Source organism: Humulus lupulus, chromosome 8 (genome assembly GCF_963169125.1).
Source record: "Humulus lupulus chromosome 8, drHumLupu1.1, whole genome shotgun sequence".
Taxonomy (NCBI): Eukaryota; Viridiplantae; Streptophyta; class Magnoliopsida; order Rosales; family Cannabaceae; genus Humulus; species Humulus lupulus.
The window spans coordinates 44436968-44497915 of NC_084800.1; the positions used below are offsets into that span (position 1 = coordinate 44436968).

A 60948-nucleotide genomic window follows, 5' to 3' on the forward strand; every position below is an offset into this window, starting at 1 on the left:
TGTGGCTCATGAGTCAAGTTCGGCAGTAGTACTAAGCACTGGTCATATGGTATTGGCTTATGAGTCAAGAATAGTATTAGCGTGTTTAACGCAAGCTGAAAAGATTGGATCTAATCGACATAAGCATTATCGTTATAAGCATGAAAGGCTTGACCGACCTTAAGTTCGATGAAAACAAAAGCGCTTGTCTAGTCTAAAGGCTAGTTACTTAGTGTTATATTATTTTATAATAAAATGTAATATTATATTATAATATAGTGTTTTAGATTAAATAAATGTGACAAAGAGTGTCATATATTGTAGCATATAATAGAGAGTTACAATATTTAGATATATGAGATATATCCAGATAATGTAACATATTTGGTGTTACAAATTTGTAACTTCCAAATATTGCCCTTTATTGTGTAAATTTGGTGTTACACAATATTGAGATGAATTTCATAAAGCCATATGTGAAATGACTGTTAGAGATATGATTTTAACCCCAATAATGTGTTTTGGGAGTTACAAAATCATTTGGGAGGGTTTGGAACCGTTTGGAAAAGTAGCACATTTTTAAGTGCTGAAAATTGTCAGTGGCCACGGCCTGTGGGACAGAAAGTAGTGGCCGCGGCCACAGGCCAAAAATTGACCAATTTTTCAGTTTTTTCAATCTTTGTTGAACAACTCAAAAAACTCAAATAACTCACAAATCTCATTTTTAATTCCATATTAATCCAATTAAACATTGGTAACAGCCATGGGGGTTGATGGAATTTGAAATTCGAAGGGTGTCTCTAAACTCTATAAATAGGAGCCTATAGCTCACTTGAAAGACACAACTTTTCTATCCATTAGAGCACTTGGCTAGAAACACTTTGAGGCTTGATAATTCCAGAAAGCATTTCCAATATCTGTGTGAGATCCCTTAGTGCTTGAGTTAGGGTGAAATAAGCTTTTGGACAAAGGTTTCAAACCTTGTTCAAGTTGGTGATCCCTAACACTCTTCACTTTGATTGTGTGAGTGAGAGTTTATTGTTTTTGTTCTTGTTTTTATTTTCTTCTATTACTTTTCTTCTCTTTCTTCTTGTTCTATTTACTTGTACTTTTGTTTAAGAGTTGTAATCCTTTTATTTCCTTTATTCAAACACTTCTAGTTTATTTGTATCTTTTGTAATAGAGTTGTACTTTTTATTTCTATCATCTTACATCTCCTTCTCCTTTTATTTGTATATTCAGTTATAGAGTTGTAACACTCCTTTTAATCAATCATTATTTATTTGTAATATATTGCATAGATTTGTATTTTCTTACCATTTTCATTGAGGCAATCTATTTTTTCCTAACACTTAGAGCCAGAGCCAAAAGGCCCAGGTGACTGCATCGTCACATGGCTAAGGGTGCAAAGCCTAAGTTCGTGATTTACTCATTAGCCACTTATCTGATTTAAGTTCGTGACTCAGTCATTTATCTAGTTTAAGTTTGTGACTTACTCATTATTCACTTATCTGATTCAAGTTCGTGACCCCATAGTCACTTATCTGGTTTAAGTTTGTGACTTACTCATTAGTCACTTATCTGATTAGGGCTACACGCCCCAGCATGATTATTAGAATCTCGATACCATCTGATTAGGGCTACACGCCCCAGCATGATTATCAGAATCTTTATTGATCTTCACTTATCTGATTTGGGCTACAAGCCCAGTATGATTATCATAATCACCATTTGATATTGTATACATGCAGTAATGAGTTTTCTTACCGAGCCTTGGCTCATGGGTGCTATGTGGTGCTGGTAAAGGAAAAGAAAAGCTCACCCAACCTTGAGTGGAGAGCTTAGGTGGCGATGTGTACATATGCGGCCGCTTGACCACCATGACCAAGGTATTTCTCAGAGGAACTAGGGGTTAACCCTATTTTTGCCGCTTAGGTCGGCGGGTTGTAATTTTTATACTGTAATGATCATTTTGGATTGTAAATAACTTGTAAACGTTTTTATGGGCCCATGTACAGTTTTATGTTTTAAATAAAATATATCATTTCCTTTTGATCAAGATTTTTCACCTTAGCCTATTAATAACACCTAGATGCACGTTTATAACCAAATGGCTCGTTTAGCGAGTTAAGCACGGTTTAAAGTTCACAGTAACAGTCTTGGAGTAACCAGGGCATTACACAAGCTGCTTGACTACCTATAAATAGGATTTGTTGTGCACTATAGCGGGGATCCCATAATTTCTCTTGGAAGCAAAAACTCTGCTAAAACTTGTAGAAAAACTCCATTGTCAAAACTCTCTAAAGTCTAATACTAGTGACTTGTGGACTAAGGCTCATTAAAGTTCCAACCACGTAAAAATTGTGATTGTTCATCTCTAATCCTTTCTTTCCAACTCTTATTTCATAATATATTTCTAGTTTTCAAAAAACTCGGTAAACACATAGCCTTTCCTCCAGGCGAGCTATCTATCACCCTCATGGAGAATATTTCGAACCAGCCAACCACCTCCCAAGCCTTTTCAATCCCCACCTCAAAGGAGGATTTTTTCGACGCTGAGCATTACCGGAGCTCAGTCACCTCCACCGGCCATATCTCCGAGCTGCTAGCCTACCACTGGTTGATGCTATCCGGAAAATTGATGTGTCGGCCTGCCGCCTCCAATGAAAGGAGTTGCTATGCTCCTGGCGACAATAATCCCAATAGGAAAGTCAAGATCACGACCTGGAGTTGTGAGCACATGAGGGCATGGGAGGCACCGATCTGTAGATTTTGATATGAACCCACTTAGGGTTGCCATTCGTATAGTTAGGCTCTGGACATCTTTATGTTTTTGAGGTGAGGGCATATCGATTATCAGGATTTGCCTCTATGCCCCAAGCATTTACTATGAATCCGAGAAACTTTCCCGAGGATACTCCCAATCATTTCTGCGGGTTAAGTCTCATATTGTACTTCTGGAGCACAGTGAACATTTAGCGAGGTTGTCCACATGATTACAGTTGTGCTTGGATTTGACTAGCATATCGTCCACATAAACCTCCATGCTATTCCCTATTTGTTCAGCAAAACTTCCTATTCACCAATCTTTGGTATGTGGCTCCTGCATTCTTGAGCCCAAAAGGCATTACAGTGTAGCAATACAAACATTTATCGGTCATGAAACTCGTATTTTCTTGGTCAAGTGCATGCTATGCATGCATGGCTATCTGGTTATATCCATAGCACGCATCCATGAATGACATGATGTCATGACCTACAGTGGCATCTACGAGCTGATCGATTCGAGCCAAGGGAAAGTAATCCTTTGGATATGCCTTATTGAAGTCCAAATAATCAATGCAAGTTCGCCACTTGCCATTGGGCTTCGGAACTAACATAGATTGACTATCCAATCAGGGTAGAAAGCATCTCGGATAAACTGATTTGCCTTCAGTCTTTCGACCTCCTCTTTCAGGGCTTTCTTCTTATCATCGTCCAAGAGCCTTCTTTTTTGTTGCTTCGGAGGGAAGCTTTTGTCTATGTTGAGTGCATGGCATATAATGCTTGGGCTAATCCTAATCGTATCCGAGTCAACCATGCAAACACATCTTGATTTTCTCTCAAGAAGCGAATTAATTGTTATCTTGCATCCTTCGAGAGTTTCTTCCCTATTTTTACCACCCTAGTTGTAACGCCCTGGTTACCCCAGAACAGTTACGGTGAACGGTGGATCGGAAATTTGACTCGCTACCCGAGTCCTTTGGTCAAAAACGTGCTCTAAGTGTAATTAACAGGTTAAGGTATAAAACCAATAAAAAGGAAATGGATATTTTCATTACAAACTGCTCTGCAGAGCTAAACAAAACGTTTACAAGATGTTCTCAGTACAACATGGTCACTACTGTTTCAAATTTACAATCCCGCCGACATAAGCGGCAAAAATAGGGTAAACCCCCTAATTCCTCTGAGAACTCCTTGGCCATGGTGGTCAAGCGGCCACATATGTACACATCACCACATCAGCTCTCCACTCAAGGCTAGGTGAGCTTTTCTTTCCCTTTACCTGCACCACATAGCACCCATGAGCCAAAGCCCAGCAAGAAAACATAATACTATTCAATAACATTATCAAATGATTATCATTATAATCACACTGAGCATAAAGCTTTCGAACAAATGAGTGAGCATCACACAAGGTCCTGATAAACCATACTGAGTGACTGTCAAGCATGTCACTGTTTCAAGTGGGAGAGTGGCTGCTAGGTAAGCCACTAGCCTCCAAGCGCTTGTTTCATTCATCGACCCTCGGGGTCGGCCTGGCATTAATGCTCTTTGAGTCATTCAATGCTGATAGTCGATTAGATCTAATCTTGTTGGCTTGCGTTAACACGCTAAGGCTGTCCTGACTAATGAGTCAGCTCAACGTGACCAGTGCCCAGTACCACTGCCGAACCTGACTAATAAGTCACAGCCTCACAGTTGATACTAGCACCTTTGCCAAATCTGACTAACAAGTCAGTACCATGCACAAGTGAGCAACATATGCTAAACATTCGATATTCAATCCAAGTCCATATTTACATAACCAGCATGCCTCATGAATACCCATGCATGTCACACTTGGGGTGCATTTTTCTTACCTCTGGTTCGAGCTAGAATGAATAAAAGAACAACCCTGAGAACGATCAACCTTTTGGTCCTTTAGCGGTTACCTGGTCATAACCAATCATGGGATTCCATCAATAAAATGAATAATAAAATGTTCCCAACCCAAAACCTAACCTCCGGGACATCAAACACTACTCAACTAGGTAGTAGGTTCAACCCCGAGGCCTTAGGCTTGCATCCCCGAGCCAAAAAGCCATTCCTGGCAAAAAAGCCACTAAGGGTCACGGCCGTCCTTGGCTATGCCGCGGCCCGCCCCTCAAACAGAGGCGCCCAAACTCAGCATCCCCCAAGGGCCGCGGCTCCCCCTGGCCATGCCGCGGCGCAACCTCCAGTTCAGCCAAAACCCCTGTTTTTCTTCCCTTGCGTTTTCTCTTGGAACCAACCCTTCAAACCCAGTTTAAACACCACCCAAACCTCTAATACAATCCCTAAACTTGTTCTATATCACACCCTTAGCAAAACCCAAGACAAACCCCAATTAAAACTTCCATAAATTCCAACAACCCTCCATAAAAACATAAGCTGAAATCTAACACTAGAACAGGGTATAACCAGAAACTCAATGAATAAAACTCACCTTAAACCTCCTTTGAACCTTCCTCAACAGCTGAACTAAGTCCACTAACTCATCCCTTTGATCTCCTAGCTTAATTCCACATTTTGAGCTCAAGAACACCAAAGAAGAAAATGGAGAAGATGAACGTACGGGAAGGAAGAAGACAACTCTGTTTTTGCTCTGTTTCTTCTACAGCCCTCCTAAGTCATATATATCCAAACCCCAAATGACCAAAATACCCTTAAGTCATCTTAAGCTTATAAAACAACTTCAAGGGTAAAATTGGTACTTTCCACTTATCCCGTTAATCATAATTAACGCTTCCCGATTCCCGCTAATCTCAATAATCTCAAACTCCAATATTTCATATCCCGTTACCCTTTAATGCCCGGTAACACTCTAACCATTAAAAGCACCCCGAGACTCACCCCGAGCCCCGAGCTTAAGCCCGTTATGACCAAACTGATATTAAATTCACCATGATCGTCTCATGCCAAATGGCTCGAACAAACCCACATCATAATGTGGTCTCAAAATATATCACCAACATGCATCCAAATAAACAATTTACCCTCAACGGACCAAATTACCATCACACCCCTGTAATTAAGAATATGGACTCACATGCATGCATTTTATCAATTAATAACATAATTAAGCAAGTATGGCCCTCCTGGCCTACTATTCACGCCGTTAAACACATCGGAGAATTCGGGGCATTACACTAGTGGAATCCTTTTCATCGAGCTCTACGTCCTCAAGCTCCTCTATTGGTCCGAGATTGGCCCATCCTCTTCTACTCTAGGGTCGATTTCTTCTTCGATTTGAAAGACATACCCACTTATTTCCCAGATAACAACAAGTGCTTGTGCACTTGTTTGGTTCTTCCCTCTCATGGAAATGTTATAACATTCCTAAGCGGCGAGCTGGTCTCCCTTTAGCATCCCAATGCCACTAGATGTCGAGAACTTGAAGGCCAAATGCCTAATGGATGACACTGCCCCTAGCCCAATCAGAGCTGGTCTCCCCAGCAGTATGTTATAGGCAGAAGAGGTGTCCACCACTATAAACTCCATTATCTTGGTCATCGAGACTAGATAGTCTCCCAAGGCTACGAGGAGCTCGAAATTTCTCGCGCTGGCTATCCCTTCTCTTGAAAATTCGTACAACATCGTTGCACAGGCTTTCAAATCTCGAAGCGTGAGTCCCATCTTTTCTAAAGTGGCCTTATAAAGGATGATAACCGAGCTCCTATTATCTATCAGGACCCGGCGCACCCTTTTGTTGGCGAGCTAGAGTGTGATGACGAAAGGATCTTTATGGGGAAACTAGACGTGCGATGCATCCTTTTCTATAAAAGTAATGGGTTGAGTTTCGACCCTTTGTTGTTTTGGAGGTCGCGGTTCAGGTTCATAAGGAGATCTGTCCCCTGTCTTGAGCTCGTTTACATATCTTTTCTGGGCATTTTTACTCGACCCAACGAGGTGTGGTCCTCCGAAAATGGTTAGCACATCCTCCCATCTATTGGGGGAGGTCGATCATCCTTCCTCGCTCGTGAGGTTGTATTCTACTCGGCAGGCTGCGTAGGAGCTGCCTTCTATCCAGTCGTTGCTTGAGCCGAATTCCTGTTTATTACATATTGTCCAAAATATCCTCTTGAGATCAGACCTTAGATCTCGTCCTTCAGTTATTTGCATTCATCGGTGGTATGTCTGATGTTTCTATGGAATCTGCAGTACTTATTGGTGATACTTTTTTATTTTTTATTTTGCATTGGGTCAGGTAGTCTAAACGGGACCAAATTTTCATTTCCAATAAAGATATTTTCCCAAATTGTAGTAAGCTCGGTATAAACCGTGTAAATGAGAAATGCTTATCTCCTTTTTTCTTTTTCCCCCCATCTGCCTCTAAGTTTTCCCTTCATTTTTCTTTCTCTTTGAAGGGTTGTCTCCTGAGGATCGAGACGTTGACGGGGTAGCCGAGGTCGAGGCTAAGCTAACATTCGTCGTTGTTGTCATAATAGGCTGAGGGGTCAATTTTAATGCTGACCTTGCCTCCTCTACATTGACGAATCACTGAGCCCATTTTTTCAACTCGGTTATTGTCCTTATCGATTTCCTTTGCATATCGTCCCAAAGGGAACTTTTGGGCAATATCCCAGCTTGTACTACCATAAGATGACCACTATCATCGACATTACGGGCTCATGCCACCTCAATGTTAAACGTTGCCAAGTAGCTTTTTAATGACTCTCCCGGCTGTTTCCTAACATTAGTCAAGGTTGAGGCTTCGGGTCTGACGCCTACCATGGCCTTGAATTATTTTTTGAACTATTTTGCTAATTGTTCCCAAAACGAGATCAAATGCCTTCGGAACCTGTTGAACCAATTTCTTGTTGGTTGCGCTAGAGTGGTTGGAAATAGCATGCATCTGAGCTCGTAACCAATGTTGCTAGCATGCATGATTGTGTTAAATGTGCTCAGATGGCTGCACGGGTCTGAGTTCCCATCAAAAGGATCCATGGGGGTATCTTGAATCCATAAGGAAATGGAGTATTCGATATGGGATGAGCAAAAGGCTCGAGCTCCTCGTCGGAGTCGTTTGCCTTATCCTTATTCCATTCATCTTGAAGAAGTCAGAATGCTCTTTCAAGATGATTAATTCTTTCTTGGACCAAGTCCACTGAAGGTTGAGCTTGCACTTGGGGCAGCTAGTTATTGTTTGTGAAAACTCCAGTTCCTTGCACTAGTACAGGGTTATACTGATTCCCATATACTGGCTGCATGGGCTCTTTTCGAATATTCAAATATGCTCGTAAATCCGGGTTTGAAGGGTTAGCCTACCCCTGATTTTGATTCAAACAATCTCGAAGATCAGGGTTGTTGTTCTTGTAATTCCCAGTATTCTTGGGTTCGATAATATATACAATCATCAACCTACTGAGGTACAAACTTCCACTCATGAAACTAACATTTATCTATGGTTGTGTGGCTCGATGGTTGCGAGGTGGATCTTCCACTGGCCCTCTCGCTCCAGTCATTTGTGACCTCGACATGTGACTTCCTGCTGGCTGGGATGCCTTATGTCCTTAGGAAGCCACTCGCTTGCCCCCGTGTCTGGGTCTAGCTCTGTGGTTCCTATCTCAACTGCCACTCCGAGAAGGTCTTTCAGGTGCCCGCTCCCCTGTCTGGTTCCTATTGGGAGCCGGCTAGGGTGCCTCTCGAACTGGAGATGGGTGTCTTATTGGAGACGAAGGATGCCTTATAGATGACGGCAGGGGCTTCCATTGTTGGGTCTAGAAGCTCTAGAATTTGCTTGGACTGGCTCTGTGTTATTTCTGACAGGCTTGGTGTTAGTGTTTTGAGCTGCTGAGGGAGCTCGGTTATTCCCCATTCCCGCAATTACACTCACCATAGGATTTCCAGCAATAGTAGTTTGAGTATTCCTCCCAGGGCAACCATTGCTGGCAAATGCCCTGGGCCTTGGCTGGGCTGCTAGGCTCTTTGTTTGGCCATTCTGGCAGCTGCACTCCCACGGAGACGCCCCCTGTTCCTCCGAGGAGGTGCCTGGGCCTCAGCGGCATGCCTAGCCAATTCTTCATTACACCGTGTGGCTTCGGCCAGCTGTTGGCGCATTTGGTGATTCTCCAATTCCACAATGGGCACGTACCTCTTGGAATTATAATAAAGATCTTCATCAGGACTAGGGGTTTGAGCAGGTGGCTCCCTGGAGTCGGATGATGCGCTTCCTTCATCCAGGCCCTAATCTACCATAGGTTGCTTCCCAGGCCTTCGCAGGTAGTTCTCAGTCTAAGGAGTCCGTTCCTCAGGGATTTTAACAATTGTCATCCACTGGTTCTTGGATTGTTTGTGGCGGCCATTGATGCTATGCAAGAGGTTTGAGATTAAACAATACAGAGATTTTCTTAATGTTCTCAACGAAAGCACCAAACTGTTGACGTCATTTTTCGCCAACTTAATTATGAAGAGCACTAAACAATTTTTTTGAAAAAATATAAGAACTCAAAAACTTTTAACATGGTTCAACATTTAAAATCTGCTTAGTCCATGAGTCGATATTATTTCTCTCAATACTCTCTCTCAAAGCTTTTTCAGAAAGCAATTCAACAGAGTATTCTCCAATACAATTGAGTGTGAGTACAAATGAAATTCTCCACGCTATTTATAGGCCTGGTTCAAAGAATATATTCCCATTATTTCAAGAAGTTACAATCAAGCATTTAAATTTGAAATAATTACAAATAATGCATTAATTACATAATATCTCATGATAATAGGGATTTAATATCTCATAACAACAAATCTCTAACAAATAGGAATTTCTTAACAGTCTTTCCGTGTGCAAAACGCGTCGTTGAGCTCGATTGTTGGGTTGATGTGCTTTCGAGACTGATCCAGACTTCGAGTTCGTCATTTTGGTTATAACCTCCTCCTCATCTAGCGATTTTACCAAACTCATTCCTCAGAGAAGGGCGGTGCTTTCGAGCCTGCAACTTAAGCTCGAACAATATAACTCATGTTCGGGTGTAAATAATTGAACAAGCCTGGAATCATATCAAACTATACAAGTGTACAATCAACACTTGTCATTTTCGAGCTTACTCTTTTCGAGCCTACATTTCAAGGCTTATTCATTCATTCTCGAAATTTGGGTGTAACAATTTTTTTAAATAAAACTAAGCAAATGCGCATTGCACATTATTTGCACCTAGTATATATATATATACTGTTATACCCAGATTTCGAGCCATGTTAATTATGACCTCAAAAGTTGGATTCGCAAATAAGTGGACTCATAAGGTTGGAAGCAAGCTCCAGGATCATATGCCGAGCTTGCAGGATATGGACGATCTCGAGTATGGTGACCGCGAAGAGTTCATGATCTCGAAAGATAGCCCCGGGAACACATTCATCTTCGGAGACAACTTCGGATCAGGGTTCCCCGAGCTCGACGCGCATACGATCTCGAACAGGTTGAGTGACCTCAGAAGATGTCTCCAGCTCGAAAGGTGACAAGAAACCTGGGAGACTAAAGCCTAGGAGATATGCAATAATCACTTTGAATATTTACAAGTATTATAAATATGAGATATAATCCTCATTTATTAATATAAATCCCCTAGAATCGTGGGATATTATTTGATCAGTTATGCGTTTCCTGGTCTTCAGGGACGTTTCCTTTTATATCTGATTATAGGCATTTAAAGCCATTTATTTAATTTACACAAAAAGAGTAACTACCCAAAATATGTGGGATAGTATTCTGCATCCTTCTCTATAAATAGAGAAGCCATGCACCACTGTAAATGACCGAAATTCTGATCCTTGAGAGAAAACTCTGAAGAATTCATGCTTAAGAATTTTCAGAGATAATCTTGAGTTTAATAACAGAGACTCGTGGACTAGGCAGATTTAACTGTTGAACCACGTAAAAATAGCGTGTTTGATTTGTTTTATTGTATTTGGCCATTATTTATTATTATTTTTGTGCTCTTCTTTCACTGTTTGACGAAAAACGGCGTCAACAGTTTGGTGCTTTCATTGAGAGCCTTAAGCATTCATCCCCGAGAGATTCATGGCCGCAAACAATCAGAACACTCTTGAAGAAAATTACCCAAGGCGTCCTGGAAAACAACCAATGGAGAACCCGGATGTTGATGAGAGAAGTGGGTCCTCTGATTCCCGGGGACCACCTCCACAACCAAGGGATGAGGACATGTACTACAATCCAGAGCGCTACGTTCCTATTGTAGAACTGGAAAACCGGCAGTTGAAACAGCTGTTGGCAGAGGCCAACAAACGGAATGAGGAGTTGACTAGGATGGCCACAGAGGCGCGGGTGGCTCAGCCCCCGCCTCCGCGCGAAAACCAAGTCCCTCCTCCAAGGGACGTGCATGTTCCTCCCCGGAGGCCCCGTGGACGTCCACGAAAAAATGCTGCCACAAGGAGGCCGACTCAACCTCCGGCACTAGCGGAGCCATCTGCTCCTCCTAGGCCACAGAGGAGTACCCGAGCTCGGGTCCCGCCTAACCCACCTATGGAAGTGCCTCCAGGAACTGAGAATAACCGAACCCCTGCTGAGGCTCGGACTCAGGTACCTGGGAGTGCACCGAATGCAACTGACCCATCTCGGGCAAACTCTGGCCCCTCTAGGCCGCGACAAGGGCGACAGCCACCGTCGCCTATACGGTTCCCTCCATCTCCCATAAGATATCCTTCACCTCCCCGCAAAAACGCTCAACCTGTTCGAGATCAGGATCAAGGGCGTACGGGGGATAGACAAGGACACAGGGAGACTTTCCAGGAGCGGAGAGGCGCTCAATCTGAGAAAAGTCAGACGTCCCGGTCTCGCACTGCGGAGACGAGGCGACATGGGAAGAACCCATCGCGAAATGACCGATCAATGAGTTTCACCAGTGACGAGTCCGGAGAGACCAGGTCTGTCAGTAAACACGACCGAGGTCGTAAGAACACTGGAAGCCACAAGAATCGTCCTGACCTGCGAAATCATCTGAATCAGAGTAGGAGGAAGGAAGATCAGACAAATCCGGACCTGAGGAATCACCTGAATGGGTGTAGAGATCCCTCACGGAGACGCGAGCCTGGAATCCTGATCAATGACTGTCAATTCCAGACAGCACCTCCCACGGACCCAGTCCAAGAAAGGATCGATCAGCTCGAAAAAGCCTTTAGGCTTTTAAAGAATGAACGGGGGAATGGTCGATACGAGGATTCTGATGAAGAGCTCGAGCCATTTGCTCCACACATTTCTAACACTCAATTTCCTCAAGGGTTCCGAATTCCTCACGTCCCAGCGTTTGAAGGAAAAACCGACCCATGTAGTCACCTGAGTACATTCAACACTATTATGAGAGCTAGTAACGTGGGTTACAAGCTCAGGTGCATGTTGTTTCCAACATCATTGGCAGGGCCCTTTGGGACGACATGCAAGGGAAACCGGTGAGGTCAATAACCAAGTTTAATAGACGAGCGCAGAGATTTTTCAATGTAGAGGAGGCGAGGTCAACGCTCAAGGCGACCTCGCAGACCGAAACTACAATGATAAACATTAACTCCGCCTCAACCTCGGCTGACCCAGCAGCTCCACAGCCTACCTCGGAGAATCCCTCCAAGAGGAAAAAGAGCGAGGGAAATAACCCCGAGGCTGAAGGAGGAAAGAAAAAGAAAGGAGAAAGGTATTTCTCCGTATATAAAGTACACACCGAACTCAACGAGTCTCGGGAAAACATATACCTGGTTAATGAAAACCAGGTCCCCTTCAGGCGTCCGGACCCAATGAGAAATCAAAAGTCCAAAAGGGATTCCAGTAAGTATTGCCAGTTCCACAGAGACACCGGACACACAACTGATGAATGTCGACAGCTGAAGGATGAGATCGAAGGGTTGATCTCGAGAGGTTACTTTCGGCAGTACGTCAAAAACCAGAGTACTGGACAGACTACTGCGAGCCAGAGAGTAGCCGCGCCTTCGACGGCACAAAATAATAACTCCCGATCTCGGGAAGAAGACAGGCCCCCGCCGATAGATGGAGATGACGTAATAACCATCTCGGGAGGGCCTCATCTCGCGGGAGGGGGCAGAAATGCTCAAAAGAGATATGTAAACGAGCTGAAGACAGGGGACGGGTCTCCTTATGAACCCGAACCTAGGGCACCGAAAAGCCAAAGGATTGAAACACAACCGATAACCTTCACTGAGGAGGATGCTTCCCATGTTCAGTTCCTTCATCATGATCCATTGGTTATTACTCTTCAGCTTGCCAACAAAAGAGTCCTCCGAGTTCTCATAGATAATGGGAGCTCGGTCAACATTCTTTATAAGGCGACCCTCGAGAAAATGGGACTCTCCCTTCGCGACCTGAAGGCGTGTGCAACTACTTTGTACGGCTTTTCAGGAGAAGGAACTGCCTGTATGGGATCCATTGAGCTCCCTGTGACCTTGAGAGACTATCCGGTCTCGGTGACCAAGATAATGGAGTTCGTGGTAGTAGAGTTACCATCTGCCTACAATGTACTGCTCGGGAGACCCGCCCTGGTCGGGCAGGGGTCGTTTCATCTGTGAGGCATCTGGCCCTTAAGTTCCCAACTCCAAGCAGAGTCGGAACATTAAAAGGAGATCAATTGGCAGGAAGGGAGTGTTATAGCATTTCTCTGAGGGGAAAGAAACAAACGAGCGCTCAAACACTCGCTATCATACAAAATAAAGATGGAACAGTCTTAGAAATTGACGAAGAGATTGACCCGAGGATTGAGGAGAAAGTTGACCTCGAACCTTTAGAGGAGCTCGAAGAAATTCAGCTCGAGGAAGCTGATCCCTCGAAGAAGGTGAAGGTTGGAAAACACCTCCGAGACGAGGCAAAATAGCAATTAATTTGCTTTCTAAAGAAAAACCAGGATCTCTTCGCATGGTCACACTCAGACATGGTGGGGATAAGCCCGAATGTTGCGAGCCACGCATTAAACATAGACAAAAGCTTTCCCCCGAAGCAACAAAAGCGAAGACAGCTGGACGAGGACAGAAAGAAAGCATTAAAGGAGGAAGTTGACAGGTTAAAAGCAAACCATTTCATTAGGGATGCCTTTTACCCTGACTGGGTAGCCAATCCAGTGTTGGTCCCAAAGCCCAATGGGACATGGAGAACCTGTATTGACTACTCGGATCTCAACAAAGCTTGTCCAAAAGACTGCTTTCCGCTGCCAAGAATTGATCAGCTCGTGGATGCCACGGCGGGGCATGGCTTGATGTCATTCATGGATGCATATTCTGAATACAACCAGATTCCCATGCATGCCCCCGACCAAGAACATACGAGCTTCATCACAGATAAAGGGCTATACTGTTATAATGTTATGCCGTTTGGGCTCAAGAACGCTGGAGCTACATATCAGTGACTCGTAAACATGATGTTTTCAGAGCAAATAGGGAACAACATGGAAGTTTATGTTGATGACATGCTTGTAAAGTCTCAACTTAACAAGAACCATGTTGATGACCTCGAAGAGTGCTTTGGCGTGCTCAGAAAATACAACATGAAGCTAAATCCTCAGAATTGCACTTTTGGGGTATCTTCGGGAAAATTTCTGGGTTTCATTGTCAACTCTCGTGGAATCGAGGCTAATCGCAACAAAATAAAGGCCCTGATTGATATGCCTTCACCTTGGAAGCATAAAGATGTCCAAAGCTTGACTGGCAGGATGGCCGCCCTGAGCAGATTCATCTCGAAGTCAACGGATCGTGGCATTCCATTCTTCAACTTATTGAGAGGAAGTAAGAAGTTTGAATGGACAGAGGAGTGCGAGCTGGCTTTTCAGGAGCTCAAAAGACACCTCGCTGAACCACCCATCCTATCAAAACCCGAAACGGGAGAAGTATTGTACCTATACCTCTCAACCACCGAACACGCGATAAGCGCGGTGCTCATTCGAGAGGAAGAGAGGGTGCAGAAACCCGTCTATTACATCAGTAAGAGATTACTGGGGGCAGAGTCAAGATATCCATTGATGGAGAAACTCGCCCTCAGTTTAATTCATTCGTCTCGTAAGCTCCGCCCCTATTTTCAGGCACATCCCATCCATGTACTGACAGATCAACCACTTAGGCAGGTCCTGTCTAAACCAGAGGCGTCAGGTCGACTCCTTAAATGGGCTGTTGAGCTCGGACAGTTCGAGATCACCTACCATCCAAGAACGACCATTAAGGCACAAGCATTGGCGGACTTTATAGTGGAATGTACTGGGATAGCCGACGACGAGGTAATAACCACGGCCCACGAGCTATGGAAACTTTACGTCGATGGCTCGTCAAATGAAAATGGAGCGGGGGCAGGAGTTATCCTGATCACTCTTGCAGGGAGAAAATTTCACTCTGCTTTAAGATTTGGCTTTAAAGCATCTAATAATGAAGCTGAGTACGAGGCTCTACTCGCGGGACTACGAATATCAAAAGAGCTCAAAGCCAAAGCTATACATTGCTACAGTGACTCCCAGCTCGTGGTTAATCAAATCTTGGGAGAATACCAGGCTCGTGGCACAAGAATGGCAGCTTATCTGGAGAAGGCAAAATCCGCATTGGAGTATTTCGAATTTTACACAATCGAACAGGTTCCCCGAGAACAAAACTCAAATGCAGATGCTTTAGCTCGAATCGCCACTTCCGCCGAAAATGAAGAACTGAATGTTGTACCCGTAGAACACCTATCAACACCCAGCATTACTGAGCCAGACGAGGAAGATGTGTGTATGATTGAAACAGAGCCGAACTGGATGAGTCCAATAGTTGACTATCTCGAAAATGGAATTCTTCCAAAAGATCGAAATCAAGCTCGAAAATTGATGTATCAAATTCCTCGTTACACCATTCTGGACGGAAAGCTATACAGAAGAGGGTATTCCATGCCGCTGCTTAGATGTGTAACCCCTCCCGAAGCTAAGAAAATCATTGAAGAAATTCATGAAGGGTTCTGCGGAGACCACACCGGGGGGCATAGCCTATCCAAGAAGATCATACGCCAAGGATATTTCTGGCCAACCATTAAAACATACTCTTTTGAGTATGTGAAGAAATGCGACAAATGTCAGAGATTCGCCACGATACCCCGAGCTCCACCATCCGAACTGACCATGTTGACATCCCCATGGCCTTTCGCAGTATGGGGCATCGACCTCATAGGCTCTCTCCCAACCGGAAAAGGCGGAGTAAAATATGTTGTAGTCGCTGTTGATTACTTCACGAAATGGACGGAGGCTGAACCATTGGTAACCATAACTTCGAAAAAGATCCTTGATTTCATGGTAAAGAACATCGTATGCCGATACGGAGTACCGAGAAAAATCGTATCCGATAACGGAACTCAGTTCGATTGCGACTTGTTCACCAGCTTTTGCAAAAAGAATGGCATAATAAAGAGTTTTTCATCTGTGGCTCACCCTCAGGCGAATGGTCAGGTCGAGGCCGTTAACAAAACTCTCAAGAGTTCTCTGAAGAAAAAGTTGGAAGAAGCCAAGGGATGATGGCCCGAGGAATTACCTCAAGTCCTTTGGGGGTATAGGACCACGGCTCGGAACTCAACAGGGCATACCCTGTTCTCTCTAGCATATGGCTGCGAGGCAATGTTGCCCATCGAGGTCGAAATCCCAACGATTCGAACTCAGGTTTACGATCAAAGTTCCAATCACACTCAGCTCGAAGAAACCCTAGACTTGATTGATGAAAAAAGAGAAGAGGCTCAGCTGAGAAACGCTGCTTACCAGCAACGAACTACACGATATTTCAATAAGAGGGTTCGAGATCGAAAGTTCGGAATGGGAGATCTGGTATTAAGACGCGTGTTCTTAGCAACCCGACATCCAGCAGCTGGGGTGCTCGGGTCGAACTGGGAAGGACCATACCAGATAGAGTCAGTCATCCGACCTGGTGTATACAAACTTGCGAGATTGGATAGGAGCCTGATACCGCGAGCATGGAATGGCGAACACCTTAGACCTTACTACCAATAGTGTAGGAAGTGTTGCCTGTAACCATGACTTTCTATCTGTACTAGTTTGTTTGTTTGTTTGTTTTTGAATTTCATCAAATAAAAGGTCTATTTTGTTCCATATGTAATCTCTTTTTATTTTTGCAATCTCTCTTAATTTAATAACCTATGGTCACACTCATAGGATATTAAGGGGGCATCATTGGTATATGTACCATCAGATTAAAAAATAAAATATATATATATGAAGTATTTGGAGATAACCAAGTACGCGAGCTTAGATAGTTCGGACATAACCAACTTATCAAAAAGATAAAAGTATTTGGAGATAACCAAGTACGCGAGCCTAGATAACCGAGTTGTCAAAAACATATGAAGTATTTGAATATAACCAAATACGCGAGCTTAGATAGTTCGGACAAAACCGAACTACCAAAAATCTAAAACGTTTGGAGTTAACCAGATGTGCAAACTTAACGGGTCTGGAACAAACCAGCCAAAAAATTGATCGATGATAAGTAGGAGCCTAAACCTATCACGAGACAAGTCGAGACCGAGGCTGGAATATCTTAAGAGAAAAATAGTTTCAAACTCTTAACCTCGGAACAAAAAATGAGGATGAGGAAAAGTGACTAAACAAAAAAAGATATAACCAGATCATTCACATTACATACCATATAAGTACTCTTGAGTTCATGGTTAAAGTAATATCCGACCTTGATAAGTAACGAGGTCGGAAGCGGATAATTCGAATAAACTATGCATGAATGCATCAAATTTCGAGCCTAAATCCAAACTATGTTTGTACGAATTAAATAAACATAACCGGTTCATCAATATAAAAATATGCAAAATATTTCGAGCCAAGAAATGTAAAGCATATAAAAGAATGGTAAAAGAAATTGTATCAGCCCCGTGGGCATATATTAAAATAATTACAGAAATAAGGGGACGCAACCCCGATAACTGATCTCCCCGAGGTAAGATTCAAGGAAGAGGAGTCTCCTTGACCTTCTCAGCGTCGGTGGCACCGGACCCCCCAGGACGAATAGCATGACTATCCTCCTGAGCTCCCTCCGAAACGGTGTCCGGAGCATCCTTCTCTTTCTCGAGCTGTTCAGCCTCTTCCTTCTTGAGCCGAGCATTCCATCGTTCAAGAAGCGGCGCCTTGTGGGGACCTAAGAAGCTGGTGTCCAGATCTTCATTATAAGACCACATCCGGTACATGGCTGAGTCGACCGCCTTTTCCTTCTTTTCTTTGTACTCGGCAAGAAGGCGAGTTTTGGCATCCTCTATGATGTCGAAGGTGGCGGCCTTGTCCTCTTCGAGCTTCTTATTGGTCTCCCGAAGCTGGCTATTATCTTTCTTTTGCTCCTCGAGTTCAGCTCTCAGCTTTCCGAGCTCCTTGACCATGTCCTCACGCTCCTTAACAACTGCCTCGAACTTAGCATTCGCCGCCTTCAGATCGTCATTCTCTCTAAGGTGGAGGTCCTTCACCTCTTGAGCATGAGTCCTGCTCGAATGGATCTCGTTGTTCAGCTCGTAATTGAGCTGGGCAGTGAAGGCAAGAGCCTTAAAAGAGGAAGAAACTGCCATTAGCCTTAGGTCAGTATGAATGTAAGCAAAAGGAATATAGAAGGATACTTACCACAGTAGTGTGCTCGATACTCTTCTCGTAAAGGACAGTGCGGTCTCGGGTGCCAGTTAGGCACTGCCACTGAGGAGCTTCGAAACTGCCATAGCTTTGGCCGATCTGGGACATAACATCCGAGATCAGCGTAGATCCGTGAGGTCCAGTAGCATTATCCACCACATACGAGTCCATATGGGTGGAGATTGTTAGCTTCTGAACTCGAGAAGCAGAAGGCCTTCTGGAAAGCTGAGCTGAAGACGTTTCGCCCACCACAGGAGGTTGGGACTCAATGGCAGGGGCACCAACCAGCGAAGTCGGTGCAACCGCGGAGACGACGGCCTGCGAGGATGGCATTTTCGTGGAGGCGCTAGCCTGGATAGTCGACGCAGCAATAGAGCTCGAAACCGGCGGGGCAAGGGGAGGTGTCTTTTTGGACCTCTTGGAGCCTTTGCCCGGCTGACCGGTCTTCAGTGACCCCGCCCTAGGGCATTTGCTCCTCTTGGCGCCTGCATTGTCGATAAGGGCGTCAAGGTCGGAGTCCATCTCGCCTGCACAAGTCACAACACAGTGAGTCAGTAAAAGAGAAATGTACATCAAGTAATTTCGGTATCAGACATATAGAGTGATGATAGAAGAAACCTAACTGGAACTCTCCCCCGAGCTCGAGCTTGGGGACCATGAAATTCCCCCGTCTTCAGAGGAGGCGGGGGGAGTGCCTTCCCTATAAGTAGGTGATAACCTCGAGAGGTCCCTTTAATCATTGGTCCCGTACTGCACAGCTATCCCATTCCACACCTCGTCCGTGGTGTACATGGTATCATATTTCCCGAGCCCACTATCGAACCTATGGACACAGTCATCTACCCAACTCCATATGTAGAAGTGGTATCTATCCTGTGGGCACGAGACTAACCTATTGGGCCTGTGTTCTAGTAGTGTGGGGGACCACATCCTCGAGGTAGGGAGGACTTTACCTTCATTTGAGTCCGAGCTCGAGGCTTCATCATTGGCCTCATTCCCGGACCGCGGACTCCTCAGACGAAATGGGAGTGATGGCCTCCTTTCTCTCCTCGGAGGAAGGGCGCCTGTGGGCAGTGGCACCTCCTCCCAGCGTTCATATTTTTTGCTGGACCAGTCAGAGGTTAACTGGCCCTCTCCCAACAACCCGCAAGCTCGGAGCTTGTCCTCGTGTAATAGATACGAGAGAGACCTCCTGCCATAAGGAAGTTGGAGCAAGGCCTCTCTGTGCCTCATCATTGCTTCATTGGGGGTGGGACGCTTAAAATTAGCTGAAAAGCGAAACACATTTCGTCTAAATATGGATTTAAGAACTAAAGTCTCGAGCTCAGGAATAAAAGTAACGAGAATACTTACGAATCCGCCTGAACGAGTAATGTCGAGACGGGGACAGACCATCTGTCCAGAAGAAGGCCTTCTTGAAATCAGGCAGGTGATTGGGGAGATCCCCAAAAACCTTCGTCTCTTTGGGATAGCTCGAGAGATAGTAAAAACCATCCCCTCCCCGAGCTCGGGAGGGGTTACTTTTCAAACAAAAGAGATATAAAATCTCTCGAGGTGAAGGTCCTTCCCACCTCAGCTCGTGGTACAAGGACCTTAGGGCAGACAACACCCTGTACGAATTGGTGTTGAGTTGGAACGGTGCCAACCCAACAAAATCAGTAAAGTCTTTGAAAAAAGACTTCAAGGGCAGCAAAGCTCCTGCCCTCATGTGCTCCTGGCTCCATGCCGCGTATCTCACTGTTGCGTCGCGGCTGCCAGGAGCGAAACAGCTCCTTTCATGGCTGGTCGGAACTCGACACTTAAAGGCATCTGACAAGCTAAGGCCATGGAAGGTCAGGATTTCAGATATTTGGCTGGTTATGGTAACTGTGCTCCAGTAGAGCTCGGCCTCAAACATCTCCTTCCTCGGCTGCGAGGATGAAGTTTCCCCCATTAATGAAAACTGGAGTTCCCCTGGATGATATGCAACAGTGATTTTTAGCGCAGGGTTGAGGGGAATGGGCCTAGGTCCTGAATTGGGCTCCGGATAGAGGGCCTCCCGAAGAACTCCTCTCTTCTTTTCAATGACCTCGTCTATCTGGCGGCGATAGTGAGCTCGAATGTCTTCTTGCTGGCGTGCAAGCTCGTATTCTCTTATCCGACGTTGGTTCCGGGCGAAGAACGATTCTGGGCTTGGAGATTTCGGCTCGTAAGGGATTGCCAGCAATGACCCCCACCGTCTTTCTTAATTCTGTGACATCTAACGAGAAAGAAAAAATGGTAAGGGCCATGCATGCAAGAATCACGAGCTCGATGGGTTGAGCTCGGAAATTTAGGAACGAGACTAAATACTAAGACCCTTATTGAAGAGTCAGGGGCGTGTATTCCACGAAAAAGACAAGGAGCGTGGATGATTTTTTGAAAATCCCAAAATTCAAGGGAAAGAAGAGTGGCGGTTAACCAGGAAAGGCATCTTTGGGTTTCGTGCATTTATCAAGACCCACGTTTTTATCTGAAAGCTTAGAGCACAAGAAACGTTGCCTAAAAATTTCAAAACCCAGAAAATGGGAACCACATTCAAACGTCAAAACTGGGTATAAACCAGAGACGAAAATCCAGAATGAAAGTCTAAAAGGCATGAAAGCCTATCGTGTTAAAACTTCCTATCATGGATGCAAACCAGTATAAACAGATACACAACAAGAACAGTTTAAATAAAAAAATGGCATACTTACACAGTAATGGCGATTGCAGAGAGATCGTCGATTGAAGAAGAGGTTGCAGAAAAGAGCTCACTGACTCGAACAGACCAGGATTCCTTTGCTTCTTTGGTCGAGAAAACATGCACAGAATAGGAATTTTGCAGAGAGGTCTCTGAGTTTGTTTTTCTTTTTCTTTTTTTGCTTATGGCGAATGAATGTAAAAGTGAAGAAGAAGATGAAGAGTGGGGTCTTGTATATATAAGTGGGGAAAAGGAATTAATCAGGAGCGTCGAGTGAAATCCTCACTAAATCGAACGAATGGGGATCAATGACAAGAAGGCGCCGAAAAGTTGTCAGACGGACGATCGTGGGCGTGTTTCCAAGGCACTCGAGTACCAAAAGTGAGCAATACCCAGCTGACGCGTGTCCATTTTCAAAGGAGTGACGGTACAGTTCTCAAGGAAAGTAGTTCAAAAGTTTCCTTCTCTTAGGATTCGAACAAATACTTTTGAGGGGGCAAAATGTTATACCCAGATTTCGAGCCATGTTAATTATGACCTCGAAAGTTGGATTCGCAAATAAGTGGACTCATAAGGTTGGAAGCAAGCTCCAGGATCATATGCCGAGCTTGCAGGATATGGACGATCTCGAGTATGGTGACCGCGAAGAGTTCATGATCTCGAAAGATAGCCCCGGGAACACATTCATCTTCGGAGACAACTTCGGATCAGGGTTCCCCGAGCTCGACGCGCATACGATCTCGAACAGGTTGAGTGACCTCAGAAGATGTCTCCAGCTCGAAAGGTGACAAGAAACCTAGGAGACTAAAGCCTAGGAGATATGCAATAATCACTTTGAATATTTACAAGTATTATAAATATGAGATATAATCCTCATTTATTAATATAAATCCCCTAGAATCGTGAGATATTATTTGATCAGTTATACGTTTCCTGGTCTTTAGGGACGTTTCCTTTTATATCTGATTATAGGCATTTAAAGCCATTTATTTAATTTACACAAAAAGAGTAACTACCCAAAATATGTGGGATAGTATTCTGCATCCTTCTCTATAAATAGAGAAGCCATGCACCACTGTAAAGGACCAAAATTCTGATCCTTGAGAGAAAACTCTGAAGAATTCATGCTTAAGAATTTTCAGAAATAATCTTGAGTTTAATAACAGAGACTCGTGGACTAGGCAGATTTAACTGCTGAACCACGTAAAAATCGCGTGTTTGATTTGTTTTATTTTATTTGGCCATTATTTATTATTGTTTTTGTGCTCTTCTTTCACTGTTTGACGAAAAACGGCGTCAACATATACACACTAGCTATTTAGTAATTATATTAATATAAATTTAAATGTTATAAAATATTATTTTGATAATAATATATAATCATAATTTTTTATTAATTATATTAATATGAATTCAAATATTATAAAATATTATTATGATAATAATATTTAATCTTTATATTAATATAAATTTAAATATTATAAAATATCATTGTAATAATAATATATATTACAAAATCTTAACATTCTATTAAAAAAAATTATCATTTAGGTTTAAAAAGATCAATCATATTATATATATATATATTTAAAATAAGTCATAAATAATGTTTTGGTTTAATTATCCACTTAATATGTTTATGTCATTTTTTTTATGTATATAATATTTTTTATTTATTTAAAATTTGCATGACAATCATAAAAGCTTAATAAATTCTATAAATAAAATAACGTGCAATGCACATTTTCTTGATTTTTTTTATAGAATTTATTAAATATATTTATTAAGTTTTTATGATTGTCATATATATAAAATAATGACATAAACATATTAAAAGAAAAATTAAACCTAAACATTGTTTATGTTTTTTTTTTAAATATACGATAACATTTTAGATTATATACTACACTATTTAATGTATAAAATATTTATGATATTATTCAAACCACACATTTATAATTGGAGAAGTGTAAAACCCGAGTTTTTAGCTACTATTCTGTTATTTTTTTAGTAGCCTTGTTAGTGGAAAAAGAGGTGATTGCATAAGAATAAATTAATTATAGTATTATTAAAATTTGTTATGATAATGAATCGAGTCTACATAAAGCCCAATAAGATTTTGGGCTTAGTAAATTCGAAATCGGCCTAAAGAATTAGAGTTTGTCATTAGTTATGGTTTGTTAAGATATTTATAGATTAAGTTGTTATTTTATCTCTATGGTTATTAGTTATGGTTGGTTGTAGATTAAGATGTTATTTTATGGTTGGTTAAGATATTTGTGGATTAAGTTGTTATTTATTGTGAATTAGATAATTAAATGGAATTTTCGTAACTTTAGGGTACTGTAAATTCTTACCTATTTTTGACCCAGTTATATTATGATTTTGGAAAACTATTATTTCTAGAAAGTTGTATATAAATGAATTAGCTTTCCAAAGGTACAAAGATTATCTAAATCGGACTCCTATAGCTCCAGATATGTTGATTTTATTACATGTGGGTCAAAAGTTATGAGATTTATAGGAAATGTAATTTTCTATTTCTATAATTTTAAAGAGAGGGGGAGATGACGTAGAAGAGATAGAGAGAGAGAGAGAGAGAGATAGAGAGAGAGAGAGAGAAAGAGAAGGTAGTTAGAGGTAGTTTGATGGTTAGATTATTTCTTAATTATTTAATAAAAATATTAATAAGATAATGTAGAGATATTCCATGTGGTCTCCTATCAGGGCCTGGAGCTGGGAAGGCATCAGGAGCCTTCCTTTTCTAATCATTGGGGCCCCCACCCCTACCTGAACTCACAAATGGAGGTCCCACCCTCCTAGTTTCTCTCCTAGTTGCGTTCTCACGCCAAATTTTGTTCTCTGCACTCTCGGCTGTGAGCGCCTTCTCAACAACATGTGCATAGGTAGTTACTCCTGGCATAGTAGTAATGCGAACATCCCAGGCTATCATTGAATTTTAAGGCATATTCAGTCACTAATGCGAACATCCCTGGAGAAACCTCTCCCTTCTGATTCCATCAGTGGGCACCAGTTCCCCGACAAACTTTGCCAATCTATTGAATTTTAAGGCTTATTCAGTCACTGATGAGTTGCCCTTAAGTAATCTGCTGAACTCTTCAGCCTTCGCTGCCCTGTTGGCATCATTATAGTACTTTTCATTAAACAGAGTCCAAAACTATTCCCAATCCAGGGCATTAACATCTCTTGTCTGGGATATCACCCCCACCAACTTCGGGCATCCTCCCGAAACATATATGTGGCACAGGCCACCCTCATAAAGTCTAGGTTGGTGGTAACCATACTCATCCATTGTTCGGCCGTGGCCGGATCTGCACTACCCTCAAAGACTGGAAGGTGCTGCTTCCTGAACCTTTCATAAAGAGGTTCCCACTTATTCCCAACCTCTGAAGGCTGCTCAACTATTTGCACCATCACAAGTGGTGCTTCTTACAAGATGGTTCCTGCAAGAACCTGTTGTTGCCTCAGGAGGCAGATTTCTTCTTCCTGCCTCAATAACCTGGCTTGCAAATCAGCAAGCACCTGCTGCCAATTCTCAGGAGCTGGCGGAGGGATCTGTCCCTGGTCATTATCCTAACCCTATCTGTCATTCTAGCCTTGATCTTCCTGGCCAGCTGGTGACTCTATCTGCCTTGGAAGCATACTTCCAAGCTTATACCTTGATGCAATAATCAATTCGGCTAGTTAGGTAGTAATAACTAAACATCTTGCCGCCTCATAGTCCAAGATCAAGTATAATCATTCACATTCAACAGTCATGCTAATAAGCACTTCCTGATATTTATAACCAATGGCGATGCTAATAAGCATTTCTTTAACATTCAACATTGCTTATAAGCAATTACTAGCATTTATAACCAAATAACAATGTTAATAAACAATTTATGGCATACATGTATCCATGACAGCGCTAATGAGTGTGTCCTGACCTACATGTCTATATAACAACGCTGATGAGTGTTTTCTTTTGCATTCACAAGCAATATTAGTGCTAATAAGCACATCCTTATTCATCATGTAGCAATCAAGGGCCAGGTCCTATTGGTATATCTCATGCTACCTAATAAGACATGCAGATAAGGCGTTTATATCCTATTTAAACAGTTAAGCACATAACCACATAAATAGTTACTGAACCCTGAGTCGAGCTTGTCTTTAGTGGCAAGTGTACATGCTCATCCTGTCTTCAGGAACCCTTAACCTTGGCATGCTCTGATACCAAGTTGTAACACCCTGGTTAGCCAAGATTGTTACACTGTGTATTTTAAATAATGCTTAACCTGCTAAATGAGTTATTAGGCCATAAACATGCATCTAAATGTTATTAATGGTCCAGGGTTAAAATTTTTGGTTAAAAGGAATGTATGTGTTCATTAAAATGTTAAACTGTACATGGGATCCCATAATAAACGCTTACAAAGTTGTTTACAGTTCCAAAATGATCATTACAATTCAAAAATTACAGTCCACTGACCTAAGCGGCAAAAATAGGGTTAAACCCTAGTTCAACTGAGAAACCTTGGTCATGGTGGTCAAGCGGCCGCGTATGTACACATCACCACCTAAGCTCTCCAACTCATGGTTGGTCCAAATTATCTTTCCCTTTGCCTGCACCACAAAACACCTATAAGCCAATGCCCAACAAGAAAACTTTAACATGCTCATAAGCAGTGATTAACACATTTCTAAATCATAATAGACATGCCCACCAGTAATAACCCTACTCATGCATGCATACCATTCATATAAATGACTACAGTGTCATACGGAACCAAATGCCCTAATTAAATAATTAACAGAATCGTATTGTGGCTCGTTGCCTAAGTACATGACTAATAAATCATACTAGAGCTCAGTGCCCTAGAATTTGGGACTAATAAGTCACCATGGGGCCCATTGCTCTATCCTATATATAACCATCCTTGGAGTTGGGCCAACGTACCTAACACTTTAGTTTTCTACGACCATTGGGTCGAACAAGCGTATAATGCGCTCATGATTAGGTCTAATCATATTGACCAGCACTAAGCGCACTATTGTCGCCCTTGACTCATAAGTCAATACTTTACGACCAATGCTCAATGCTATTGCCATCCTTGACTGATAAGTCATTGCTTTGCTCAAGTATATAATGCTAACAAGCATTCATTATATAGAAAATGTCCATATATAAAGCATTCATGATGCTTTAATCATTCATTCACATGCATAATAATAATCATGCACATTTACAGGGGCCAACGCCCAGTCAAAACTATATTCAACATTCGACCAAGACCTAATCATTTACATTACATAATGGGTGTAGTTTTTTCACCTCAGGTCCGAGTGCAATATAAAAAAAGAACGACCCTCGAGCATGATCCTTATCCTGAGCCCCTAGCGGCAACCTAGTCATAACCAAATATAGAATCTCGTCAATAGCGAGCAAATAAAGGCTTCCAGACCAAATCCTAGCCTCTGGGACCTCGAATTCTACCAAACCAAGTAGTAGATTCGATCCCGAGCCTTTAGGTTTGAAATCCCGTCATTAAAACCTAAGGTCGCCAAAATGGCCAAACAGGCCGCGACTTGCCCTTAAGGGTCGCGGCGCGCCTCCCAGACAGAAAGCCCTCCTGTCTGGGTCCAGGGCACAGGCCGCGGCATGCCCTTGAGGGCCGCGGCATGCCACTAAGACAAAGCCCCCACCTAGGCCGTGGGTTCGCACGGGCCGCGAACCCAGCCATCCCTGTTTTCCTTAGCCCAAAACTCACCAAAAATCAATACCAAACAATCTCAAACATCACACCTCAATCCCAGCACAACATCAACACTAATCCAGCAGCAAAACCCAAGCTATAACACACTCAAAACACCACCAAAAACTCAATCCACAACCTTGAACTTTCAAGTTCCAAAACAACTAAAACCACAACAAAAATATATTTAAAAACATGGTTACAATCCATACCTCAATTATGAATTGAAGCCTATTAGATGCAGCAATTCAATCTTAAACCTCAAGCTTTAAATCTTAAGAATTCCTCTAGCCTTGCCCCAAAATCAAGTCGAGCGAGAGAAAGGGAAAGAATGATCAAGAGAGAGAATGAACATCTGAGAATTATGAGTGTTTCATTCCCCTAAGTTCTGAGTATATCCTCCCTTAGGTTAGGGAATGACCATTATACCCCTTAGTCAAGCCTAGATCCTCTAATGCCCTCAAGGGCATAGTGGTCATTTGTCTCACACCCCGCTAATCATAATTAACGCCTATCAATTCCCGTTACTACCAATATCCTCAAATAATTACCAAATAATTTCTCATTACCTACTCAATCCCGATAATGTACTAAGTACCAATTCAGCCCTAGGCTCACCCCAAGCCCGACATTTGACCCCGTTATGACTAAACCACTAACTTGCTCCTTAGGATCACCTCGTGCCGAGTAACTCAAATATATGCACAAATATACAAATATGCTCTCAACGGCCAAAATTACGAAAATGTCATTCTATTAAGAAACAGGCCCACATGTATGCAAATACATCCATATAATAATATAACTTACATAATCATGCATATAATCACATATTAACACAACTAACCAAGTATTGCCCTTCTGACCCCATAATCAAGGCACTAAGCCACATTAGGGAATTTGAGACATTACAATAATAATGATATTTTATAATATTTGAATTCAAATTAATATTTGTAATATTATAATTTATATTAATATAATTTTTTTTTTTATCAAGAAGAAAAAGGAACTTCATTGAACAAACACGCTGTACAAAACAGTGCTAAGCACTCAAAATCGAACCTGTACACAACCAGCAACCCCTACACTAATTACATTGTAATTTCCTTAAAAAGGACTGCTCTTGGACTGTAAATTTCCTAAAATTAACCAAGTAAAGTCTGTATTTAACTACATTTTTAATCTCATTAGCAAGACAATCAGCTGCCAAAGAATAATTATCAAACAAGCTTCTGTTCCTATTCCTCCAAATACTGTAAGCAGTGGCAGCAACAGATAAATTCAGGATAGCTGCCATCAAACCATGCCGAGGTCTAGCAAGCCAAACACTCCAACTAGTGAAGTCACTCGGCCAAGCAATGAAACCAAACCAATTAAACAAAATTTGAAGCACTTACTTTGATAGACAGCAGGTAAAGAAAAGATGATGGTGACTCTCAGGATAGCACCCATACACCGGACATAGCTGAACAGGCACCTGAATATGCAGCTTTAACAGGTTATCCCTAGTAAGAAGCTGCTCATTAACCACTTGCCAAAGAAGGAATCTATGCTTAGGTAAAGTAAGCCTGCACCAGACTGTCGAATAGTAGCCTACAAGCTGCTGGTTTAGAGCAAAATTATACAATTTGGATGGCTGAAACCTCCCAAAACTACCCGCTGCCTGAATCTCAGTAAAACCAAATTTCTCCCTTATGTGACATAACTTCCTCCAATACCAACTACAGTCAGATTTCAGAGTGTAACTCCAGAAATTGAGGCCTTTCAAATATATAGAGCTAACCCATTTAACCCATAAAATCTCAGGCTGCTCAGATAAAGCCCAAATATACTTGGCAAGAATTGCTCTATTCCAAAGAGCACCATCTCTGAAACCAAGATCACCATACGCTTTAGGAAGGCAAACCTTCTGCCAAGAAGCCAGATGAGGCTTACTTCTCAGACCAGCACTACCCCACAAAAAGCTACAGCATAATATCTCTATTTCCTTAACAACACTCTGAGGTAAAATAAAGATGCTCATCCAATAATTTCGGAGACCAAATAAAACTGAGTGGATGAGCTGCATTCAGCCTGCATAGGAGAGGTGTCTACTGGACCAAGAGTGAAGTCTTAATCTGATTTTTTGCAAAATTATATCACAGTCCTCATGACGCTACTTAGTTGGCCTCATAGGTACCCCAAGGTACTTAAGAGGAAAGGAGCCTTCCATGAGATTCATCTCCTGAGTTATAATGTTTCTCACAGCAGAAGAAACTTCTCCAAAAAATATTTGAGATTTAGAAGAATTAATAGTCAAACCAGTAGCCGAACTGAAATCATCAAGAGCATTTTTAAGAGAAAGAATAGCTGAATGAGTACCCTTACAAAAAAGGATCAAGTCATCAGCAAAACAGAGATTTATAAGCTTTAAACTCTTGCACATCGGGTGAAATCTGAAAGAAGGTTCAAGAGCAGCAAGTTAAAGTCTCCGAGTCATATATTCCATGATAAGAACAAACAATAGAGGAGACATTGGATCTCCCTGACGCAACCCCTTCTTACCCTTGAATTTACCTTGAACACGACCATTCATGAGTAAAGAATAAGAAGTATTCCTTAAACACACCATAATCCATCCTATAAACTTCATAGGAAAACAGAGAGCTTTTAAAAGATCCTCTAGGAATTGCCAATCTACCGTGTCATAAGCCTTGCTCAAATCAATCTTTATAGCAAATCTAGGGGAAGTAATAGCCCGACCATAGTTTTTAATACGATCCTGAAAGATCATGATATTATGAGCTATTGAACGACCCCTAATAAACGCCCCCTGGTTCGGCTGAACAATAGTAGGAAGAACCAACGCCAATCTAGAACATAAGAGCTTAGCTATACATTTATATAACGTAGTGCCGCAAGCAATTGGCCTATAATCGATAGCTCGAGAAGGATTGGCCACCTTAGGGACTAAGGACAATGAAGTTTCATGAAGATCTGAAGGAAAGCTCCCTGTTTCAAAACTATGACTGATAGCAGAACAAACTTCATTCCCAACAACCTGCCAGGCAGCCTTGAAAAATCCAGAGCCATACCCATTTGGACCCGGCGATTTGGTAGGGGGAATACCAAATAAAGCACTTCGGATTTCCTTGATTGAAAAGGGTTTTAACAGAAGAGTATATTAATATAATTATTAAATATCTAGTTTTGTATTAAATATTATAATAATAATGATATTGATAACTCTACAAAATAAAGTTATTTTACCACTTTTTATGTGCTAATTGTTGCTTGATTCTTGAGTTTTTAATTGATTTATTAATTTTTTAAGTAATTTTGAATTTATTAGGTTTATTTTAATTTTATAGATTTTTGGTGTTTTTATAGTTATTTTGTTGTAAAATATTGTAGTTAATTATTTGAATTATTGTTGTTTAATTTGAGGTAAAAAAATATTGTATTATTGAACTTAAATGTGAAATATAAATTAAGTTATAATTAATATTTTCAAAGAATTAAATTGATTTATTTTATAGTTGAAAATATTTTATTATGATTTATTTTGTAGGGAATTTATGGCACTTTTGCTCTTGAAAAAAAGAGAAAAGAAAAGAAAGGTGGTAGTTTTGAAAGAAAATAACAAGAAAACATGGCATTTTTCTTAGGCCCAAGGAGGCCTGCCCAACCGGCCCACTTTCAGCCACCTGGGCCCGTCTCCTAGCCCAGGCCCAACAGCATTCGGCCTCCCCCAAACTCCTCCCAGCGTGACTCCCCCAGGCAGGTCTCATTGAAGCACTCCAGCCAGTAGCTCTCCCCAAGCCAATCCGTGCCCCACCGAAGCACCCAGCTCCAGGCTTCAGCCAGGTCCACGTGCCCTTCTCTCCAACCGAAGTCAACCTCACGCCTACCTTCCTCTCCCAGCTGCTGCTTCCTTCCCAGCACCAGCCACCAAAGGCCAAGCCACCTGCTAGTCCTGAAGCCCTTCGGCCCAGCCAGGCCCAACCGAGCACAAAAGCATCCAGCCTGCTTCCCTGCCACAAAGCAACCTCCTTTTCCCATTTTTGAGCCCAACAAACCAAATTGTCCCTTTGTCTCAAAATACCACTTTTTACCCCACTTTCTACACATTTTACCCCAAAACATCATTATTACACTCTATATTTTACCCCTATTTACCATATTATAATTAATTAAATTAATTTAATCAATTTAATTACTTTAAATTGATTATTTTAATACCTCATTTTGGCTATAAATATGGAGTTTTGAAGACCATTTAGGATGTCAATTTTAAAGAGGAGGTTACCATACTACATATTCTACACTTTCAAGACCTCTCCATTTTCTTCTTCTTCTTCTTTGTTGTAAATTTTCTATGTGTTTTAGAGGAAAAATTTGGGGGTTCATCCTCCAAATTTTCCTATTTATATTTGTAATTTTTAGTTTGTATTTACTATTCTAGTTATGTGTTTCTAATCTTTTTAAGATTATTAAGGTGATGATGAAACAATATGTAACTAGATAGTGTTTATTTTGTATATTGATTTCCCATTTTGTGTAACAAAGTTTATGGAATTTTCTTCTTCAAATATCTTATTTCATCTTAAATATCATGTATTTTCGATTGTTAGCACATATTTATACTTTGTTCTTCATTAGTGCAAAAACATAATATTCTTTGTGTAAGATGTGTCATTAAATTGTACACATCCATGCTTAGAACAAAAATATTATGTTTTGCCTTATAAATAATGTTCATTGATTTATTTGTTATTTCATTAGATTGATTTACACTAAATGCTTTGAGATTATAATTTTGAAAAGTGAAGAAAAATCTTATCTTTTTAGAAGTGATTTGTGCTTAAAATTATAAATCTATTTGGAAAATGATAGTTTGATTTAGTTTAACTATCACTAAAACTTGGGAATCAATATACTTATAAATATTATTGAACTTATATTTTGTGGATTCTAATCCTTAATAATCTTATTTTACCATCTTGTTTACAATTATTAATTTAGTAATATATATTGTCTTTAATTTATATATTATTGTCTTTTATTTTATGTTCATAACATTAAAAAATCTCTTCAATCTTTGGAGCTAGGTTAGAATTTGTTAATTTTGATTTAAAATAGTTTTCTTTTCGATTTTAGACAACTCATTTGGGTTCGACATCCTTGCTTACACGATCAATATTCTATATGAACGATTCGTGCGCTTGCGATATAAATATTTAAAACATACCCGTTTTGGGTCCATCAGATATTCTATAATATTTGAATCTATATTAATATAATTAATAAATATCTATTTTTAATAACATTTAAAGGTATATTATGTGAAATATTTGTAATAATCTGTTAAAGTTAACAAAAACAACTGTTAAAATAAAAAATTTATGTTATTTTCACATCTATATATTTATATAAAGGAGAGCATCAAAGAGATGTCGTAGCACTCTAAAATTGCTTCAATGCACTCTTCTATTTTCTAAATTTTTCATATTTTTTAATTCTTCTTTTTCAAAATTATGATCATTGGTTAATAATTAAAAAAGAAAAAACTATAATATCTAAACCATCTAAATATCTATAAATATCTAAAATTAAAAACTTTTCGCACGTTATTTTTTTAAATGTAGTTACACTAATAAATTACCATACACCTTATGATAATAAATGTAATTTTTTTCTAAATTTTTCACATTTTTTAATTCTTTTTTTTCAAATTTATAATTATTAAAAAAGAAAAAATTATTATATCTAAACTATCTAAATATCTATAAACTATCTAAAATGAAACAACTTCATAATAAACTTAATAAATTGATGGACAATTCATAACCACCAAGACCAAATTGATGGAGAAAACACTGTCATAAAAAATTTGTTTATTTATATTATTTATGCTTTTTATTTAAACGTAAATAGTTTTATAAAAATATATGTTAACAACATATATAAAATTATGATAATAAATGTCATTTTTCCTCATTTTTTGCTCTACTTTTCTGATTTATGGTTGTTAACTATAATATCTAAACTATCTAAATATATATAAATATCTAAGATTAAAAACTCTTCACATGTTATTCTTTTTAATAATATTTATGGATAAATAATAAAAAAATATAAAAATAATTAATAGAGTCATAACCAAATTATTCAAATTCTGAATAGTTATATTCAAATTGGTATTATTATAATAATTTATTTTTGAAGAGATATATAATTTATTGATTTCTTGAAATTTTTTAATCATTTTCATTTAAAAGAAATCTTTTGAATGAAATAAAATGAAACAACTTCATAACAAACTTAATAAATTGATGGACAATTCATAACCACCAAGACCAAATTGATGGAGAAAACACTCTCATAAACAAATAATTTATCATATTATTTATGCTATTTATTTAAACATAAATAGTTTTATAAAAATATATGTTGTCATTTTTCCTCATTTTTGTTCTACTTTTCTAATTTATGACTATTAATTAATCAACAAAAAACCTCTATCTATTTTCTCTTTTTTATTTTAATAATAATTATAATATATGTCAATTTAAAATATATATATATAATAATATTAATTCTATCTATTTTTATTTTTAGCATTTTGATAAAACATATGGTTCAAATAAGCTATCTATTTATTTCTATTTTTAACCTTTTGACAAAACACGAGGTCCGCAAGTTAATTTTTAAAAGTAAATGGTCCAAACGGGTAATGACTAAAATGCAAGGTTCAAATTGTGAGAACCCTTACAGAAAATATAAATTATATAATTTTATATAATTTGCTTTTTATAATTTTTTTTTAATTTTTTGAATAAATACATGGTCCAAAGGTTAATTTTTAAAAATAAAGTGTCAAAATGGGTAATCGGCCAATATATAATTTTCAAATAATCGATCTTTCTACTCTTATTTTTAACATTTAAAAAAAACGAGGTCTAAAAGTAAATTTTTTGTAACACCCAACTTCACTATGGCTGCTTCCTGGAATGACGACTGACCCTGCAAACCAATACAAGTCTTTCCAGCGTGTCTTGTCCTCACTCACACGCTTCTTGGAAAAACTTCCCAGGAGGTCACCAATCATAAGATTGCTCCAAGTCAAGCACGCTTAACTTTGGAGTTCTCAAGTGATGCACTACTGAAAAGAAGATGCATCTTGTTGGCATAGGTAGTACCCATCAATCCATTTAAGTCATCTTCAACTGTGTAGTCCCATACCTACACAATCTTAGAATCACTACACTTGACATTCCCCGAGTGATGTGGGATTGCAAAGCTTTTTACCCAATCTTTCCCTCTGCGGATCACAGGATTCTGACTGTCACATTTTTAAAAATAAATGATCCAAATGGGTAATCAGCCAAAATAACCCTTATTATTCAAAAAAATTCGAAGACCTACAGGAGATTTGCTATACTGAACAACATCATTAAAAAACTATGGTCAAGACATCATCACGTGTCCATGAAAGAAACATATTGTATGAGTAGGATAAAAAGGAATCTCTACTATACAATCTCCAAAAAAAATAAAAATATATATTTTTAATTATTACAAAACAGTGTGTGAAGCACGTTTATGTTTTCTAGCTTTTTATATATAATATATTTATATATATAAATATTAGGTAGAAGCAACGTGCAATGCATGTTTGCTTAGTTTTAAAGTTGTATACATTGTCTATAATTTTAAGGGATATTTGCGGCATAAGTACCCAATGTTTGGGTTTTGTACGCGGCATAGACCCAATGTTTATTTTTAGTGGCAAAAGTACCCAAAGTCAGTAAAACTGTAATTCCGTCAGCCTCCTCCGTTAGGTTCCGTTTCGTGATGACTGGACCAACACGTGTCACTTCGTGATTGGTCCAACTCAATAATATTTTAAAAATAATTATGATTTGGACCAATAAAAACGTGACACGTGTCTGCTTAACGGAGGAGACTGATGGAATTACAGTTTTACTGACTTTGGGTACTTTTGCCACTAAAAATAAACATTGGGTCTATGCCGCGTACAAAACCCAAACATTGGGTACTTATGCCGCAATTATCCCTAATTTTAATAAAAACTAGTTCATTTTTTTTAAATATATATAATAGAGAATGAATTATAGTTTTATAGTATATATAAATATTTATATCAATAATCTCTACATATATGACATGTAAATACAACGTTGACATATATATATATACACATGACTACATGACTTATATATAAATTATAATAATATTTAAAAAGAAATTGATAATAGAAATAAAATAAGAATATAAAAAATCATACTGTAGAAAGTAGTATATATGCATAAACTACTTTTACTTTATAATATATCTCGCAAAGTCCTTTGGTGAATTTGATTGAAGAAAAATAGCTTCAATCACTTGGTAAAAAACAAACTATCACACAAATTTATTAGATAAAAAATGATATATATGTCTTTATTATTTTAAATAAATATGATTTAATTATTTAAATTATCATAAAATATCTTTAAAATATCATGTTTTAATTAATTATTAATCTTTATTTAAGTTTATGTTTGTTCTATTTTTTGAATTGGACGTGACAACAAAAGATTATATATTATATGTTTAATATAATATTAAGTTTAATTAAATTTTATTTAAGTTATAAAATGTATGTTTTTATTATTTTTAATAATTATCATTGTAAAATATGTAAAAAAATATCATATTTCAATTTGTTTAATTATTTATTTATTTAAGTTTAAGTCATGTTTACAATCTACTGTTAAATATAAGAATATTTCGTTAAAGTTAACGAAAAAAAACCATTAAAACCAATAATATAAATATAAGAATATTTTATTAAATATAAAAATATTCCGTTAAAGATACGAAAAAACTGTTAAAATAAAAAAAATTCGTTATCAACACACTTTTATATAGAATAAATATGTATTTATTAATTAGAGATCGAGAAATATAATCGAAGTAATAGTTATACAGTTTCAAGTGTTGTTATATATCATCTCAAAATATTTTTAAATAACTAATATTAATATATCATAATACGGCAAATAATTATCAATGTAATTTAAAATGGGTCCCAACTCTCATATATTCAAAAAAAAATTTAATGTTTTACAACAACTTAGTCATGAGCAACCAAATCGCAATCAATGCTGCATTTGTATTTTCTGAGCGAGAGAGTAAGAAATCTACTAGAAAGATCTTCAAGAATAAATTAATGTGGACAAAGATCTTCATCACACTGTCTATGGCCAAAATTTGGCAACGTTGCTTAATGTGGACAAAGCTATCTAGCCATTATGGTACAGAAGTAAATAAATTAATGAACATAAAATCTACTACTAGCTTGTCAAATCTTCCAAGGAAAAAAAATTCCATACATCCAAATGATGGTCAAAAAGAAACCATACAATATTTATATATATATATATACCTAATAAATTACTATCAAATTATACCTTAAAAAATGAGAAACACGTATGCAAATAGACAATGTTTTCCACAAAAATAGCAAAATATAATTATTTTGTGATAAGCTCTCAATAATGAAATAGAAAGCAAAGAGCTATGTCATTATATGAACCACCACTTGTGCTTGTTCCTTTGCTTTTATAATTAAGAGTGGGTTTGATTCTAAAGCAAATTACTACTTAATAACCAAAAGTATATGAAAATAATGATAAAAATTTATCCAAACAAATTACTTCATCTTACTACCAACAACATAGAAATTTAAAATAGAGATATTTACAGCATAAGTACCCAATGTTTGGGGAAAATACCCGGCATGGACTCAATCTTTTTTTTTAGTGAGTAAAGTACCCAAAGTCAGTAAAACTGTAATTCTATCAGGCTCCTCTGTTAGGTTTCCGTTACGTGATGACTGGACCAACACGTGTCACTTCGTGATTGGTCCAGCTCAATAATATTTTAAGAAGTTAATTTTAATTGATTTTAAAATTTTAAAAATAATTAAAATAATGCCCAGCTTGTCTACAGGAACTCTTAACCTTGGCTCGCTTTGATACAAAGTTGTAACGCCCTACTACCCAAGGATTGTTACGTTGTGCATTTTAAACAGTGATAAACTCGCTAACCGATTCATTTGGTTATAATCGTGTAACTAAGTATGATTAACGGTTTATGGTTAAAATTTTTGGTAAAAAATACAATGTTTCACTAAAGCGTTGTACTGTATACATTGGGATTCCAAAATATATTTTAAAAGTTAATTACAATAAAAATTTTACAACTAGTCGACCTAAGCGGCAAAATAGGGTTTAACCCTAGTTCCTCTTTAAACCCTCGGCCGTGGTGGTCGAGCAACCGCATATGTACACATCGTCACCTAAGCTCTCCAACTCAAGGATGGTCTAGCTTTCTTTTGCCTTTACCTGCACCACATAGCACCCGTGAGCCGAAACTCGGCAAAAAAACTCAATATGCTCATGAACATGTAATAACATGTCACTGAATCATAATAGGCATGCCTAGCAATAATAGCCCTATTCATGCATGAAAGCAAGTCCAAATAAATGATTATGGGTCATGCCCCCTATATAAATGACTATCAAGTCAATCTGGGAATAGATGGCTAATGTGTCCATCTTTGAATAGGTGACCAATGACTCACATACTTGGGCTCTGCACCCTAATCAGATAAGTGACTAATGAGTCACGCACTTGGACTCTGCACCCTAATCAAATAAGTGACAAATAAGTCACGTACTTGGGCTCCGCACCCTAATCAGATAAGTGACAAATAAGTCATGCACTTGGTCTCTGCACCCTAAGCCATGTGACGTTACAGTCACCTGAGCCTTTTGGCCCTGGCTCTAAGTAACTAGCTTTTAGACTAGACAAGCGCTTTTATTTTTCATCGAACTTGGGGTCGATCAAGCATTTAATGCTTATGTTGATTAGATCTAATCATTTCGACTCTGCGTTCAATATGCTTATGTCGCTCTTGACTCATAGGTCAATTCCATACGACTCGTGCCGTTTCTGACTAATAAGTCAGTACCACTCACAAGTAAGCAATGCACTCAGGCATATATCATATGTCAAATATCCAAATATAAGGCATTCAGCATGCTTACTCAACATTCGCTAGCATAATTATGATCATGCACATTTACAAAGACTCAAGTTCTGATCAATCTCATATTCAACATTCATGTCATGCCTTAATCACATGTATCTTATGCATCACATGCATCACATACTGGATGCAGTTTTCTTACCTTTGATCCAAGCACAGGTTACCAATAAACGATCCTTAAGCACGATCTTGTTTCCAAGCCCCTAGCGATAACCTAATCACAACCATAATATAAAACCTCATAAAAAAAAAAGAGTAAATAAATACTTCCAAACCCAAACTTAGCCCCCGGGACATCGAATCCTACTTAACTGGGTAGTAGGATCGATCCTATGCCCTTAGAATTAAGTTCCCACGATTAAAAACCAAATCTAGGCAAAAATGCCCAAGCCGGTCGCGACTTGGCCTAGGGAGTCGCGACTTGCCCCAAGTCAGAGAGCCCCTTGCCTGGGCTCTGGGGCGGGCCGCGACTTGACCCCTCTTGGGTCGCGGCGCCCCCCCCCAGGCTTCCTCCTCCTGGCTTTTGGCTTCATCCAAGTCGCGACTTGCTAGAACAAGGTCGCGACTTGACCACGAAACTAGACATTTCCTACGGTTTTCCCCACTTAAAATCCTCCAAAAACCTATCCAAATCCCAAAATCAAAGTTCTCAAACATCCTAATTATTCAACACCAATAAAACCCAAGCTTCAATCCATCCAAAAACTCATCAAAACATAAAATCCAATCAAAGCTTAAAAACTTAGAACTTAAAACTTGGATTACCTCTGATTAAGTCGTTTCCCAACTAAATCCTCCGGCTAATAAGCTTCTAATCTTTCCTAAAATCTCTATGTCTCGATCCTTGCTTGAATCTGAGTCCTAAAACTCGAGTTTCCTTCGAAAATGTGATCGGGTGTCGAAAAGGGAACAGGAGGGAGAGAGAACGTTCTGAACGTTATTTTATAATTCTGACAGGTTACTTCAAGCTTAAGTAACCTCAAGCAAATCCTAATGCTCGGGGTCCCAAAAACGCCCCCCCCCCCCCCCCCAGGGGTAAAATAGTCAAAATTCTCATAATTTCCCTCTGATCTCACTAACTCCCAATTTATCATCAAATATTTATTCACATTACCCAATATCCCAGTAATGTGCTAAATACCCCTTGACTCACTCTGAGTCAAGTATGGATCTCGTTGTGACTTTCCCACTGGCTTGTTGTAACGCTCTGGATAGCCAAGACTGTTACACTGTGTGTTTATAAAAGTTCTAGACTTGCTAATCAAGTCATTTAATTAAAAACGTGTTATTGAAACTATAATAGAACTAGGGTTAAAATATTTTGGTCTTAAAAGTCGCATTTCTTTTAAATAATATTTCCTGTTTACACAGGATCCCAAAAACAATAGAATTAAAACCATTTACAAAAGATTTACGATCTAAATACAATATTAGCCATACTAAGGCAAAATAGACAGTTTAGCGATCCCTGTCTTGATCCACTCCTCGGCCAAGGCGACCGAACAGCTGGCTATGTACATTCAGCCCCGCAGCTCTCAATCTCAGGACTGGTCTAACTTGCCTTTGCCTTTGCCTTTACCTGCACCACGTAGCACCCGTGAGCCAAGGCCCAGGAAGAAAACACAATAACAGAGCATAAGCAATCAACAGACAATTCAATATCACATATTCCATAAACATGTTCTCAACCATTTAAACATTTAGAATAACCAAGTATTCAGTATACCAAACATATCAATTCACAAATGACAACTAGGGTTAGCGCCCTCAGGCCGCATCCTCCGTTATCCCACTGACTCTGGCCCGCTTAAACCGAGCTCAGTGAATATTAAGCTGTCCTCGGCTACCAGTGGCCAAGTCGCGCCCTGTGCGCAATTACTGTATACGGCACCCTTAGGCCGCTATCACATGTCCCATAGCGTAATACCATCATTGACATTATACAAATATTGGGAGCTCTTAGTCCCATCACAAACATATAACCGGGTGTAGTTTTCTTACCTTTAAATTCGCTTGCTTTGATCACTTAGATCCCTGAGCACGATCTCTCTCGAGCCCTAGCGTACACCTAGCCACAGCCATAGATCAGAATCATCACCAAACCTCAAGTCCAAAACCTAACCTCGGGACCAATCCCGAGCCCTCGGGAAGCCCCAATTCCACCAAACGGGGTGGTGGAATCGAACCCCGAACCCCCGGGCAAAAACCCTTGAAAATAACTCAAAAACCCCTTTCTCGAAATAGGGTAGTGCTACAGGGCTCTAAGGAGGGCGCTACAGCGCTACAAGCAGAACCAACATCCCCCAGAATGCTTGGCCTAGCGCTGTAGCGCTTGTCACAGATAGCCAATGCTGCTCTTTTCCTTCCTGCGATTTCCCCGAGCCAACCCTTACCAAAACTCTTCCAATTCTCAACCAAACTTAAAAACAAGCTTATTAACACACTCCACTCATCCCAAGCATCCCAAATACTCAAAACCCAATCACATGCATCCCTAATCTCAAAATTCACCATAGTTGCTCCTAGACTTCAGAAACTCAGCAAAGACAATCAAACCTTCAAAGTTTAAAGCTTAGAATTTTATACCTTTGATGGAAATTCGACCTTAAGTTGCCTCTAGACCTCCTTAGCTTGCTCTTCCTCAATCCTTAGCTCCAACTTCCCTAGAATTCCCCATCAATTCAGCTTAGATACCTTAGTTAAAAATCAAAACCAGAACTGAAGAAACTTCAAAGTCTTACCTCAAGTGGAAGGTTTGTTCCTGCTAAACCCTTGCCAAACCTTCAAGCCTAACTCAGAAACCTTATGGCTCAACTTGATCTAGCTCTTCTCTGAACTTTGCTCCAAGAACCCTCAAGAAAATGGTGGAAAAAGCCTAAACCGACCCTGCCTTCTTTCTCTTTCTTTTCTTTCCTTCTTTTCTTTCTTTTCAGACTTCTATTATATTCTACAAACTCCACTGAGCATAAAGCCTCAGTAATACCTATCTCTAAAAAAAGCAAATGACCATAATGCCCTCCCCTTTAATTCTAAATCCTTTAATCCACTTAGGGGCATTTTAGTCATTTTACCCAATTCCCGCTAATTCATCGAGTGTCTCTAACATTTTCTGCTTACTTCCCGATACCTAATTAATCACCAATTATATTCCTCATTATCAAAATTAACATCAATATATTCTCTAAAATCCCATTTATACCCCCAGGCTCGCCCCGAGCCGGGTATAAATCTCTGCCGTGACTTTTTCGCTAATCTGCTCACTAGGATCGTCTCGAATCACAGATCACAGATATATCCACATGATAATGTGGTCTCAACAATTATCGCATATATAAACAGTTATGCCTACAACGGGCCAAAATTACGATTATGCCCTTCTAACCTAATCAGGGCCTACATACATACTAATACACATAGTCATGCATCTCAAATATTCAAATAGTCATATAACATGCTTTAAATCATTAAATCACATATATTCCAATTATGCCCTCCCGGCACACTAATCTAGGCCCTTAAGCCTCATTAGTAAATTTGGGTCGTTACACTTGTCTCCTAGGATCGTCTCATGATGAGTAACCCTAGCATAACCAAATAATAATGAAGTACCACACACATACCACATATATGTCAAATATACCCAAAACGGGCCAAATTATGAAAATTTCCCAATTAAACAGAAATGACTCCACATGCATATTTAATACACCTAAACATGCATATTAAGTCATATTATTATGTAATTCACATAATGATACACATAATCATATAATTCCAAAATTTTCCATCCTGGCCCCCTAATTAAGGTCCTTAGCCTTATTAGGAAATTTGGGTCATTACAAAAATCATGGGTACCATCGAACTTTTCTACCTTCTGTTTAGTCGTCGTTGAGGTCGAAGTAACCATCTGAATCTATCTTCGAGCATGTTCTGAGCTTCCTTAACAGTCCGAAAAACCACCACTGTGGAGAGCACAACCAACCTGGCTCTGATACTAGTTTGTTATGCACAAATGGTAGCTTCGCCACACATACAAACAAGCAAAAAACAGCAGAAAACAAAAACACAATAAGCAGCAGTAGGAACAGAGGCAACAGAGTAATAAAATAGTAAAAGACATAGAAGTTTATCCTAGTTCAGGGACAATGTATCCCCTACGTCCAGCTTGCTGGCTTTGCCATGCTAAATCCACTATAGAGTAGAGTATTCAAGTACAAAGAGTTTTCACAGCAGCTATCATACAAGAAATCAAGCTTAAAACAATGGGGCTTTGTTTTTCCTTTCTTTCAGCTCACTCTCTCATTACAGAAAAATACACTCTATTTTTCTCTCCTCTTTTTCATGTTGTTATGCCTCAGTAGATGCCCTCCTTTTTAGACAAGGACAAAAAGAATAAAATCTTTTAACAACCATCCTTATCCTTACCACTATTGAGTCGTACAAGACCTTTGCAGCTCAACCAATCATTTTGCTAAGAATGGTTTCAACATAAAACCACCTGCCAACCCAATGATTCTCCAATAGAGCAGCTCCACATCACAGCTGCTTTGCTGAGCGGTAGCCTTAATATTTGAATCACCAAAATCGTTATAGTTACACTTCCAAACATCTTTTATAAAATAATTATAGATATAATATATAAGGTAATTCTCCGGTGCACCCTCTCTTTAGTTTTTTATTCGAGAAGTATTTTTGACGCAATTTTTTTATGGCAATATTTATTGTAGTTATTTAGATAATCCTGCAAATTTTTAGAAAATTACAAATAATTTACAGTGTCAAAAACAATGTTTATATAAACTATTTTTCTCGAGCATAAAAAACAGTTATACGTGTAACAAACTATTTGAACCTTATTTTTTGATACTGTAAATCATTATGAATTTTCTAAAAATTTACAAGATGTTCTAAATAACTACAATATACATAGCCAAAAATACTTCGCGAGCCAATAACTAGAGAAGTGGTGTACCGGTGTACTCCTTTTTAAGAGTGCAGCCAAGATTTTTCATAATATATATTACCTTATACTTTTAGGTTTTGAAAAATTAGACCAGATTTGGTTTTTTTTTAAAACGTATTCTAATAATCTGTCAGACAAATGCCTTGTCTGATCAAAAAATTAAAAAATAAAGAATTTTATGCTAATTTACTGTTCAATAATCGTAATCTAATAATCATATACATCATTTGAAAATGGAATTAAAAATTGCAAGCCTTATCTGACATAAAAATATGGGCCTTTGATCACCTTCCGGGCTTAAACTTGAAAAGTAGGCTATTTTCGGCAAAATTCTCTCATCTCTTGGCCAAAAAAGAGAAAAAAAGTAAGATTACAAGGCTCTTATCGTTTGGCCATTTCCACTTCTAAACTATTTTGGATATGAGGGCGGTTGGTAAGTTTGTTGAGCCGCATTGGCATAATCATATGGTCCGTAGTTGGTCTGACCACTGTAAGAACCACTGCTCCGAAATGTAGTACTACTCAAGTTGTCGGCAGAGAGATAGTGTTGAGGAATCGCAACAGGGCTTTGAGCATGAGGAACCCCATATGAGGATGGATATGGGACTGGAGCTGGTGTGTCGTATACAGCTGGAACAGGGTAGTTGTATGCTCCGGAATATCTTGCAGCAGGGCTGTGATATGGGGCTGGAGCTGGTGTGTCGTATACAGCTGGAACAGGGTAGTTGTATGCTCCAGAATATCTTGCAGCAGGGCTGTGATGCACTGGTGGAGGAGGATTTGCATTCCTCCGGCTAAAGGAGGAGTAAGTGTTGGAATACTTGGCAGCCTTGGATTGGCGAAAAGATGATCCACCACCACCTCGGCCACTGCTGGCACTGTACCCTCGTTTATTTTGAGGTTTACTGGAGGCAGCTGAACTCTTCTTTCTCTCTGCCTTGGCTTTCTCCAGATGAGTAGCTCGCTTTCTCAAAGTGTCAACGGAAAATTCTGATTCTAGTTTGTGGTCTTCTACACATTTGATTATTGCTCTGATAGAATTCAACTCCACATTACTAGATTCCTCCTGTGGATGATATGACTTGGATGGATTAGGAAATCTTAAAAAGTGCAGTCGTGTGACCACATACAGAAAAGACATTTGTAAGAGGTGTCAGAATATCAGACAAACCGTTGCAACCAAGCTATTGTTTCCATTCTTTAATATGTTGGCAACGTTCTTTTTGGAGTTCCTGAGATGGGACTTGAGTAATGTAACAGGAGAGAATATTTCAGTCAACCCAGATTCACAAGCAAAATAGACAGCTTCTATTTCTTTGCTATTCTTCACCAACTCATCAATAATCTCTGCAAAAATCAGAAAACATGTTTGGATGAAATGCATTCAAACTTAACATCTGGAACTTTCTAAAGCTTTTATTCAAACACACAAGTTTAAATTTGAGCAATGCCAGCTTTTGCATATATAAGAGCTTTACTAATTTTCTTTTTTCACTAAGTAATTTCGTCATAATCTCTCATCCCATAATTCAACCGCTAAGACAGTTCAAACTTTTCTTTGACTATGATTCTACTTTCCAATGTTTTGAGATTTTCCTCATTCTCCATATTATACTTCATTGCACTAGAAAATAGACAGGTTTCAAGGAAAAAAGTACTAACATGAATAATGTAGACATTAAATGGACAGCATAATACTTTCAACTCAATCCTAAGCTCTGTAAATGTAAAGCCTCATTCAACAATCAAAGGCTCCGATAATCTTAGTCTTGAGATATCAGCTAAATCATCAAAAAAAATTCGGCTATATACTATGTCACTGTAATGATACTGTTCTCACCTTTGTATTGTAATATATACAGGACTCAATGGCATCTATCCATTATCCAAACGTTTGATTTTGAATTCTCATGTAATGCTGCTAACTTGTACAATTTCAACATGCTAGGAGTCGATCAAATTCAATTACACCTATCTACTATCACCGCGAATTAATGAAGCAAAAATTTGAGACAAAATGTTTATTAAGCTACTTAATGTATTTGGCATGAATTTTCCTAAATAAACACCAACCTCGCATTTTCTCTTTATCTTCTAAAGCAACTGCCAGCTTTGTCATATCCCTCCTCGAAGCATGCTCCATCATTAGCTTTCTCAAGAAAGCCTTATCGAACTTTGCATTCAACCTGAACCCGACTACCATCTGCACAAACATTACAGCTTCGGCGGCCCCCAAAGCCAAGCCTTCTGATTCACCACCATCCACCTGCCCCTTCCACTGCTCCAAAATTTTGACCGCTCTCTCCACAACACTTTTCGCAAACTGAGGCCCTATCTTCTCCGAATTGTTGACCGGAAACAGAGCCTGAACAAGCAATCCACAAGCCCATCGCTTATCCGTAACCCCAGCTTTGGCCGACTTGGAATTCAGAAACTCCTCCAACGAATCAAGAACCAGTCTAGGCGGGTCCACCGCCTCCGCCAAGGCCTGAACGATCTCCGCCCTCAAAGACACGGACTCTTTCCTCCTGGAAACGATAAATTTCACCAATCCCGCCGAATCCATTTTCCGGGAAAATGATTTAAGTGCCTGGGAGAGCTCCAAGTTTTCGGGAAATTTTTTTTCGAACTCGGCCAAGGCGGCGTCCCTCTGCTCCTCGATGCGGGCGATGGAGGCGGATTCTCGTTCGGGAATGGAAGCCTCGCGGTTGTCGAGGGACTCGAGGGTGTCGCGGGAATGGGATTCAAGAGCTTGGATTCTTGATTCGAGGGATTGGTTCTTTTGGGAAAGGGAGTGTTGGAGAGAATTGAAGTGGGTGGATATGGTTGTGAATAGCTGAGTGCAGGTTGACAGGATGGTCTTTTGCTCCTCGAGGTCGTTGAAGAATTTCTGGACTCTCTCCGTGTTGACAACCAATTCGGTCGCCATTGATGAAGAAGGAGAATGCAAAACGGTGGTGTTTAAAGGTCACTTAATTGCGGAACTTTTGTATATGAAACCCCAAACCCTAGTTTTCCGGATGATGAAGAAGAAGATAAAAAGATTCTGAGAAGAGAGAATTGGTGCCGGATTTTTTCCCTTTTTGTTCCGATTTCGTTTTCACTAAATGACGATACGAACGGCGTCGTTTTTCGTGAAAGGAAACGAATTGTCCTAACATGTTATTATTTACTTTGTAGTATATTTACTATTTATCATGAATAGTCTCTAAACAAATTGTTTGATGGTGATTTTGCTCATTTTTTACATGATCAAATATCCTTCCTTACAAATGAGACAAACGTTGTAATATCAAATAAAAAAAATTAGAAATGAAGAAAAAAAATAGGAAAGAAATGAAATTAGGGTTTATAATAGTGGTTTTAGCGTAAATAATTGTTGAGATTTTTGTGTTTGGTAATTTGAGGAAAAAATTGGAATTAAGTGCTTTTAGGCTGAGCATTGGTCGGTTTAGGCGGTTTTTTTATATTATTAAATCTAGAATTCGGTTTTCGGTCCGGATTGGTGCAATCCAAAAACTGACCGACCAAATCAATTAAAGAAAAAAACCGACCGTTTTGGACCGCGGTTTGGTCGGTAATCCATAATTTTTTAGAAAGTTTTAGTAAAAAAAAAAACTAAAATTTTTGGATTGTTGGAATCTATTTTGGTGCTTTTTTTAAAACATAAATACATAGAACATAGTTACATTCACAAATTTGAAAGTTTGAAAACATAATTAAAAGTCCATATGCATAACATAACCTATATATATTATAAGTTCGGTCGGTTTCGGTTCAAACCGGTCGGTTCACATGGATTTTTCAAACCGACAGAACAGTGGCAGTTTATGCCGTTAACGATTTTTTCGATGTTCGGTTTAATTGTTTTTAGTTTTTTCGGTGTTCGAAAGGTCGGTGTACTCGGTTTTTTTTGTTTTTCGGATTTTATGCTCAGCCCTACGTGTTTTAGTTTAGTTTTTGAAAAGAAAAAAAAAAGGAGTGTATAATAAACTAAAAAAAAATCTCGTGTTTTATCTAATTACTTGTTTGAACTATGTATTATGACAAAATGACTTTTTGGATCTTGTGTTTTGTAAAATAGTTCAAATAAAACCATAAACTCTATTTTTGTCAAAATTTTCTAAACTAAAATTAAAAATAATTCATCAAACTAACAATTCAAAACAAAAATAAAATCATTTAGCTTAACAACGGTAAAACATTTTGTCTAACAACTTTAATGTTATATTCAATTTTTACTTTATCAAAATTGGATTTAGGAGTCTATTTGAACTATTTTACTAAACATATAGTCAAAAAAATTGTCAAAACATAAGATTCAAATAGACAATAATACAAAACACAAAGTCCAAAAAAATATAAACCTAACAAAAAAAAATGTCCATAAAAATTACAACTATATTTAAACACATGAGAACATAATTGTTGAGTACATAATTGTAAACAAAATAATTAGGACCTAAATTATCAAACAAACAAAAAAATCAATAGACACTTATGCTAAAACTTTTTTTACTTATGCTAAAGCTTTTTTTATAATATACTAAAACTATTATGCTAAGCTTCTTTAACGTAGTGCAAAGATATAGTGTATTGTTATATTTAACATATTTTAGCAAAAATATCACTCCAATTGTATTCTAAAAAGTGTGTCAAATTTGACACGTGTTAAAAGTAGAGTCAACTTTGGCACAAGATATAACATAGGTTAAATTTCGTACAAAAATAAATATGACTTTTTTGTTTATATTGCCACTAATTTATTAATTAATTATCAATTAATGGTTAGTCATAATAATTTTTTTACAATAAAAAATGAAAAAAAATATTAATTTTTGCATATTATCAATAAATATTAAATAAATTGTTACTTTTTTAGTTAGTTTGCATCTTGTGCATTGGAGCACAATTACAAATATTGAGTTAAATATAACATTGATTCATTTTTTGTGCCAAATTTGACACAAAATTTACATGTTGCATTGGAGATGATCTTAGTATACATATATTACTACTATATTTTAAGGTAATGCTATTGGTAGCCCTATTTTGTTCTCTTCACCCTCTTAATTATTTAATTATTATTAAATATATTATTTTGATAAATTGGCATAAATATCCTATTTATAAGAAATAAAATCAATTTTCTAAAAAAATCAATTATTTAGCATCTCTCTAAAATTATATATCACTTATATTAATTAATTAATTCTTTTTTTTTTCCAGGAATAGACTTTATTACTATTCAAATTGAAAAATGGCACAAGATTACAATCTAATCTTATTGTCTAGCCAAAAATCATACAAAGATGTTTCGGGAAATTAGACAATAAAAGATTAAAATCAAATTCTGAAAGCCCACAAACTTGATCGCGTCTGAAACTCCCCGAAGAAGCAATATTTTCAATTTGAAAGTCAAATATGATTTATAAGTTACTATGACATACTTTATATAAATATACATAAATCTAATTATTAACTATTCTGGTGAAGAACTTGTAAAATTTCCTTAAGCTAGATGTTAGAAATATCAATTAAAAGAACAATTGCCTCTCTTTGAAATGTCGATCAGTTACCGTCATTAACAGCCCAGATTGCACGATCACCACGCGCACAAAGCTAAGCCTACAAATAAATACAAACCAAGCCTACAAATATGAAGAAACCAAGCCTACAAACAGACACAAAAAAACCTACAAACAGGCAAAAAAACAAATCTATACAGGCACAGGATATGCTAAAAATGGCACAAACCTCTCCAAGATTCCACACGATCCCATGATGTCCTTTACCATGCAAACTTAAACCCAAAAAGCTGTAGTGTTGAGGTGCATACTGACCACCAATAATAAAGAATAAGACACGCAACTCTCTTAAGTTAAAAACAGTGTGGTATTGCCTAGAAAACATATGTTTATTAGTCCTTCATAAATAAAAATAAAAAAATTAATTAATTTTAAAATAACTACTTTTAATATTATAATTTTACAAATATAAAAATAAATGATTTTGATTCTAATAAGATAATTTTTTAATTATATTTATTCTTATTTTGAGTTAAAAAATAAAAATAAAAATTGTGTTTAAGTTTTCTATTCTTAAATATATTATTATTTTTCGTACTTGAGAATGTCAAAAATATCTCTTCTATATAAAAAGTGAGTAGATAAGGAAATTTTTTTGTTTTAACAGTTTGTTATGTTAACGAATATTCTAAATATTTAACGGAATATACATTTAAAACTAACTTAAAAATAGATATTTATCAATTATATTAATACAAATTTAAATATTTTAAAATATCATTATTATAATAATATTTAATATAAGACTACAAATATAATAATTATATTGATATAAATTCAAATTCAAATGTTATAAAATATAATTATTATAATAATATATAATACAAGAAAAAATATTTAATAATTATATTAATATAAATTTAAATATTATTATGATAATATTATATAATCCTAATTTTTTACTAATTATAATAATATGAATTTAAATATTATTATTATAATAATATTTAATACAAGATTAGACATTTAATACTTATATTAATATAAATTTAAATATTATAAAATATCATTATAATAATATGTAATATATAATCTTAATTTTTATTAAAAAAATTATCATTTATGTTTAAAAATGTTATCATATTATATATATATATATTTAAAATAAGCATAAATAATTTTTTGGTTTAATTTTTCATTTAATATATTTATCTCATTTTTTTATATATAATATTATTTATTTATTTGAAATTTATATGAAAATGATACAAATTTAATAAAAATAATTAACATATAAATTCTATAAATAAAACTAATCAAACATACATTGTACGTTGTTTATATCTATTATTATGTAATTCGTGTGGTCATCCACTTGTTTTTAGTTTTATTATTAATATAATATCAAAATAAAAATATTTAAAATTGTGAAATAGATCGGAGATGACAATTTGAGATATAAACTTTTTATTAGATATTAATTATGGATATATATATGAGTTTATACATTTTTGGACCCTGTGTTTTTTTCCATTACCTGTTTGGACCCTGTGTTTTGACAAATTATTTTTTGGACCCTATGTTTTGTAAAATGGTTAAAATAGAACCTAAATCTGATGTTGGTTAATGTTTTCTCAACTAAAATCACAAATAATTTACCAAACTAACAATTCAGAACAAAAATAAAATCATTATGCTTAAAAACTGTGTTGTTATATTCAATTTTTTCTTCATCAAAATTGAGTTTAGGGTTCTATTTTACAAAACACAAGGTCCAAAAAGTAATTTATCAAAACACAGGGTCTAAACAGGTAATGGGAAAAAATACAGGGTCCAAAAAGGTATAAATATATTTGTGTATAATATTAGATCAAATTAATCATATACAAAGGTAAGACAAATCATCATGTAACTCCTTTTTTTAGAAAACCTAGAGCTTTTATGCCATTTCTCTCGGCTAGAGAGTTGCTAGTGTTTGCCCGTGCTTCGACCGAACTCTAATTGAGAGGGTCGTGTTCCTTGCAATTGTTGGCAGTCTCTTGGCCTCTCCTTCCAACAGTGGGTGTATCTCTGTTGAGAATCAGTTAGAGAATCTTCTAGATGTACACTGAGTTGCTAGAAGTTAGTTAGGCAGTTAGATTGTTAGAACCACTCACCTAAAGGTGTGGGATATTGTTAGAATATGTTAGCCTGTTTACTGAGGCGTATAAATAAGGGAAATCTACAAAAAATACACTAAAACTTAAAAAATATATGAAAAATACGGTATATTACAAAAATACGGAGCTTTTGTACAAAAATACGAAGGGGCAAAGGTGTAAATACGGAGTGGCAAAACTGTAAACAAAAACTATCTATATGTAGTGTTTTTGTGAACAACGTTTACAAACTTGTAAACATTTGTTACAATTGTAATTAGATGTTATATTTTTGTAAATATATGTTACAAAAATCACTTATTAACAAAATTTAACAAAACTAGTTTTATAACTAAAAAGTATATTTTTGTAACTAACACTTACAAAAATAATTTATAATTTTAACATCAAAATGATAGTAACAAAGATTTACAAATCTAATATAAAAATATTCAAAATTTAAAATGGTGACTATTAACAACTATATTGTAACACACAATTATTAAACCAATAACTAATGTTACTACATTATAACAAGTAAACATATGTTACATTTTAGTAAAATAACTTTTACATTTTTGTGAACAATTTATAGAAAAATCAATAGAAAAGTAATGTCTTTTTGTCAACAAAAAATATTATAGACTACTTTATAACTAAACAAAATCATTTTTGTGATAAAAATTTTTAAAACTAGAAAGTAAGAAATTTATTTTGTAGCTAACATTTTTAAAAATATTCAAAGAATAATGATATTATGATTATCTTTAATTGCATATTGTAACATATACTTATTAATATTAATTTCAATTAACTATATATTGTATCGTATAAACTATAATAATTTATATATATAAATATATTTTTTAATATTAATAAATAAATTTATGTTGTATATATAATATGAAAGTTATAAAATAAAAAAGAAATATGTCATTTGTTTAATTAAGAATATTATATATTTATATATATATACCAATATTCAAATATTGAAAATCAATAAAAACCCCATCAAGATGTGTTTATATTCAATTAATATATCTCATATAAATAATTTAATTCTATCACAATATAAAATAAAATATGTTATATCCAGATTTCGAGCTATGTTAAATATGACCTCGAAAGTTGGATTCGCAGCAAATGAACTCGTATAGTTGGAAGTATGTTCCAGGATTAAGTATCAAGCCTGCAAGACATAGACGACCTCGAGTATGGTGACCACGGAGTGTTCATGATCTCGAAAGGTAGCTCCGAGGACGCATCCATCTTCAGGGATGACCTCGGATCAGGAGTCCCGAGCTCGACGCACATATGATCTCGCAAGCCATGTGACCTCGGGAGATGTCTCTAGCTCAGGAGCTGACGAGAAACCTGGGAAGCTAAGGCCTTGGAGATTTATGATAACCACCTTGAATATCTATAAGTGTTGTAAATACGAGATGTAATCCTCATTTACTACTGTAAATCCCCTAGAATCGTGGGATATTATTTGGTCAGTTATACGTCCCCTGGTCTTCAGGGGACGTTTCCTTTTATATCTGATTATAGGCATTTAAAGCCATTAATTTTATTCACAAAAAGAGTAACTACCCAAAATATGTGGGATAGTACTCCGCAGCCTTCTCTATAAATAGAGAGGTCGTGCACCATTGTAAAGGACCGAAATTCTGAAGCTTGAGAGAAAACTCTGAAGAATTCATCCTTGAAGAATTTTCAGAGATAATCTTGAGTTTAATAACAGAGACTCGTGGACTAGGCAGATTTAACTGCTGAACCACGTAAAAATCGTGTGTTTGTATCGTGATATCTTAATTGGCCATAATCAGCTATTGTTTACGTGCTCTCCTTTGACTGATTGACGAAAAACGGCGTCAACAGTTTGGTGCTTTCATTGAGAGCCTTAAGCATTCATCCCTGAAGAAGTCATGGCCACTAACAATCAGAACACACCTGAGGAAAATTACCCAAGACGTCCTAGAAAACAACCAATGGAGAACCCGGACGTTGAGGAGAGAAGTGGGTCTTCTGATTCCCGGGGACCACCTCCTCCACCAAGGGATGAGGACATGTACTACAATCCGGAGCGGTACGTTCCTATTGTAGAACTTGAAAACCGGCAATTGAAGCAGCTGTTGGCAGAGGCCAACAAACGGAATGAGGAGTTGACAAGGATAGCCGCAGAGGCGCAGGTGGCTCAGCCCCCGCCTCCGCGCGAAAACCAAGTCCCTCCTCCAAGGGACGTGCATGTTCCTCCCCGGAGACCCCGCGGGCGTCCACGAAAGGATGCTGCCTCAAGGAGGCCGACTCAACCTCCGGCACCAGCAAAGCCATCCGCTCCTCCTAGGCCCCAGGGGAATACTCGAGCTCGGGTCCCGCCTAACCCGCCTGTGGAAGTGCCTGCAGGAGCTGAGAATAACCGAACCCCTGCGGAGGCTCGGACTCAGGTACCTGGGAGCGCACCGAATGCGACTGACCCATCTCGGGCAAATTCTGGACCCTCTAGGCCGCGACAAGGGTGGCAGCCACCATCGCCTATACGGTTCCCTCCGTCACCCATAAGATATCCTTCGCCCCCACACAGAAACGCTCAACCTGTTCGAGATCAGGATCAAGGGCGTGCGGGGGAAAGACAAGGAAACAGGGAGACTTTCCAGGAGCGGAGAGGCGCTCCATCTGAGAGGAGTCAGACGTCTCGGTCTCGCACTGCGGAGACGAGGCGACGTGGAAAGAATCCATCGCGGAATAACCGAGCAATGAGTTTCACCAGTGATGAGTCCGGAGAGACCAGGTCCGTCAGTAAACACGACCGAGGTCATAAGAATACTGGAAGTCGCAAGAATCGTCCCGACCTGCGAAATCATCTGAATCAGAGTCGGGGGAATGGAGATCAAACAAATCCGGACCTGAGGGATCGCTTGAATAGGCGTAGAGATCCCTTGCGGAGACGCGAGCCTGGAATCACGATCGATGACAATCAATTCAAGACAGCACCTTCTACTGACCCAGTCCAAGAAAGAATCGATCAGCTCGAAAAAGCCTTTAGGCTTTTAAAGAATGAACGAGGAAATGGTCGATATGAGGACTCTGATGAGGAGCTCGAGCCGTTTGCTCCTCATATTTCCAACACTCAATTTCCTCAGGGGTTTCAGATTCCTCACGTCCAAACGTTTGAAGGAAAAACCGACCCGAGTAGTCACCTGAGCACGTTCAATACTATCATGAGAGCCAGCAACGTGGGTTACGAGCTCAGGTGCATGTTGTTTCCAACATCATTGGCAGGACCTGCTAAAAGTTGGTTCGAGAAATATAAGAGACACTCAATAACTTCTTGGGAGCAGTTGTCCAAAGACTTTAAGAAGCAGTTCAGAGCAATGATGGGGGTCAGACCAGAGGCATCCACCTTAACTAACGTCCGACAACAGCCAGGCGAAACACTAAAATGTTACCTAACAAGATTTAATCTGGAAGTCTCCCGAGCTCGGGACGTGGATGACAGTGGGCACCTAATGGCTATCCGAGCTGGTGTATTACCGAGAAGTGCTCTTTGGGACGACATGCAAGGGAAACCGGTAAGGTCAATAACCGAGTTTAACAGACGAGCGCAGAGGTTTGTCAATGTAGAGGAAGTGAGGTCGACGCTCAAAGCGACTTCCCAGTCCGAAACTACAACCATAAACATTAACTCTGCCTCAACCTCGGCGGACCCAACAGCTCCAAAACCTGCCACGGAGAATCCCTCCAAGAGGAAAAAGAACGAAGGAAGTAACCTGTTGCGGATTTTTACTACTGCGCAAGTATACGCAATCGAATAAACAAGTAATAGTAGTGGAAATATATTATCGTTCCGTCAGGGAATTGATCTAATAATTACCAATAGCAAACTTTTATTTCTATTTGACTAATGAAATTTTAATGACAATTAACAATGAACAATAAACTAAGAAAGCACAATTTAATTAACGAAGTTTAATATAAGCGAAAGATTAGAGTATTCTAATTTCATCAACCTTCAATTCTATTCAATCAATAGTACAACTAATATGTTTCTTTGATCTATGGTTATAGCAAGTTTACTAATGACAATTCTATTCTTTCTCAAGATATAAAATATTCAGTTTACCTGTGAATTCTCTACATGTCTGTGATAAATTCTGCACATAAACCGCATTAAGAACAAAAACCTAATTGCTACACAAACCAATTTGATACTTTCGTTCTAAATTGAAATCTATGTCTATTGTCTAAAGCTATTCCAATTCTCACTTTTCAGATATTGAATTAAAACCAATAATCATGCAACAGATGGCCAATCAATTACAAGCATTAAACATAAGAACAATAGATAACCATAAATTCAAAAATTCATAGAAATTGCATTAAAGAATAATAGAATATCCAGTGACTACATTAAAATACTCTAAATACGAATTTAGTTCATAATATTAAACTTCATCACACAATCTAAAATTCAAAAGCATAAATAAACACAAACAAAATAAACGCGGATTCTTCTCTGTTTCTTTCCCTTTGCCGTCAGAATGCTTCCACCCTTCTGTCCTTTTCGATCTTCCTTTTATTCTTTTTACAAAAATCTCCAAAAACCTACGAATTTCCATGAAAATTTCCAAAAATGTCCTCGTGCCGATATATCGCCTATGATGCTGCGATATATCGCATGGCGAATGTTCTCGATAAAAACGCAAGTTTCTGATGTCGTTTCTGCAAAGCCAAAATTTGGAATTCCTTCTTATGTCGATATATCGCCCAAGGCAGGCGATATATCGCCTGTACCATATTTCCACATATTGGCCAATTTTCGGCTACTAAAACCAACATTTATCCAAATTCTCGAACAAATCAGAATTATAACGACAAATGATAACTCTGCAAAATAGAGTTATTTTACCATATTTTATATGCTAATTGTTGCTTAGTTCTTGAGTTTTTAATTAACTTATTAAGTTTTTATGTAATTTTTAATTTATTAGTCTTGTTGTAGTTTTCTTGATTTTTTATATGTTTTTATAGATATTTTATCATAATATGTTGTAATTTAATTATTTAAAATTTGTGTTGTTAGATTATAAGTTTAAAAAATGTTATTTTATTGATCTTAGTTTCTAAAGTAGATTAAATTTCAATTAGTATTTTCATGGACTTAATTTGAGTTATTTTACAATTGAAAATATTTGATTCTAACTTAATATTTACTTATTTTGTAGATAAATTGTTGCATTTTAATGCTCTTGAAAAGAGAGAAAAAAATGTTAGTTTTGAAGAGAAAAGGAATTAAAAGTGATATTTTTGTAGAAAGTAACAAGAAAAATGTTTTCTTTCCAGGCCCATGCTAGAGCCCAGGCCCACATTCAGCCTTGCATCCTCCTGCCAGCCGTGGGACTCTCAAACCTCATAGCTGAAGCTTTTCTCCACCAAGGTTGCATGCTTCCAAGTCACCAAAGTCTCCTTCAGCCTTCACGTGACCCAGCAGCAACAATTCTCCACCTCCCAGCACTCAAGCTCTTCACCATTCAGCAATTCCCAGCAAGCCCAACATGGGCCTTTCTCCTTCAGCAAGCCCAACGTGGGCCTTTCTCCTTCAGCAGCCCAACTGGCCCAGGTCCCCAACTCGCCCAGCAGGCCCCAAACCTCCCAGCCGCCTGTCATTGCCGTACAAACACCTCTTGAGCCCACAAATTTGCTTATTGTCCCCTTGTCTAAAATGCCACATTTTTACTCATTTTCTACACACTTTTTACCCCAAAATCATCATCACTCCTACAATTTACCCCTATTTACAATATTATTATTAATTTAATCAATTTACTTAATTTAAATTGACTATTTTAATAATCTCATTTTGGCTATAAATAAGGGTTTTGAAGACCATTTTGGTGTGCTTAATGTTTTGGTTACCATATTTTTCTCTCATTTTCTCTCTACCATTCTATCTACCATTTGGGTTTTTCAAGAGCATTTTGCAAGTATGTATGTCTTTTATTTTGTAATTTCTACTCTAGCTATGTGCTTCTAATCTTTTCATAAGATTATTAAGATCATGATGAAGCAACTTGTAACTAGGTAATATTTATGTTGTATGTTGATTTCCCTTGTAATGCAACAAAGTCTATGGATTTTTCTTCTTCATATACTTCTTTCATCTTAAATATCTTGTATTTTAGATTGTTAGAACATATTTACACTTTGTTCTTCATTAGTGCATAAACATAATATTCTTTGTGTAAGATGTGTCATTAAATTGTACACATCCATGCTTAGAACAAAAATATTATGTTTTTCCTTATAAATAATGTTCATTGATTTATTTGTTATTTCATTAGATTGATTTACACTAAATGTTTTGAAATTATAATTTTGAAAAGTGAAGAAAAATCCTATCTTTTTATAAGAAATTTGTGTTTGAAATTATAAATCTTATTGAAAAAGGATAGTTTAAATTATTTTAACTATCACTAACACTTGGGAATCAATATACTAATAAATATTATTAAACTTACATTTTGTGGATTCTAGTATCTTAATAATCTTTTCTTTTAACACTTATTTTCAACTCATTATTGGTTTATTTTCATTATCTTAAATAGCTTTATTTTTCAATCTTTTATTTTATGTTCATAATATTAAAACTTATCAATCTTTGGAACTAGGTTAGAATTTATTACTTTTGATTTAAAATAGTTTCATTTTTCGATTTTAGACAACTCCCTTGGGTTCGACATCCTTGCTTACACGATCACTATTCTTTATGGACGATTCGTGCGCTTGCGATATATAAATTTTTAAACATACCCGTTTTGGGTCCATCAAGTTTTTGGCGCCGTTGCCGGGGAGTTGCAAGAGAAAAGAAACGAAAATTATCTCAAGGTTAGTAAATTCTTCTACTAGTTATTTTAATTTTTTGCACTTAAAAAAAAAAAATCTAAAAATATATATATATATATCTATAAAAGCTAAAAAAAAAAGATAAAAAGAAAATTTGGGACGGTTCTACCACCCATAAAAAAAAATACTTATATTTCTATATTTATTGTTTTTTTTTTTAGTTGACGGCACTTGTGCCTCCTATCTATCATTTTAATTTTTATAGTCGATGGCACTTGTGCCTCCTAATTTTGTTATAATTTTGTTGTAATTTCATTTCTTTTATATCTTTGTTAGTTGACGGCACTTGTGCCTCCTAACATTTGTTGTAATTTTCTTTATTTATATTGTTGTAATTTTTATTTTATTTAATTTCCGCAAATTACTAGTTGATGGCAATTTTGCCTCCTAGCTAGTTGATGGCAATTTTGCCTCCTAGTCCTCTATCTTATGTTTTAGTTGATGGCACTTGTGCCTCCTAATTTTTACCTTAAATTTGTTATGGTTGATGGCATGCTATGCCTCCCTACTCTTGCCTAAATTTTAGTCTTTTTTAATTTTTGCCTTATTTTTCTTTGTCTTCTATAATATTTTAGTGTAATTTTGTGAAAAATACTTGAAAAAAAAAAAAAAAAAAAACCTAAATCTTGTCCTTCCACCATAAGCAATTTTCGCTTAAAGGAAATTTGAACAAAATTCTCATCCGCCTCTACTAATTAACCTCGGGGAGTTGTTAGTAGTGCGCGAGTAAGTGGAATCAAATAGGCCTGGGGACAAATAAACCATAAGAATTATATTGTTGTGAAATCTCTAAAAATTATAAGTATGCTCTGTGGTTGCGGTTTTAACTGATCTTCCACATCAGAAAATTGCTTGTTTGAGATTATCCTTGTTGCCTTGTTTGTAAAAATTGTATGCATCATTGGGAACGTAATTCTAAAAAACGATTAGTAAAAAGACGTTTATCTTTATTTGAAATTGAAAGTGTTAGTAAAAATTTGAGCATCATGGAACCTATTGCTAATATTGTTGATGAAAATGTTGTGCCTGAAAAAACTTTGCTTGAATATTTTGCACCTATTTCATCTAACGCTCCTTCATGCATTGTTTTACCTACTACTTCTGCTACTCATTTTGAGCTTAAACCCGCAATCATTCAATTATTGCCATCTTTTTATGGGTTAGATAGAGAGGATCCTTACATGCATGTCAAAGATTTCTTAGAAATTTGCTCAACATTTAAATTTCAAAATTTTTCTGATGAGTCGGTCAAACTAAGATTGTTCCCTTTTTCATTAAAAGACAAATCAAAAGCCTGGTTAAATTCCCTTCCCATGGGGTCTATAACTACCTGGGATCAACTTTATAATAAATTCTTACTGAAATTTTTTCCTATGTCTAAAACTGATAGTCTAAGGAGAGAAATCTCTGAGTTTTTTCAAAAAGATAATGAAGAGTTTTATGAATGTTGGGAAAGATTTAAAGATTTATTATTAAAATGTCCTCATCATGGTTTTGAAAAATGGAGACTTGTAAAATATTTTTATGATGGTTTGACTCCCTCTAATTGTCAAATGATTCAATCTATGCATACTGGAAATTTTTTAAAATTTCAAGGACAAGAGGTGTGGGACGCCCTTGAAGATTTATCTGTCAATTCACAGCAATGGAATTATTTTGATCCTAGGTCTAGGTCAACTAATTCACCAAAAAGAGGAGGAAGGTATGAAGTAAAAGAAGAATTAGACTTAAGAACATCCTTAGACAAATTAGCGAGAAAAGTAGAAGCTTTAGCCATAAGCCAAACTATAAACTCTCCAATTCAACCTAGAAAAGATGTTTGTTCTATATGTTCTAGTCCTTGCCATAATGCCCAATCATGCCCTTCCTACCAAGAAGCCTTTTCTGAGGAGGCCAATGCTCTTCATTCTTATGGGAAACCAAATGATAGCCCATTTTCGTCCACCTACAATCCAAATTGGAGAAACCATCCGAACTTTTCATGGAGACAAAACTAACCCCAAATGAATCAAGGGCACCAATACAACACACAAAACCAAGCTCATGCCCCACAAAATCAACCATATCCGCAACAAAGAAAACCTTCCTTAGAAGATACTTTACAACAATTTATGCAATCCACCCAACAAATCCTACAAAATCAATCTCAATCTATTACCAAACTCGAGACACAAGTAGGACAACTCGCCACTGCTTTAGCTGATAGAGAGAAAGGAACATTCCCTAGTCAACCTATCCCTAATCCGAAAGGTCAATATGAGATAGGAAAGTCTAGTCATAATGGAGAAGTCAAATCAATTTCAACTCTTAGGTCTGGAAAGAAAATTGTCAAACCCGATTACATACCCGAGGTTGAAAACGAAAAAGAAAAAGAAAAGAGTCAGCCTTCTAGTTCTAATCTCAATGACTCATCAAACAAAGAAATTCCAATCCATCCTTTCATTTCAAAAGCCCCATTCCCACAAAGATTACTTCCAATTAAAAAAGGCGGCCAATATAATGACATCTTAGAAGTTTTTAAACAAGTTAGTATCAATATCCCTTTCTTAGATGCCATTAAACAAATTCCTGCCTACTCCAAATTTTTAAAGGATCTTTGTACTGTTAAAAGAAACACTAATGTTCCTAAAAAGGCGTTTTTAACTGAACAAGCTAGTTCCATTATTCAATATAAGAGTCTTGTTAAATATAAAGATCCTGGGTGTCCCACAATTTCATGCATTATTGGTGATCATTTTATTAACAAAGCTTTACTTGATTTGGGTGCTAGTGTAAATTTATTGCCTTATTCTGTTTATAAGCAACTTGGTCTTGGTGAGCTAAAACCTACCTCTATAACTCTTCAATTAGCCGATCGTTCTGTAAAAATTCCTAGAGGCATTATAGAGGATGTTTTGATAAAAGTTGATAAATTTTATTTTCCTGTTGACTTCATTGTTCTTGATACTCAACCTGTGGAAAATATGCATGCTCAAATTCCTATCATTTTAGGTAGACCATTCTTAGCTACATTTAACGCAATCATAAATTGTCGTAATGGTGTTTTGAAATTATCTTTTGGAAATATGACTGTTGAATTGAATGTTTTTAATGTTGCTAAATCTGTTGAGTGTGAGGAAATGCATGAAGTTAACATGATAGATAGCATATGTGAAGATGATGGAAATGACTTACTTGATTTTTGTGAAAAATACTTTGGTATGAACTTGCATGTTGATGACTCTAATGATGATGTGAATTCTTTGGTAGAGTCTATACCCTTAAATGAAACCAAAGTTGAACCTTTTTCACCCTTAGATCATGTTCAATCAATTTCTGAGTCTCCAAAGTTAGACCTTAAACCTTTACCAGAAAATTTAAAATATGTTTTTCTAGGAGAATCTGAAACTTTACCTGTTATCATAGCATCCGCTTTAGATAAAGAACAAGAAGATAAGTTGTTAAATGTCCTTAGAAAACATAAAGAAGCCATAGGTTGGACCATTGGAGACATTAAAGG

At 37.6% G+C, this 60948-nt stretch overlaps 1 protein-coding gene and 1 non-coding gene across 2 annotated transcripts; both read right to left on the bottom strand.

Annotated features, from left to right (window-relative positions):
* Positions 1-43039: 43039 nt before the first annotated feature.
* On the bottom strand, positions 43040-46002 carry LOC133797018 (FRIGIDA-like protein 4b). Its single transcript, XM_062234770.1, has 3 exons — positions 44954-46002; positions 44052-44227; positions 43040-43946 (listed from the first exon to the last, which is right to left on the bottom strand). The coding sequence occupies exons 1-3, from the start codon at positions 45807-45809 to the stop codon at positions 43290-43292; spliced, it is 1689 nt and encodes a 562-aa protein (XP_062090754.1). The 5' UTR covers positions 45810-46002; the 3' UTR covers positions 43040-43289.
* A 12835-nt stretch (positions 46003-58837) lies between these two features.
* On the bottom strand, positions 58838-58944 carry LOC133798818 (small nucleolar RNA R71). Its single transcript, XR_009876036.1, has one exon. It is a non-coding gene; the product is annotated as a small nucleolar RNA R71 (small nucleolar RNA).
* Between the last annotated feature and the right edge of the window lie 2004 nt (positions 58945-60948).

What these genes read in the sequence shown, in the direction of transcription:
- LOC133797018 (XM_062234770.1), bottom strand. Translation starts at nt 45,809, where the DNA reads ATGGCGACCGAATTGGTTGTCAACACGGAGAGAGTCCAGAAATTCTTC. An exon ending in AGATAAAGAGAAAATGCGAG is followed by an intron (nt 44,228 to 44,953) that starts GTTGGTGTTTAT and finishes TGATTTTTGCAG; the next exon opens with AGATTATTGATGAGTTGGTG. An exon ending in ACAATAGCTTGGTTGCAACG is followed by an intron (nt 43,947 to 44,051) that starts GTTTGTCTGATA and finishes TATCATCCACAG; the next exon opens with GAGGAATCTAGTAATGTGGA.